Source organism: Gigantopelta aegis, chromosome 7 (genome assembly GCF_016097555.1).
Source record: "Gigantopelta aegis isolate Gae_Host chromosome 7, Gae_host_genome, whole genome shotgun sequence".
NCBI classification, from domain to species: Eukaryota; Metazoa; Mollusca; class Gastropoda; order Neomphalida; family Peltospiridae; genus Gigantopelta; species Gigantopelta aegis.
The window spans coordinates 27930124-28002212 of record NC_054705.1 but is presented as its reverse complement, the minus strand read 5'-3'; the positions used below and the strand labels follow the sequence as shown (position 1 = coordinate 28002212).

General features: G+C 38.5%; 2 protein-coding genes across 3 annotated transcripts in view; one reads left to right on the top strand and one right to left on the bottom strand.

Annotated features, from left to right (window-relative positions):
* The window catches only part of LOC121377453 (36.4 kDa proline-rich protein-like), a 15349-nt gene extending 11439 nt beyond the window's left edge, over window positions 1-3910 (top strand). The window contains exons 5-6 of the mRNA XM_041505439.1: window positions 2080-2148; window positions 3500-3910. Coding sequence (XP_041361373.1) covers window positions 2080-2148; window positions 3500-3702 — 272 coding nt within the window. The 3' untranslated portion in view covers window positions 3703-3910. The remainder of the gene's footprint in view (window positions 1-2079; window positions 2149-3499) is intronic.
* A 29382-nt stretch (window positions 3911-33292) lies between these two features.
* Window positions 33293-69476, bottom strand: LOC121377288. Of its 2 annotated transcripts, XM_041505224.1 has the most exons (5): window positions 69303-69476; window positions 54705-54833; window positions 49923-50120; window positions 35830-36066; window positions 33293-34607 (listed from the first exon to the last, which is right to left on the bottom strand). In XM_041505224.1, the coding sequence occupies exons 2-5, from the start codon at window positions 54799-54801 to the stop codon at window positions 34030-34032; spliced, it is 1110 nt and encodes a 369-aa protein (XP_041361158.1). In that variant the 5' UTR covers window positions 54802-54833; window positions 69303-69476; the 3' UTR covers window positions 33293-34029. The 2 variants fall into 2 exon arrangements, with proteins under 2 accessions (XP_041361158.1, XP_041361160.1); XM_041505226.1 differs by lacking the exons at window positions 54705-54833; window positions 69303-69476 and adding an exon at window positions 51781-51998.
* Window positions 69477-72089: the final 2613 nt, after the last annotated feature.

Genomic DNA, 72089 nt, shown 5'->3' with positions numbered 1-72089 from the left:
AATGCGACGTGGACGTGAAAAATATAAACTTTGAATGTATTCCACATTCAAATTTTCCCATATGTCAAGAACTGCAGCGAACAACTCTTCAGACGTTTTTATGGTTAGGGCCTTGTTTTGCAGTATTTTTTTCATTCTTAACCAAATATTTTCTATTATGTTCAAGTCTAGTGACTGAGCAGGTCATGTCATACCACGAATATTATTTTCACGTTTATATGCCTCGATTAATCGAGCTCTATGACAAGGTGCATTGTCATCCTGAAAACGATATGGTTTATCGATAAAATGCCGTGCTAAAACAGGCCAGAGATGATTGTCGAGTATTTCACGATACTTTTCAGCATTAATGTTTCCATTAACCATACATAAAGTTCCGACACCATGCCATGTAATGCAGCCCCAGATCATAATCGACACCCTTCGTTGACTTGGAACAGACATGCTTTCGGGACGGTATGCTTCATGTGCAGCTCGCCAAACAACAACACGGTTGTTTTTGCCAATTACTATCTGAGATTCATCACTAAATATCACTTGACTCCACTGGTTATTAACATCCCACCATCTCCTGTCCAGGCACCACGACAGTCGCTTTTTTTTTTTTCACTTCACGGATACTCTTTTTTTTCGAATAACTCGCCTAAAACTCTTATTTTTGTGTAAAATCTTTGAATTGTCACAGGATGAACTTTCACTCTCCTACCTTGATTAAAATCAGCAGTTATATCTCTAAGAACTTTCCCGCGATTTTTTTTTTGACATTTCCAAGTAAACATAATTCTCCTGTAATTGTGATCTTTCGCGGTCGACCAGTTCTTTTGGCGTTCTCAACACTTCCGCTTATACAATATTTTTTCCACACTGATCGAATGGTAGACTCGGGCACCGTCAATAATTTGACAATTTCTGAGTTTCTGTGGACATGCGATTTTAAGTCAACAATCAGTTGTTTTTTCTCGGTAGTGAGATCTGTGGATTTGCGACCCATTTTGCAAAACACCGTCTGCTTCAAGATCAAGGGAGCAGACGACTAATTCATGATGTCACCAGTGTAGCTACGTAAAAAAGATATAAATAGGGATTGTATCAAAAGGCTTGGTTTTACGTAACTTGGGGAAAAAACACGCATTTTGCGGAAGGTAGAAAAGCGCTTCCGTGTTACTGACGTCATTTTCGCGAACACTTTTGATACGGCGCTGTACATCGATAAATTTACACACAAAAATACACCGAATGAAATACAATACACTGAATAAGACACGAATACAATACACTGAATAAGATACACGAATACAATACACTACAATGTCATAACACACGAATATATTACACTGAATAACACACGGATACATTACACTGAATAACACATGAATACAATACGCTGAATAACACACGAATACATCACAATGAATAACACGAATACAGTACACTGTATAACACACTAATAAAATACACTGAATAACACACAAATATAGTACTATGAATAACACACGAATACAGTACAATGAATAACACACAAATATAGTACAATGAATAGCACACGAATACAGTACAATGAATAACACACGAATACAGTACACTGCACAACACACTAATACAATACATTGAATAACACATGAATACAATACACTGAATAACACACGAATACAGTACTATGAATAACACACGAATACAGTACAATGAATAACACATGAATACAATACACTTAATAACACATACAATACACTGAATAACACACTAATACAATACACTGAATAACACACGAATACATTACACTGAATGACACACGAATACATTACACTGAATGACACACGAATACAATACACTGAATAACACATGAATACAATACACTGCATAGCACACGAATACAATACATTGAATAACACATGAATACAATATACTGAATAACACACGAATACCGTACACTGAATAACACGTGGATACAATACACTGCATAGCATACGAATATAATACATTGAATAACATACAAATGAATCAATCAATCAATGTTTAACGACACCCCAGCCTGAAATAGTCCAATGAATGTAAATGTTTTTAACGTGGTTTTCTTTTTAGGGTACTGCGAGAAGAAAATGACCAGCACTCCGGGCATTGGCTGTCATAATCGCAGATGCCCCTGTCAAGGTAAGAACTACTTTAGATAATCATTGTCACATAATGTTCACACGCAACATTAAAGTTTTAAATAATCATTGTTACATAATGTTCACGTACAATATTTAGTTTTTAAATAATCATTGTCACGAAATATTTACACAGAATATTTACGTTTTAGACAATCGTTGTCACATAATGTTCACGCACAATATTTAAGTTTTAAATAATCATTGTCACATAATGTTCACGCATAACATTTCAATTTTAAATAATCATTGTCACGTAATTGATTGCTCTGTGTCGTATAGTTAACCTAAAACTGATTGTTCTGTTATGTGTCGCGTACGTGAACTACAAGCGCGTGTGCCGTAAATATGTTTTAGTTAGAAAAGACGCTGAAATTTATTTTTAAATTGTTCTGTTTTTGGGGGGTGGTTGGGTTTTTTTTAGCCTATGTAAGAAATAGTATGCTACATTCCTGTCCGTTAGATGTCATATATCTTACAAGACGTTGTTTAAAAACGTTTCCAAATCGCTTTCGCTCGTTAGATACATTTTATAAACAACGGCTACTCTCTATGTATCCCACCGTAGTATCATATTTTCTGGTTGATTAATTAAACTTCTAATTAATTCGGTTCCTTATCAGGCGCCCGGACGGAAGGGGCCTGAAGATTGTATCCGTCACTATTCTAAGACAAGTCAGAGAATTCGATTGTTGTATTACATTGTGACACGCTAACGAAATCTGGTTATCTAATGTTAATTTATTTCTGGTATCTTTCATTATTTCGTACTTTTGGCCAAGTGGGCTTCATTCTAGATTTGCTGGTCACACATATCGTTCATCCAAACTGTGTCTAGGGCCCCGTTCCACGAAGTAATCTTAGCGCTACGATCACCTTAAGTGCAGAATGTTGTTGTGCACTGAAGGTGACCTTAGGGCTAAGATTGCTTCGTGGAACGGGTTCCAGAACAGTAAATGAAAGATCTAATTATGAATGACTGAGTGAATGAGTGAATGAATGAATGAATGAATGAATGAATGAATGGATGGATGGATGGGTGTTTAACAAAATTCTAAAACGAAAGAAAAATATCGGCAAATGACTGTCAGAGAGAGCGCGAGAGAGAGAGAGAGAGAGAGAGAGAGAGAGAGAGAGAGAGAGAGAGAGAGAGGGGGGGGAGAGAGCGAGGGGGCGAAGATGATGAAGGGGATGGACAAAAGAGTTTATAAATACCTTCATATTGAGTGTTTGCACTCTCAATCTAGGGTGGAACCCACTACCTATAGCAATGAAATAAATCTGATGGCTTACCTATTATACCACCGATGTCCGCATGTGAGAAATGAACCTACTTTTTGTTTTGATTTCAGCCGATCAGAAATGTATGAGTGTTCCAGATTCCAAGACGAAACTACCCGCCGGGTATGAGCCGGGCGAGAGCATGGTGTTCAGCAATAATAAATGCTACACGATAACTCAGACGGTGAAAATTAAAAAATGGCTCAAACAATTATCCACCATGGTCGACTACTGTAGAACCGACTTCAACTGCCCTCTCCGCCCGTTGCAGTAAGATGTACAATACCCTGCAGAGATGAAGTAGACCGCAGTACAGTTCAGTCAGTGGCGGGGGGGGGGGGGGGGGGGGGGGTGTCAACTGCAGCAGCATTATCTTGTGATGTTCTTGAGCGCCAAATCTACACGCGGCAGCAGACATACTGTTTTCATCATCAATATGAACATTGAAATTAAAATAAAAGATATTTATAGACAAAATCTGATTGAACAAAAATGTGTGGTTATTATTAGTACTATGGCTACTACTACTACAATTACTACTACTACTACTACTACTACTACTACTACTACTACTACTACTACAAATACTATAATAGTACTACTAATACTAATACTACTACTACAATATTACTACTACTATTACTACAATATTACTACTACTACAAATATTACACTACTACTACTACACTATTAGTACTACTACTACTACTACTACTACTACTACTACTACTTCCAAAACTATGAATACACGGAATTACACATGCAATCACATTAGATGCACTAAAACTTGAATACACGGAATTACACATGCAGTCACGTTAGATGCACTAAAACTATGAATACACGGAATTACACATGCAATCACATTAGATGCACTAAAACTTGAATACACGGAATTACACATGCAGTCACGTTAGATGCACTAAAACTTGAATACACGGAATTACACATGCAGTCATGTTAGATGCACTAACACTTGAATACACGGAATTACACATGCAGTCACGTTAGATGCACTAACACTTGAATACACGGAATTACACATGCAGTCACGTTAGATGCACTAAAACTTGAATACACGGAATTACACATGCAGTCATGTTAGATGCACTAACACTTGAATACACGGAATTACACATGCAGTCATGTTAGATGCACTAACACTTGAATACACGGAATTACACATGCAGTCACGTTAGATGCACTAAAACTTTAATACACGAGTTTAACTGACCTAATTCTAATCTGAAATCACCTTATTTCGTATTTCAATTTATTTTTTATATTTGTTTTCTTCCTTTAATTATCAGGATCGCTAGTTTAAATAAATGTACATTTTGTATCTGCTAAAGATATTTAGAAACAATATATATATATATATATATATATACTGTTTTACTGGTTGTGTTATTATTATCATTACTTGTTTATCTCTTGATACCTGGATGTTGACACTAGTTTGAACCTCTAACATATATAGTTTTGTCATTAGTTAGTATGGCACGTAGTCCAATGGTAAAGCGCTCGCCTATGCGCGGTCTGTCTAAGGTCGACCCCTTTTTTAGTTCTCGTTCTAGACAGTGCACCACGGCTGGCATATCAAAGGTCGTGGTAAATGCTATCCTGCCTGTGGAATGGTGCATATAAAAATTATTTGCTGCTAATGGCAAAATATAGCGGGTTTCCTCTCTGAGAGCCGATGATTGATAAATCAGCGTGCTCTAGTTGTGTCGTTAAACAACATACATTTTAACATTTGCTTAGTATAATGTAGCAGATACATGTGCATGTACACATGCTTTGTGTGTATTTTGATATCGATGTTGTCTTTATCAGCGAGCACAAATAACAACAGACACCAATGGATGAAGCGCCAATACTGAAAATAATACTAGGACTATAGGGTGTATACTACCGAATCAAATCCCAAAGACGACAATAGTAACATATGTGGCTAAAACTCCTACCTGCAGCGTATCAATCGACATAAACGCCACGGATATAAATACTACCACCCCTCACCCTTAAAATGAATCGGAAAAAAATGGGGGTCAAGCTGCTCATTTCTGAGATAACGGATAGCGTCTATGACTACCCTAGTTCCGCACAAAATTCGAGTACTCTTTTTTTACGGGTACCCCATACATGTTTCAAGCACAAGGCTACTTGACACATTGGTACTAGATGAAATAAAATTGCAATTTTGTTTTACCCAGATGAAACTATTATTTTGTACAACCAACACACTCACATTTATAACCAATCACAGGACTTGTGGTGTTCACTTCTCTATCAAAAGTTCGGTGCACCTCGCACTTTGACCCAGCCGGAAGTTATTTGGTTTAGTACTACCTAAAGCGCTCCAGTGATGCGCGGTTAGTTTAGGATCGATGCTTGTAGTCCATTGGGTTAATTCTCGCTCTAGCTAGTGCACCACGACTGGTATATAAAATGCCGTAGTATGTGCTATTCTGTGTGTGGGATAGTACATATATAAAAGATGCTATTAATGAAAACAAAAATGTAGCGGGTTTTGTCTCTAAGACTATGTCAGAATTGCCAAATGTTTGATATCCAATAGCCGGTGATTAATAAATCAATGTGCTCTAGTGGTGTCGTTAAACAAAACAAACTTTTAACTTTTACTATACTAATCTTCTTTTTTTTTCTTTTTCTTTTTTTTAATTGTCCCCAGAATATAAAATGGCAGTGTCAGGGATGGGGTGCCCTGAGCTCACTGTCTCACAATATTTTTTAAATTTCATATGGTATACACAGTTTCATATACATACATATAAATGGCAAAATATATACACACGAATAGATATAATCCACACACTTTATGTATATTGTTGTTGTTGATATTCTGTTTGGGGGTTGTTGTTTTTGTTTTGTTTTTTTTGGGGGGGGGGTAATTATTATCTGGGGCCAAGAAGGGAAAAAAAAGATAAAGGAGAAGATGTTATGTACTGAATTAGTATTGATACAAGAAAGTATTATGAAAAGGTGTGTGAAGGAGTATAAAGTGCGAAGAAGGTATTTTAGAAATAAATATATCTCAATATTTGATAGATTTAATAAACGTTTATGATGTTTGAAATACATTATACCACTGCTCCCATTCTGTCTTGAAATCTTCATAATTATTATTTTTATATAAGATACATTTTTCAGTTTCCAACTTTTTTTTAATTATAGTTTTTAAGGCAGAGAAGTTTAATTTTTGTTTTTGTATTTTTTTTAACAACCGATTTATTTGATAGAAACACAGCGGACGTGGACGTGAAATATTATTGAGATTTTTTAAAAGTGTTTCATATTTTCAACACATAATAATTTAAATGTTAATTTAATACCTTAGCTCTTTAATAGCATATCATTAATTTACACTAAGAGAAAATATTTATGTGATGCAAAATCATCTGATATAGCATGTCAGAAAATTGAAAAATAAAATATACTATCTTTTTGATGAAAGTTCATAAATTGGAAAAATCCTTAAAAGAATGTCTACAATTTTGTCTCTGTTATTTGGGGAGGTTTTGGTTTTTGGGGGTTTTTTTTTGTTTTATTATTGTTTTTGGGGTGTTTTGGGGTGTTTTGTTGTGAGTTTTTTGTGGTGGTTTTTAGGGGGTTGGGTTTTTTGTGGGGGTTGGGGGTTATAAATAATGCAAAGTAACATAATTACAACACAGTCTGTGTAGGGGAAGTGTTGTATTTCAAAGTTTGGAATGTAGCACATTAACATATAGTTACGAGTCACATGACCTTCCGTAAATGCTCTTGGTCTGTTGCTCCGGTCCGATTAAAAGTGATATTTCCCTGTGATAATTAACCAATGAAAACAAAGAAAGGATAACATCCCATCCGAGTAAAGTCAATGAATGTGTAAGGTAATGTAAGATTAATGTTCACCCTTTACTCCTGCATGTCACGTCATAGGAATGTGTGTTCACCTTTTACTCCTGCATTCCCCAGCTTGTTATGTGACGTCATAGGAATGTGTGTTACACGAAGCTCGTCAGGACATGTTTGTTAACTTGATCTACATCCGCATGCTTCTGCCTGTCAAGCCAGGTCATGGGGACCGTGTGACGTCACACGAAGCTCGACAGAATGTATATTGCGGAAAATCATCAGCATATAACAAAATATTTTTATCAGGATAACGAAATAGGAATCTATGAGTCAAATATTTATTTATTTATTTATTTATTTATTTATTTGTCAATATTTACCCCCTCTTTCCAGCTACATATTATTATTTTTTATTATCGAAAACAAATATTATCAAGACTAAATTTAGGGTCGTCCTTTTTCTTAGTTAGTGTCGAGTTCCTTCAAACACAATTTTGTTTAGAAGAAACAAATATATCTATATATATATATATATATATATATATATATATATATATATTATAGAACTAATAACAAAAACTTGCTTATTTATTTATTAAAATGTGTAGTTTTGTGCATTTGTGTTTCTCTGCACTTTTTAGCTATTTTGATTACGTGCTCGGTGTTCATTATCAACTATAGACATTCTACATAACTCGATCGGGACTGCTCTATAGTCCGAAGGTTCAATGGTCCGAAGGTTCAGTAGTCCGGGGTTAGGTGTATAAACCTTCGGACTACTGAACCTTCGGACTACTGAATCTTCGGACTACTGAACCTAGGGTTAGGGTTAGGGTTGAACCTTCGGCCTACTGAACCTAGGGTAAGGGTAAGGGTTGAACCTTCGGACCCTTGAACCCTCGGACTATGGAGCTGTAACCACGTATGTATTGTCCTCTTGTTACATATTGTAATGTGTCGGAGTGTTACTAAATAAATACATCCGAATCCGTTCAAAGCGCGTCAAGAATTGTGAAAATCATTTCATAAAGAAAAAACGGGGGGAAAAAAAAAGTAAATGACGAAAACCAGCAAACAAATCCAAAAACACACCGCATACATTTGTTTTTGGCCATATTGGGTTTTTTCCTAACTTACTTTTGGGGGGTTATTAAAAGGTCATCACACAATTCAAACTATAAAGAAAACCCGTTAGTTTGATAAGTCACTTGTTGTTTAGTTAGTATTCGACTATTCTAATTAATATCTGCTCGTCATTTCCATCGAATATTCGAATACCATTTTCCGACCGAATACTGAACACTAGCCAGAAGTAACCACTGAACACTCTCTGGAGTGGTGACCGAATACTGAACACTAGCCAGAAGTAACCACTGAACACTCTCTGGAGTGGTGACCGAATACTGAACACTAGCCAGAAGTAACCACTGAACACTCTCTGGAGTGGTCAGACTAAACTAACGTCTTAAACTGATGGAAAATGGCGAGGTGTGGTACAAATAGCTGCAAGAGACAAACACCAGTCGCAGTTGGATAGACAAGGACTTGGATGTGGAGGTGGACAGCAAAAGAAGTTAAAAGATAGGAGAAGTTATCAGATCAGGAAGAAATAAGATGGAATTCAAAGAAGAGAAAGAGGGAAGTCTATTATTTTTAAAGTATAGATATAGGTATGAAAGGCAGAGCCCATAAAGTGTATTTAAAAGGGGGGGGGGGGTGCCTTCGGTCTCTTATCGGGGCTTCTGGGCTATGTCGCTCTGAGACAATTCTGAATTCCAGGAGTTCAAATATAGTATTCTCATTCTTCTGAGTACAATAACATGGAAACGTGGCGGGCTGCATGGCACTTTAGAACCATCATTAGAACTCAGTATGAGTATACAAAACTAGTCATTAGAACTAAATACTAAACAAGTCAGGACATCCGCCTAGTGCGGCATCAGAACTAAATACAAAGTGAGGTCAGCCACCTAGTGCGGCATCAAAACTAAATACAAAGTTAGGACAGCCACCTAGTGCGGCATCATAACTAAATACAAAGTTAGGACAGATACCTAGTGCGGCATGAGAACTAAATACAAAGTCAGGACATCCACCTAGTGCGGCATCAGAACTAAATACAAAGTTAGGACAGATACTTAGTGCGGCATGAGAACTAAATACAAAGTCAGGACAGCCACCTAGTGCGGCATGAGAACTAAATACAAAGTGTGGACAGCCACCTAGTGCGGCATCAAAACTAAATACAAAGTGTGGACAGCCACCTAGTGCGGCATCAGAACTAAATACAAAGTGTGGACAGCCACCTAGTGCGGCATCAGAACTAAATACAAAGTTAGGACAGATACCTAGTGCGGCATGAGAACTAAATACAAAGTCAGGACATCCACCTAGTGCAGCATGAGAACTAAATACAAAGTTAGGACAGATACTTAGTGCGGCATGAGAACTAAATACAAAGTCAGGACATCCACCTAGTGCGGCATCAGAACTAAATACAAAGTTAGGACAGATACTTAGTGCGGCATGAGAACTAAATACAAAGTCAGGACAGCCACCTAGTGCGGCATGAGAACTAAATACAAAGTGTGGACAGCCACCTAGTGCGGCATCAAAACTAAATACAAAGTGTGGACAGCCACCTAGTGCGGCATCAGAACTAAATACAAAGTGTGGACAGCCACCTAGTGCGGCATCAGAACTAAATACAAAGTGTGGACAGCCACCTAGTGCGGCATCAGAACTAAATACAAAGTTAGGACAGATACCTAGTGCGGCATGAGAACTAAATACAAAGTCAGGACATCCACCTAGTGCAGCATGAGAACTAAATACAAAGTTAGGACAGATACTTAGTGCGGCATGAGAACTAAATACAAAGTCAGGACATCCACCTAGTGCGGCATCAGAACTAAATACAAAGTTAGGACAGATACTTAGTGCGGCATGAGAACTAAATACAAAGTGTGGACAGCCACCTAGTGCGGCATCAAAACTAAATACAAAGTGTGGACAGCCACCTAGTGCGGCATCAGAACTAAATACAAAGTGTGGACAGCCACCTAGTGCGGCATCAGAACTAAATACAAAGTGTGGACAGCCACCTAGTGCGGCATCAGAACTAAATACAAAGTTAGGACAGATACCTAGTGCGGCATGAGAACTAAATACAAAGTCAGGACATCCACCTAGTGCAGCATGAGAACTAAATACAAAGTTAGGACAGATACTTAGTGCGGCATGAGAACTAAATACAAAGTCAGGACAGCCACCTAGTGCGGCATGAGAACTAAATACAAAGTGTGGACAGCCACCTAGTGCGGCATCAAAACTAAATACAAAGTTAGGACAGATACCTAGTGCGGCATCAAAACTAAATACAAAGTGCGGACAGCCACCTAGTGCGGCATCAAAACTAAATACAAAGTGTGGACAGATATCTAGTGCGCCACATGAACTAATGTGGCGCAACATGAGAATAGTATAGATGAGAATGTATCTCGAAGTGAACACACATTAATGTAGATATGAATTGAGAATAGACTCTACAGGCGTACACATAAATATAAATATAAATATAAAACGCATCATAAGAACTCAATATTGTTAAGAAAAAAAATCTTGTCAGATGTCATTAGGTTTAAGTACACAAAAGTACAGACACTAGAATGTTAACGCCAACTTTTCTGACAATAATGAAAACTGACTTGGAATTGTATTTACTATTTATATTTATACTATGGCGTCTTTTATTTCCAGATAACCGGGGCTTCCTCTCAGCACATTTCTATGATTTCTATGTTCTATTTCCTGTTTCATCTCGTAGTTGGGGAAGACCTAATAAACTGTGTTAATATAAAAAAATTCTTGGGAACATGGATTAGCTTTTATGAGAGTCAATATAATGATTTGCAGCGAGGTGTGGCGATCAGCGGGATATGTTAATTACAAACCAATAGTAAACAGGTTTAAAGGAAGACATTACGCGTGTACGTTTACTCGGGTGTTCGACTGTTCGCCGATCTTTAATCTTTACTTCTTTACCTACTGGTCAACACATGTATTGGCTTCTCAGTCAACGTTGGATATTTAGACAGGTAAGTCTATGTTTTCATTATGGTCGTCAAATAATTTATTTGCTACGTAATGATCAAATAATTAAATTCAGAACCGTTCAGCTGTTGTTTTGGGATGATATCATTAATCCAAAAGTGTCGTCATCATCAGCGCATAGACACATCTACAAAAGGAGAGAGGTGGGTCGGGGGTCGGGGAGGGTGAGAGGGGATAGACAGGTGGCAAGCATATCAACACGCCACGAACGCATGATCACACACCATCTCAGTCACGGCGGAAGCAAACAGACATTGTGGGGGCTTACTGAGATCGACGGCGCAAAGTAAAGTTGCTAGGGGGTTCGGGGGTGTACTCTCCCGTAACATGTTTAAAACTAGATGTCCTGAAATGTAATTTCCTGCATTCTACAAGTAAAACCGGCCTCGGTGGCGTCGTGGTAGGCCATCGGTCTACAGGCTGGTAGGTACTGGGTTCGGATCCCAGTCGAGGCATGGGATTTTTAATCCAGATACCGACTCCAAACCCTGAGTGAGTGCTCCGCAAGGCTCAATGGGTAGGTGTAAGCCACTTGTACCGACCAGTGATCCATAAATGGTTCAACAATATAATATAGAAAAGACTATATTGTGCCTTTATTGACTATAGTAAAGCATTTGATACTGTTGAACATAAGGCATTATGGCTAAAAAAAAAAAAATTAGGATTAAATAGCAAGCTTGTAAATGTTGTAAAATCAATGTATGGTCAGATCAAATCATGTGTTAAATATCAGGGGAAAATATCTGAATCGTTCTGGTACAAATCTGGTCTAATTCAGGGAGAAGCCCTCTCGCCATTTTTATTTTCTTTATTTGTCAATGATTTAGAAATGGAACTGTTAAATACCACGGACTGTCTATACCAGTTAAATATGCTTCACCTCTGTCTTCTAATGTACGCCGATGATACAGTATTGTTCTCTGAAAGTGTACATGAATTGCAGAGTATGTTAGACACTTTGTATATATACACAGTTGAGTGGAATTTAAAAGTAAATATTAATAAAAGTAAAATCACAGTATTCAGAAAAGGTGAAAATGTGAAACCTGAAGAAAAGTGGACCTATCACGAACAAACTTTAGAAATTGTCGATAGTTTTAACTACCTGGGGGTCTGTCTTCATTATAATGGAAAATTTAACACCTCTCAGAAGGTAATATGCAACCAAGGTAGAAAAGCTATGGCTGCTTTATTTGCTAAAACTAGTAACTATTTTTTAAATGCAGAAACCTTACTATCATTGTTTGATACATATATTAGTAGTATTTTAACTTATGGGTGTGAAGTGTGGGGTTTTAACAAAGCAAACAGCCCCGAGATTCTACATTTACAATTTTGTAAACGTATTTTAGGCGTGAAACGGAGCACTACTAGTATGATGGTGTATTATGAGTTAGGCCGATCACCTCTGTATATAAGTAGGAATATACGAATTGTAAAATATTGGATAAAGTTGTTGAATACAGATAACTGTATTTTAAAAGAGTGTTATACCGCCCTCTATGACGAGTGCATAAGAAAACCACGTACCATCAACTGGGTTAGTCAAGTACGAGACCTCCTTCTCACTAATGGTTTTGGCCATATATGGTACAATCAAAATGTAGAAAATAGCAGAACATTTTTATCATTATTCAAGCAGAGAATGACAGATCAATTTATTCAGGCTATGTTTGCTGTATTTAATAATTCTCCAAAGTGTCTCCTATACAAATTCATTGTTAATAATTTTTGTCTACAACCTTACCTTCAGAAACCTATCGCCCTGAAATATAAACGTATTTTGAGTAAATTTAGACTTTCTGCACATATTCTCTCCATAGAAACGGGCAGATACCATCATATCGATAGAAGCAATAGGATATGTAATCTCTGCAACATGAATGTACTAGAAGACGAATATCACTTTGTTCTAGTTTGTCCGTTCTACTATACTATAAGAGATAAATATATTAAAACTTAGTATTATAATAAACCATCGACTCTGAAATTAACACAACTACTGTCCACCGATAACTCAAGAGAGTTAATTAAACTGTGTAAATACTTGATAACTGCTACCACACATAGAACAGACAACCTTGATTTATGAGTATGTTTTTATTTATGTATTTATTTCATTACTGTATTTTACTATCGACTGTGATAACTTTTAATAGGTCTATCCTGTAGACCTCACCATTCCCCGCAATGTGTACAATGTATTATTTTATTGTAAATATGTTTGTATGCCTATAAAATGTATATTTTTTTGCAAATAATAAACTACTTGAACAAAGGCCATGGTTTGTGCTATCCTGCCTGTGGGAAGCGCAAATAAAAGATCCCTTGCTGCTAATCGGAAGAGTAGCCCATGTAGTGGCGACAGCGGGTTTCCTCTCAAAATCTGTGTGGTCCTTAACCATATGTCTGACGCCATATAACCGTAAATAAAATGTGTTGAGTGCGTCGTTAAATAAAACATTTCTTTCTACAAGTAAAATGCATCTCTGCCTTCAGATTTACTACCAATAATAGTTTTGCCTGCATCTTTAAAACAAAACGTATTCTGCTTACATAATCAAATAAATCTTACGACATTTTCACTTATTCCATTTACAGTTAACTTGCACTCGGAAGTATTCGGCTTATTCCGCGTATACAGTTAGGTTCATTATATAATTTCCTTTAAAGGTTTTGAAGGTTTATAACCCGGTGATTTAAAACCAAACACTTTGGATTGTTAAAGTGAATGCACATTGCAATGTTTCCATGTTGTCCGACATGTTGTTAACATGATAAACATAAATGCTCTTTTATTCACTTTCGATATGATATGTACATGCAATGTAACATATTATGGATATTCAGGACAGTACATAGGTAAGTGGCAAGTGGTGTAGCTACAGAAATTTCAAAAGGTATGAAGAGTGGCTTTTTGTTTTACAGAAGCCACCAAAAAAAAAGTAAAGTTTGTTTTATTTAACGACGCCACTAGAGCACATTGATTTTTAATCTTATCATCGGCTATTGGACGTCAAACATATGGTCATTCTGACACTGTTTTTAGAGGAAACCCGCTGTCGCCATATAGGCTACTCTTCTTTACGACAGGCAGCAAGGGATCTTTTATTTGCGCTTCCCACAGGCAGGATAGCACAAACCATGGCCTTTGTTGAACCAGTTATGGATCACTGGTCGGTGCAAGTGGTTTACACCTACCCATTGAGCCTTGCGGAGCACTCACTCAGGGTTTGGAGTCGGTATCTGGATTAAAAATCCCATGCCTCGACTGGGATCCGAACCCAGTACCTACCAGCCTGTAGACCGATGGCCTGCCATGACGCCACCGAGGCCGGTCAGAAGCCACCAGGTCCTTTTACCACAGTAAGCTAGATTGTACCAAAAGTGTTCCGTCTGTATTAACACAGTGTGAGGAAGCCCTACCAGACATCTTACAGTGGGTTTTGTTACATCCCGACCTTGTGTGACCTGATGTGGGGGGATTTTACTATCACCCAAATTGTATACTATTAGTTTAGGTACAGCTTCCGTAAATTATAAATTTCTAAAATAAATTTTAAATACATAAATCATTTTTAAAAAAACAAAAAACGATGTAGGGTGTATACTACCAAATCAAATGTTATAGACGAAAATAATAACATGTAGCTAAAATTCCTAGCTGCAGCGTATCAATCGACATAAACACCATGAATATAAATACTACTACCCCTCACCCTTAAAGTGAATCAGAAGAAATTAGGGGTCAAGCTGCTCGTTTCAGAGATAACGGGTAGCGTCTATGACAACCCTAGTTCCGCACAAAAAATTTGTATTTTTCTTTACAGGTACCCCATACATGTTTCATGCTCAAGGCTACTTGACACAGTGGTATTAGATGAAATAAAATGGCAAACATGTTTTGCCCAGATGAAACTATTTTTTTTTTTACAACCAACACACTCACATTTATCACCAATCACAGGGCTTGTGGTGTTAAATTCTCTATTAAAAGTTCGGTGCCCTTGAACTTTGACTCAGCCGGAAGTTATTTGGATTAGTACTACCTGAAGGCCTACTTTTATGTACGATGATTTATTCTATGTATTTTTTTGTTAAATGTTTCAAGTAAATATGACACATATCTGGACTACGTTGCACGTGTCATACAGACACAACGTACACGTCTTGATTTAATGAAACAAGCCATAATTATAATCTTCACACAGACACGAACTCAATATTTTCATATGCAAATATTAACAACAGAAATAACTTGCATTCCAAATATACAGAGATGTGTTTAACACTGAAATAATTAAACATCGAGCCTTTTTGATGAAGGGCTATAAACGTAATTTTGGGTTTTGTTTTGTTTGTAAAGTAAACCAATACTGAATAAGAATTAACTGTAATCTAAGCAAAAAACGTAGACTTTAAATAATTGAATAGGACAATAAATATAGAGAATACTACACGACTTTCAGTTTAATACCATTTTTATGAACGAGTACATTAGAAAGCTAGCGAAAGTTCATAAAAATGGTATGAAACTGAAAGGAGTGTAGTATTTTATTTATTACCTACCTATAATTATTCCTTAGAATTCATCAAAAAGTAAACATTCAGAGCAGCTGGTGTTCGAGTGTCAGCATAGGCCCCGCCCACAATCCAGATTAATGACCCAGATTTTAATTTCACAAATAGTTTATTCGACGGAGCTTTTAAAAGTAAAACGTTCAGCCAGCCGTTTTTTGCTCAAATGTACGAGCTATTTTGACTGGTTTCCAAAATGGTCATTCTTTTTCACATGAAGCGCATAAACCAGTCTGCCGGGCGTTTTTCTGCTCGGTCTGGCTGAACTGCACTGCTTTGCATAAGAAATGTACAATACCTTACGTCACATTGTGTTGACCCCAATTCTCTCTTAATGTGCTGTTGGCCAATCGCGTTAGCGTTTATATCCCAGCTTTGTTAAGGACCATGTGACGTACGATTTCGTTATTAAACTCCGTTATCTCTCACAGATATGTAATACTAGACTGGTTTATGCGCTTCATGTTAAAGGGTCATTCCCGAGTTTGCTGCATTGTAAGATGTTTCCGACTAATAAAATAGTTCTACGATTAAACTTACATATTAAATATATTTTCTTGTTTAGAATAACAGCGTCTGTATATTCAATGTGTTTCTGGTCGTCTTAATATTTGTAAGAAGCCCAAACTGGATTTTGTCTTCAAATAATTTCGTACGTACGAAAAAATATGTTTTAGGAAATAAAATGAAAATTAACCTAGTACAAATATTAGAACGATCAGAAACACGTTTAATATACAGCCACTAATATTCTAAACAAGAAAATATATTTAATATGTAAGTTTAATCGTAAAAATATTTTATTAGTCGATAACATCTTAAAACATTGCACCAAACTCGGGAATGTCCCTTTAAAAAGAATGACTATTTTGGAAACCAGTCAAAATAGTTCGCAAACATTTGCGAAAAACGGCTGGCTGATCTTAGAGCTGATTTTACACTCAGTAACACGAAGTAGTTTTAAAACCGCCGTCGAATAAACTATTTGTGAAATCAAAATCTGGGTCATTAAGCTCGATTCTGCGCGGGGCCTATGCTGACACTCGAACATTAGCTGCTCTGAATGTTTACTTTTTGATGAATTCTAAGGAATAATTATAGGTAGGTAATAAATAAAATACTAAACTCCTTTCAGTTTAATATCATTTTTATGAATGAGTACATTAGAAAATGGTATCTAGCTCGCTTTCGCTAATGTATTCGTTCATAAAAAATTATATTCAACTGAAAATCGTATAGTATTCTCTATTTATCAGTGCTCGAGATTAAAGGGACACACCCTAGTTACGGTTATTTGTTAACCATTACGGCGTTGTTTTTCGCTATTAAACCCCATTTTTCACAAATAAAATTGCACTTTACTTACATTTTATTATTTAGAATACACATTTCCATTCACCTGAAGTGCTTTTTGGTAATCCTGATGTTTGTAAAACCACGAAATGCATTTTTTGCATTTTTTCACAAGACGTGCTGTCGAGAAAAAACCGTTAAGCAAGCGAGGTCCAATCTATTTTCAGAGGGAATCTTCCTGTGTAAACGTCACAGATGTTGGTATACCACGTGACCGTTATCATTTTGGTTCGGTTTGTTTTCTCGTGCACGGTTCGCGCAATCAACATTCGATTTGTTGTTGTTCATTTGTGAGATTTTTCTTCACAGTTCGTGAACATTTTCAGAAACAATAAAGTGTCTCAATACAAAACGTTACAAACCCTTAAAACAAATAATTTTGCTAAGTCTTACGATATCTGGAGAGGGGATATAGAGGCACTGATTTTCCGTTTCAGATTTTTCCCTTTTCCGTTTCATAATGTTACAAAGTCCGGTTTTTTCCGTTTCAGTATTAAACAAATTCTGTTTTTGTTTCACACACACACACACACACACACACACACACACACACACACACACACACCGCAATTAATTGCTGGTGTAAAATAAATATGCAATGAGGTAAAACATGTCAGTAGTTTGTGTTTATTTTTGGTTTAAATTTAAACACGAATACGCCACGACACAGACTTCGGACATTTTCGGTTTTCTTTACGATATGATCGGGAAAATAATTACAAACGATCACACTATAAACCATTTCCCTTGTATAATTTATTTTGAACAAAGCCTGGCATACAATATGCAATTACTGCATTCCTTTGTGTTTTGGAAAAAAATCGGGAATTCCGTTTCAGATAGGTATTTCCGCGATTCCGTCCACGACTGCGGAAAATCAGTGCCTCTAGGGATACAACCAGCACAGAACAGTTGGAACATGTCCAGGAGACGTGAAACGAACGCACCCCAAGTCTGTGAAATTTGTCGTGACGTAGGCATTGTTGTGCTTCGAGCGACATCTACCGGTGACATCAGAATACTAAATTTCAAAATTATTTCAAGCAATTGGGACATGGGGATTCCCATGGTATTTATCGATATAAAACCTGCTTTTTCACTCCATTTGATAAAAACGTGATCTAAGTGTGTTACAGGTTTGTAGATTAACCAAATTATAATTTATTTTTGCTGGATGGAACTAGGGTGTGCGGCTTTAAACATTATATTCAACTGAAAATCGTATAGTATTCTCTATTTATCAGTGCTCGAGATTAAACATTCTATTCAACTGAAAATCGTATAGTATTCTCTATTTATCAGTGCTCGAGATTAAATATTTTGGGCAGTATCCCAGTTGGATACTAATATTTCAAAATCTGGTATCTTACCTGAGAATTTAGTATCCCACTTACATGAAATTCATAAATAACATCGTAGCAAACTTGGACGACACTGTCACTTAACTTCACCAGTAAATGATCCCGGTGGGATACTGGGTTATTGAAGACTGGTATCCAGAATTAAATTCGGGTATCCCCGGGATATCGGGATACCGTTAATCTCGAACACTGCTGTATATCATGGGTTCGTGGAAACAAAACAAACCTTGATAAATATTATGTTTAAATATTAAAACTGCACCAGAGAATGTCGCTTTCAAACTATAGCATGTTTTAACGATAAACTAGTCAGCTATATTAATAACTAACTAATTGTCATATCATTGGTTTTCAGAATTGTTCTTTTGAAGATTATCAGACGTTAAAACTGACGCTTACTATGTACTTGTTGTTTCTACTACCTCTCGTTGGTAAGTTGTTTATCCCAAATTAATTATCTTTGGTGCTGGTAGATACATATATCTGCAAGAGGAAAATGTAAAATATGTACACTTTTAATACTTAACCAGGCGCGGATTCAGGATGTTTTACTAGAGGGGGGCCAAAACCCTTGTTTTTTAAAATAGAATTTAAAGGTCCTTCATATGTGAACGGGATAAGTTTGCACTTTTTGTGTATTCTGTAATATATATTTTTTGACCAAAAATAGGGGGTCTGGCCCCTTAGAACCCCGCCTGAATCCGCGCCTGATAACTTATAATGTCGGTGTGGTTATGTAATAATCATAGCTTAGGTTTTAATGATCTTTTCGTTCATTTGGCTCTTGGAACATCGAAGTCCAGAGCCCATATTTTCTTAACTGTCTTAACGTTCGGCAATTTCAAAAACTTTAATTTTTACATGTATCATTCTTTACTTTTAAAGCATAGGTGGGGACATTTATGATGCCAGGGGCTGGCATGCATAAATCTCAGCTGAAGATTCACAAACAAATGTGGTCATCGGCCATGCTTGCTGTTAGCGGAACGCGTCGGAACTCGAGAGCGGTTAGGGGACGTAACTCTGCCTAACTTTTCTCGCTAATTTCTAATAGAGGCTATGGCGTGTCATGTTGACGCCATGGTCCACGACGGTTTTACAATATCGTAGCGCTAACATAGTTTTGAAAATCTGTATCTGACCAAGATTTAAAGGCAGATGGATTATTGGTTATTTCTTTTAATGTAGATATTGTGTGTGGGCCTAGCAATTGTTATTTTTGTTACTATTTCCAATATAGTCTAAACACATTGATAAACTGTGCATTTCGTGTAAGTCACACTGATAAACTGTGTATTTCGTGTAAGTCACAATGATAAACTGTGAAAATGTAAAATATGTACACTTTTAATACTTAACCAGGCGCGGATTCAGGATGTTTTACTAGAGAGGGGCCAAAACCCTTGTTGTTTTTTAAAATAGAATTTAAAGGTCCTTCATATGTGAACGGGATATATAGTCTAAACACATTGATAAACTGTGTATTTCGTGTAGGTCTCGGCGTCGTGTCCGGCCTGTCGTCGCCCAAGTATATGTGGTTGTTCAATGCTAACCGAGGAGCTGACGAGATTCGAAGACAGTCATCGCCCGATAGTCCGGATAACAGTCAACTCACTTTCGGCACGGGTCCCTTTGGCGAAAACGACCGATCGGTGGTTTTGGGTGGGTCCACCACCTATATCCAGTCAACGCTCACGGAGACAGCGGATTTTCGACGATTCTCTCTGTGTATGTTTATCTACCCAAAATATTTACCTGGGACGCTATTTGAGTATGACGTAATTTCACAGCAGGATAAGTCTGTTCGTAAACTCAAAGTATCGTTGCTGTTAGATGGCACCTTGGATATCGACATGACCTTCTCTGGTGGACTTACCACGAATTTAAACTCCAACTCCTACAGCATCCTCACGAATGTTTGGCATTTCTTGTGTATAGTCAGGGATGACTCGGCAAACACGCTAAGACTAATAATCGGAAATCAGGTCGTGATCGAACAGTACATCCAAACTTGGAGATTTATCAAGGATTTTCTTCCAGGCACCGTTCGATTTGGAGAATTCTTCGTAGGTCGAATGGCGTGCGTCACGTATTACAACACAGCAGTGACACCTGGCGACAAAAACGATATCAATGACGACTGTGGACTTTCGGGATGTAAGGTTTTATTAACTCAGTATCTCAGTAGTTTCTTTTTGCAATCATATTCTATGAATTATGTATGAGGATTTATTCTATGTAGTTTCAAGTAAATATTACACATCTGGAATACGTTTCACTTGCCTTACAGACAAAACGTACACGTCTTGATTTAATGAAACTAGCTACCTCTAACTAAATATCTCAGTACAGGTTGTTTTATAATCATATTCTATGAATTTTAATTGATAGAGCCGGAGCGTTTCTTCATTTGAAATCATTGGTGTTTCTTTTTGTTTTTGCTGTTTTTGTTGTTGTTGTTGTTGTTGTTGTGGGAGGGGGTTGTTGTTTGGGTTTTTTTTTGGGGGGGGTGGGGTTATGGGGTTTTGGGGTTTGTTTTTCTTTTAATATTCCGTATCAGTGACTCAAAGAAAGACAGATAAACGGAGGGACAGTTAAAGTTTGTTTTGTTTAATGACACCACTAGAGCACATTGATTTATTCATCACCGGCTATTTAGCATATAGTAATAGAAAGAAAACCCGCTACATCCCACAGACAGGATAGCACATACCACATCCTTGGACATACCAGTCGTGGTCCACTGGCTAGCACGAGAAATAGCCCAATGGGCCCACTGACAGGGAACGATCACAGACCGACCGCGCATCAGGCGTGCGCTTTACCACTGGGCTACGTCCCGCCTAACCCGAGTACTCTGACAGTAAGAGAGCTAGACGGACAACTGGACAGTTATCAACACTCTCTAACCCGAGTACTCTGACAGTAAGAGAGCTAGACGGACAACTGGACAGTTATCAACGCTCTCTAACCCGAGTACTCTGACAGTAAGAGAGCTAGACGGACAACTGGACAGTTATCAACGCTCTCTAACCCGAGTACTCTGACAGTAAGAGAGCTAGACGGACAACTGGACAGTTATCAACGCTCTCTAACCCGAGTACGCTGACAGTAAGAGAGCTAGACGGACAACTGGACAGTTATCAACGCTCTCTAACCCGAGTACTACGACAGTAAGAGAGCTAGACGGACAACTGGACAGTTATCAACGCTCTCTAACCCGAGTACTACGACAGTAAGAGAGCTAGACGGACAACTGGACAGTTATCAACGCTCTCTAACCCGAGTACTACGACAGTAAGAGAGCTAGACGGACAACTGGACAGTTATCAACGCTCTCTAACCCGAGTACTACGACAGTAAGAGAGCTAGACGGACAACTGGACAGTTATCAACGCTCTCTAACCCGAGTACTCTTGACAGTAAGAGAGCTAGACGGACAACTGGACAGTTATCAACGCTCTCTAACCCGAGTACTCTGACAGTAAGAGAGCTAGACGGACAACTGGACAGTTATCAACGCTCTCTAACCCGAGTACTCTGACAGTAAGAGAGCTAGACGGACAACTGGACAGTTATCAACGCTCTCTAACCCGAGTACTCTGACAGTAAGAGAGCTAGACGGACAACTGGACAGTTATCAACGCTTCAACGCTCTCTAACCCGAGTACTCTGACAGTAAGAGAGCTAGACGGACAACTGGACAGTTATCAACGCTCTCTAACACGAGTACTCTGACAGTAAGAGAGCTAGACGGACAACTGGACAGTTATCAACGCTCTCTAACACGAGTACTCTGACAGTAAGAGAGCTAGACGGACAACTGGACAGTTATCAACGCTCTCTAACCCGAGTACTCTGACAGTAAGAGAGCTAGACGGACAACTGGACAGTTATCAACGCTCTCTAACCCGAGTACTCTTGACAGTAAGAGAGCTAGACGGACAACTGGACAGTTATCAACGCTCTCTAACCCGAGTACTCTGACAGTAAGAGAGCTAGACGGACAACTGGACAGTTATCAACGCTCTCTAACCCGAGTACTCTTGACAGTAAGAGAGCTAGACGGACAACTGGACAGTTATCAACGCTCTCTAACCCGAGTACTCTGACAGTAAGAGAGCTAGACGGACAACTGGACAGTTATCAACGCTCTCTAACACGAGTACTCTGACAGTAAGAGAGCTAGACGGACAACTGGACAGTTATCAACGCTCTCTAACACGAGTACTCTGACAGTAAGAGAGCTAGACGGACAACTGGACAGTTATCAACGCTCTCTAACACGAGTACTCTGACAGTAAGAGAGCTAGACGGACAACTGGACAGTTATCAACGCTCTCTAACCCGAGTACTCTTGACAGTAAGAGAGCTAGACGGACAACTGGACAGTTATCAACGCTCTCTAACCCGAGTACTCTGACAGTAAGAGAGCTAGACGGACAACTGGACAGTTATCAACGCTCTCTAACCCGAGTACTCTTGACAGTAAGAGAGCTAGACGGACAACTGGACAGTTATCAACGCTCTCTAACACGAGTACTCTGACAGTAAGAGAGCTAGACGGACAACTGGACAGTTATCAACGCTCTCTAACACGAGTACTCTGACAGTAAGAGAGCTAGACGGACAACTGGACAGTTATCAACGCTCTCTAACCCGAGTACTCTGACAGTAAGAGAGCTAGACGGACAACTGGACAGTTATCAACGCTTTCTAACCGTCAGAGACCAATCTTTATCAAGTCTGCGCAATCGCTGCCGGACAAACGGTAGTCAAAGACTCCCGCTCTAATACAAAAATCCTATGTTTGACGTTAATTTCCTTTACATCGATCATTTTCGAGTTCCTTGATTTAAAGAAAAAATCACATATTAATCACTAATACACACACTACATGAAGAAAACTGTCTAGTTAAACGGAGTTAGAGCAGACCATGTCCTCTCTTATACTATTGTCACCGTGTAACATTTACAACTATATCCAAATGTAATGTATATATTTAGCTGTGTGTGTACGATTCAATTACTTGTTATCGTGTCACCTGCATTTATTCAATAACTTAGTTTTTAGTTAATTAGGGGATAGCAATCAAACCAATGAGTGTGAAAGTAAATCACAGCAATCCAGCGAACATTGTATTCAGTATCGCGTCGCGATTCGCTACGCAAGTTTCAGAGATTGCTACACAATTTTACATGTAGTTACTGATCAATTTTCAACTGACTAGAAATATCGCTAATCAAGATTTTGAGAAAAAAAAAATGTTCCCTGCAATCCAGGGCACCTTTCCACGAAGCGATCTTAGCCCTAAGATCACCATAACTGCACAGCTAATATATGCACTTAAGGTGATCTTACGGCTAAGATCGCTTCGTGGAAAGGTGCCCTGAACATTATGGATTATTTTAAATATTGCCTCCAGCGTAACAGCTAATGACTATAGCCCATGATAATTATGTGTCATCAAACGTATCTTATAAATAGTAGTTTTTCTATACATGAAAGGGAGACCCAAGGAGAACAGCTCTTAGTCGCAATGTCAACTCTATCGGGAGACTTATGTGTCATTTACCCAAGAGCTGAAACCTATATATTATCTATATTATCGCGTTGTTAACACTGGGTCTTGTTGGAAAGGAATATAAGAACTTATGACGTCTGTTATTTAGTTCACATTGCGACCCCCCCCCCCCCCCCCCCACACACACACACACACACGCATACACACACTCGGGGCAATCTTTTTCTAAGGGGGAATATCCCGACCTCTCACAAAACGTCGCTCGCCATAGTCTAGACATATGCCCACCCTTTCTTCTTGCACAATTTTCTGCGCAAAAGTTTGTTTTATTTAACGACGCCACTAGAGCACATTGATTTTTTATCTTATCATCGGCTATTGGACGTCAAACATATGGTCATTCTGACACTGTTTTTAGAGGAAACCCGCTGTCGCCACATAGGCTACTCTTTTCACGACAGGCAGCAAGGGATCTTTTATTTGCGCTTCCCACAGGCAGGATAGCACAAACCATGGCCTTTGTTGAACCAGTTATGGATCACTGGTCGGTGCAAGTGGTTTACACCTACCCATTGAGCCTTGCGGTGCACTCACTCAGGGTTTGGAGTCGGTATCTCGATTAAAAATCCCATGCCTCGACTGGGATCCGAACCCAGTACCTACCAGCCTGTAGACCGATGCCCTGCCACGACGCCACCGAGGCCGGTCTAATTTTCTGCGCACGCGCCCGTTTTAAGTGTGTTCAGATGTCCTTCACCTAACATCCCTTTTCTCGGTGATCTGAGCGTCACTGAGGTAGTTCGTGTGTTGTTGACACGGACAATTGAATCTGTTCACTAACCAATCCATTCATTTGACTTGATATCGATTTGAGGTCACTGGTACACGAAAAATGTTGCGGTTATTGTTAGTGTTGAGTGCAGTTAATTGTGGATTTGTTTATAATCGTTACAGTCATTAGGTCAAATATTATCAGAAACTAAAATCATAATAAAAATTAATAGTTTCAATTATATAACTTCGCCAAGAGTTTAATAACATTGTATATTTATTGTCGATTTCAACGAATCGGAAGGAGTTTGTTGAGTACAAGTTATAACTATAATTACTCTATTTGACATTTCTAATTATAGAACAAACACGAAACAATCTGATGTCCATATTATCCTGTTGTGTTGTGTTGTGGAAATATCCCATCAATACTAACCCGATTATCGACTCTTCCGTAAACACGTTATATGGGTCAGGTCATTTACACCAAGGTGCTTAATGGTAAGAGTACAGGAGGAAATGAGAGATGATGTATTTTAGACACAGATCATATCTGCAAGCTGGTGTATTTCTCAAAGATAATATTTGCAGATATATATTTCTAAAATATTGGATATCGCCTCTGATGCCATATTATTTTACAGTATAATCTTAATGATTAATTGATAAACTAAACAACATCCGGTCGGGCCAATGTTCGATGTGCACTCAACTTTTGATAGAACAGTTAATACTATCAGTCCTGCCATTAATTTTGTTTTCGCCTGTGGCGATATTAATTGTGTTAGAGGGCCGTGTGCAGTTCCAATATGCACTTAGCCCAGTTGGGCACCTTGTTACGTAATACCTTCGCGCGACCGTGCATCCCAATATGCACTTAGTTCAGGTGTGGAGGCCATGTAGCCAGTAGTTACGTAATACATCTGCGAGTGCGGTTTCGACGACCGTGATTTTGGCGACTAGGCGTCAGTAAGTCTGGCGATCTAAGAAAAATATGCCGGCGTGGTCGCTGTGGAAATATCACTTAATAGGGGGAGGACCGCGTTGTACCCCCAGGCAATATTCGGATTTTTATGATAAATAGCTAGGGTTTAAAGATATCGGGGAGAAACATATTGGAAGGCTTCCAGGGAACGTTCGTCCGTTTGGACTTGGTAAATATCATTTCTGCTCTGTTGTATAACCTTGATGTGATTGATGTGACTTTAAATATTTTAATACTGTATTATACCAATATTATTTAGACGGTGCTGCCGATCATCTGACGCAGTATACTGTAGGCTCACTGTTCTAAATAATTATTAAGGCTTAGCCAGTAAATATAATGTGTTGAGTGCGTCGTTAAATAAAACATTTCCTTCCTTCCTTAAGAAAACTACATAACGAATGTGTTTTGTATATATTTTATATTGTATATGTTGATATACACGGTGATAAGAAGGTGTATAGAAGGGTGCATGGTGATGGATGGAGAGATCGACAGAGAGACAGACAAGAAGATTAATAAGTGTATTTATAAATTGAACATGATAATTTTTAACGTTCATGCACGTATGAAGCACAGAACCGCTTTATACACTGTATAAACGGCGTAGTGAATAACCAACCAACCAACCAAACTATGAATAATAATTTTATCCATATAAAATACTATGAAATAACAATCGAACTGTTTCTTCGGAAAATTAATACACGGAATAAGGGAAATCCCCATTCGGCTTTTCCCGTCAGTAATAAGGGAATTCTCATTCTTTCATACTTTAAGACAAACACTTTTAAACAATAAATAACTTTGACTCATTCAACATTAATGACGAAAGAATAAACAGTCATTGTATTAATCTGAAATAAAGAAAATAGCTGAAACGATCTCTTTTGTTTTCTAAGCATTGCCGAAATGAGTGTAAAATTTTGATTCATGCAGTTATGAATGTCGGTTTTCTAAGTCATATGATATTATTTAGACCAGTCCAAACATTTATAACAAAAGAGTATTTGCAGATTAGAACTATAGTTATTCGTCTGTTCTCTTTATTTTGTATTCAGCATCAACACCTAGCGTCGTCTGCTCTCACGTGTGGCCACTGAACGACGCTGTGTTTGGTTTTGAGGTGAAGAACACCCAGAAACCCACACTTCCGGAGAACTCGGCATGCATGCGCATTGGAGAATCTTGTCCGTCCTTAACAAACGGATCGGTGTATCTCGACGGAGGAGTGACGTCGTTCCTAGAAACCACTTTGCCGCTCATCTCTTTACAGCGAGACTTCAGCATAGCGTTTTTCCTCAAGCCTCTCTCCCCGCTAACCGGAACCCTGATTCATTTCCTGTACCCCAGAGAGTACACGGGTATCAGGGAGCTGCACTTGACAGCACGAGACGGAAACCTGAAGGTGGCTTTGGCATATTCGAAGGAACTGGAATCCTGTGGCGTGGCCACAAAAGCTAATGCATTCTTGGTAAATGTTTGGTATTACGTTGGACTTCAGCGAAAAGACAGCGAGGTCAAGATGACAGTCAGAAACATCAATAGCGGGTTATCAGCTGACGTCATACTAACAGACACGTGTAACGTAGCTGTGTCAGATCCGGTTGAAACTGGTGAGTTCCGGATTGGCGATGACCTTGAAGGAGGAAACACCTTTAGAGGCTTGTTTTCTTGTCTGGAGGTATTTGACGGTATAACAGACAACACTGACGCAACACTCATTGGCCAATGTTCATCTCCTGACACATCATCTGTCCCACCATTTAGTAAGTGCATGTAATGTGCTAGACTAAACCATTTGTTATGGCATTTGTTGAATTGACAATCGATTATTACTTTATAATTTAATATTTTCACATTTTTAATATTCTGATGGAAACAAATAAGGGATCACAACAACAACAAGAGAGAGTGACTGCAACAAAAACATCCACCCACAGTGTTGGCAAGTTGACAGTGTTGCCGACATACAACCTCATATTACTGACATTACTAGCATTCAACCTGACATTACTTACATAAAACCTCACATTACTGACATTCAACTTAACATTGCTGATATTCAATCTCACATTACTGACATTCAACTTCACATTGCTGACATTCAATCTCACATTACTGACATTCAATCTCATATCACTGGCATTCAATCTCACAGTACTGACATTCAACCTCACATTGCTGACATTTAACCTCACATTGCTGACATTCAATCTCATATTACTGGCATTCAACCTCACATTGCCAACATTCCATCTCATATTATCGACATTCAATCTCACATTACTGGCATTCAATCTCACATTACTGACATTCAATCACATATCACTGGCATTCAATCTCACATTACTGGCATTCAATCTCACATTACTGACATTCAATCTTACATTTCTGACATTCAATCTCATATCACTGATATTCAATCACACTGACATTCAATCTCAAATCACTGACATTCGGTCTTATATCACTGACATTCAATCTCACATTACTAACATTCAACCTCATATTACTGACATTCAATGTTATATCACTGACATTCAATCTCACATTACTGACATTCAATGTTATATCACTGACATTCAACCTCACATTACTGACATTCAATGTTATATCACTGACATTCAATCTCACATTACTGACATTCAATCACTGACATTCAATCTCACGTTACTGACATTCAGTCTCATATCACTGGCATTCAATCTCACATGATTGACATTCAATCTCACACTACTGACATTCAACCTCACATTACTGACATTCAATGTCACATTATCAACATTCAATCTCTTATCACTGGCATTCAATATCACATTACTGACATTCAACCTCACATTACTGACATCCAGTCTCATATCACTGGCATTCAATCTCACACTATTGACATTCATCTCACATTATGGACATTCAATCTCATATTATTTATATTCAAGCTCACATTACACATACACTGACATTCAATCTCATATCACTGACTTTCAATTCCACTGACATTCAATCTCATATCACTGACTTTCAATTCCACTGACATTCAATCTCATATCACTGACTTTCAATTCCACTGACATTCAATCTCATATCACTGACTTTCAATTCCACTGACATTCAATCTCATATCACTGACTTTCAATTCCACTGACATTCAATCTCATATCACTGACTTTCAATTCCACTGACATTCAATCTCATCTCACTGATATTCAATTTCACATTCACATTACATCTTTGTACTTTATACACACATTACGATAATTGTGATCGAAATTTGGTCTACAATAGCAAAAGTTCCCTATTTCTTTCTCTTAGTATATTTAGATTCTCATCTAGGTCTTTCAAATTGTAATTACAGTAACCGACACTAGTGTGTATGCTCTATACACACGTGATAAAGTTGTCTCAGTAATTGTGCGGTGTTTTCAAACACTGTTTCCAAGAACTGACAGCAATGGATCAGGTTTTAATTTTGTAACAAACCTTTTCCTTTAGAATCTACCTTGTGTAGTCTACGTGTTTGAGTGATAACTATTGAGTACGTTTACACAGATATGATGACCGATATACACATACATATGATGAAGCGATATATATAAATTGATGAAAAGATATATTTAATCTTGTGTGCCCCACCTTCACATTTACTAGGGCTTGTTTTCCTGTCATTACAGATATTGTTGCTAGGGGCTTGATCGACAGTGCTTATGATATTACTTTTTATATTTTCAGAAATTGGCAACTGTCCAGAAATGCAGCCTCTAAAAAATAACTACTTAAGAAAATTCCAAAACGTCCTTCCAGTCGCAAGCGAGACCCCAGTGACGTCACAGGTTGTATCATCAGTTCGCGACTGCGCATGGGCGTGTTTGAGGGAAAGGAACTGCCGATCGTTGTCGACACAAAGACTGTTGCCAGCTAGTTACCTGTGTCAGACGTATGACTTCGTGACCGCGGGTAGCGGTCTAGTCCAGCAGTCGGAAACAAACTACTACGTCATTTCATCGTAACAACGTTTATCTCGGTCGGTCGTATATCATAATGACTTATCAAGGGTGAATTTCTTTTCAGACAATGACTTTGGATAGGGCCCAAAGGGACCGTAAATTCTTCTCACTATAGTTGGTCAATTTTGTTTTTGTATAAGATCAGTATGGATGAAAGGCATTGTGGAAACAAATCAGGAAATTTTACTATTGGTGATCGGGTAGGCCTACTGACCTTGGCCCAAAACATTTCTCCAATTAAAAAGAAAGAGAAATTAGACCTCAAATGACGTAATCAAGTGCATTTTGCATTATACTTGCGAATTATGTTTACAATAATAATGTCAAATACTTTTTTTTTAATTCAACGAAACTGTTGTGTTCCGTGACTTCTTCGGGAAGAGTTCCAAAATTCAAAAATGAAAATTGCCAATTGTTGACATCGTGGTTCAATTTAATCGTTTTTGGTGAGTCAATAGTTTGGTATTCAATTATATCAAATAAAAATTCAAGCACGCTTGTTGTCGATACGTTTGACTTAGGCAAGGCATTGTACCCAAAACAAGATAATAAATACTGCAATTAGTGATCTTTAAAAAAAAAAAAAAAATGGAACCAGAAAAAATAAGTCTTAAAATAGAACCTCTAAGGTGGATTCGCAATTCCTCACAACAGAATCGAGATTGATTTAACAGGTCCAAATTCTCAAATAGTCTGGGGGCCCAACGAGTCTATCCCGACTAAAGAGGCACCATAAGGGTTCAATCAATATGTAAAAGCAACCATGGAAACTAAAAATACACCTAAAAACAACAACAATATAATTTAATACTATAATAATTTATTTAAAACACGTAAAAAGACAACACAAAGGACATCAATATTTTCCATTTCTGTTTTGAGTAAACAACAGGCAAACATATACTTTAGTTCAGGCCCCAATGTCAGTAAACATGGGACGCCTAGTTTTGCACGTAAACGTAAATCTACGACTAAACTTCTGTTTTTATTTCTGTTATACGGGCGGGACGTAGCCCAGTTTTAAAGCGTTCGCTTGATGCGCGGTCGGTCTGGGAGATCGATCCTAGTCGGTGGGCCCATTGGGCTATTTCTCGCTTCAGCCAGTGCACCACGACTGGTATATCAAAAGCCGTGGTATGCGTTATCCTGTCTGTGGGATTGTGCATATAAAAGATCCCTTGCTGCTAATCGAAAAGAGTAGCCCATGAAGTGGCGACAGCGGGTTTCCTCTCTCAATATCTGTGAGTTCCTTAATCATATGTCCAACGCCATATAACCGTAAATAAAATGTGCTGAGTGCGTCGTTAAATAAAACATTTCCTTTCCTTATTACTCTTATAGTACAATAATTATAATTTGAAATACACATATTTCATTTCATTTGGTCCTTAAAATGCTCCATTTTCCGTAATGGTGTAATTTTCTTCGTGAAATAGATGCCAAACACTTGTAAATATATGTCCGGTATAACTGGTAGTCGCAGACGTAAACTTACGATGTTTTGTGAGATTGGCCCCTGGTCTTCATTTGTTATTTCTTTTCCGAATAACAGATGTTGTTTGAGGCGGTACTATCACTCTGGCATCAGTTGACGCGGGGAAATCTAGTCTCTGCAATCATCAACTCTCGTCAATTTTTGTAAGCAAACTATTTCGATACGGAAATAACCGAGAAGTTACATGATGGTTTAGAATGTGTGCAAAGCATCAGGTAGAAGATAACAGTAATTTGTGAATTTTCAACTGAGATTTATACATGTCAGCCACGGGCATTCTAAATGCCCACCTATGGTTTACAAATAACGATACAGGTATTTTTAGTTTCAAGAAAATTACTACTTGGGTAATAATTATGAAGAGGACTCATTTTAAATATATTGAGTTAAATTTTTTAGTTACATTCCAAAATGTGTCCCCAAACTCCATGATTTTGGGTGCATTTTTGACAATATATTTACCCGTACAAATCACAGGGAGTTGGCGGATATGACGCATATATTTATGGAAACTGTTTATCAAACCTTACAAAAATCCTCATTTGAATAAAGATTTACCTATTAAATTTTTCACAAAATTAGCTTGTTTAAAAATGACTCAAATTGATCGTGCTCCTTTTGCCACAAGAAAAACCCGGTGTATGAATACCAAGCCTCATCACAGCTAAACCGTCAGCACTGCTGGTGGTCTAGACTGCAAAGAGGAACATTTTAGGGCAATCTGATTAAAATTAGCTCTACTGGTCTACCAGTAGATATAACAGCATTGCGTGGACTCCCATGTCCAGGTGACATTTCATCTATAAATAACAATTTAAATATCGACCAATTACACTCCGCCTTTTATAGCGTTATTCGGGAGCATACAAATTCTAAAAATATTGGGCGAGACTATTTATGCAATAGGCGAACTTTTTGGTCTATTTCAGCATTAAAAAACAGGGGGAAAAGTGCAGTAATAAATTCTGGATTGTATACTAGTATAAACAGATTTTATGGCTATACCATCACGGGGTTTTTTTTCGTCTTGAAACGAATTTTATATAAAATTTTATATTGAAATTAGTTTCCGGCATACTTCGTAATTCACCCGAATCATTTCGTATACCCTCGGTATAATCCCGAATGTTTTCAAATTCTAATAGTAATAGTAATTAACAAGTGGAGCTAATTTTAATTACATTGATTTTAGGGGGTCAGGTCATGCTGCCCAGCAAATTGCATTAAACATAAAATGTTTGGAGCAAGAAGGTTTCGATTTCAACCACACCCACACACCCTCCCCCTGCAACTCCACCGAAATACTGTTGATTAATGTTACGGAACTACCTTATATAAAAGTAATAGATATGCGCCTCATTTTCTATGTGATTAGGTGGGGATTTTCCTTCTAGAAATGATGAATGCGGTGTAGAACTCATAAGCAATAAATATTACTGTTATAATGTTATACTCTGGTAAAACAATATCAAAGTACATTCTTCGGCCTTTGATATACCAGTCTTGCTGCACTAGCTGGAATGAGAAATGGCCCGATGGGCCCACCAACAGGAATCAATCCTAGAGCGACTTTGCATCAAGCGAGCGCTTTACACATACACGTCACGGTCCAGAGAGAGAGAGAGAGAGAGAGAGAGAGAGAGAGAGAGAGAGAGAGAGAGAGAGAGAGAGAGAGAGAGAGAGAGAGAGAGAGAGAGAGAGAGAGAGAGAGAGAGAGAGAGAGAGGGAGAGGAGGGAGGGAGGGAGGGATGGAGAGATAGGGGGACATAGGCGTACGGGCTCCCATTTTTGTCGGGGGGGTCAGACTTGTTTCTGACTGAATTAAACAAAAATGACCAAATCTGGATAACATTTATTCATATTAGCATTGTTGTCAAATAGCAATATAGGGTTACAAACGAATTACTGCGCATATTTACATGATTTACATAATTATGCGGGTAGAATGATGGAAATACATGGTAAGAAGGCATCAGATTAGCACATTTTGACCGATTATCTCTATCGTTTTTGCCCGAATTTGAGGATTTGCTCCAGCACATGGGGGAGTTGCCTTATGGATAGTAGCATGACATCTCCCCGTTCTGCCTGGAAGCCGGTACTGGGATGTGAACCCAGCACGTATTAGTCTTGTTGCATCGAATCTTAAAGTAGTCATTTATTTATTTATTCAAAAAAAAATTCAACGTTATTATAGGCACACGCACAAGCTATTCGATCTGTTAGTTGCTAATTGTTAGTCTTCATAAGAAATCAGTCGATATATGTTTCATCTCTCAAATGAGCTGTGCACTCGGGACTGGGACAGGAGTTAACACTTACACAATAAACTGCTCTCGATCCATCAAAGTACACCTGTTAAAAATGGGGATTTATTGTGAAATGAATGATTACTAAGAAACAATTTTGAATGTATAGAGACATTAACTGTTGGAATTTTTTCTTTGAAATTCCCGAGTGGTACGTTTGTCGGGCATATGCGTCAATGTTCGTAACCATTCGGTGTCCTTTACGACGACTTCCAAAACTCTACCAAAACAAATCCTGCTGCAAATTTATATTTTTTGAGGAAAGCATGTAATGTATTCGTCCATAGTATGGTCTACGTCAGTTATTCGTTCGATTGACAATGGAATTAAACTGATTAGTCCAAAGAAGAGTTTCTTTTCTCTCTGTAGAATCTTGCCCTCCCACTCGGGATACTTGACCTGGTGTAGACTGCTGTCCGCGCTCAGCGTCTGTTTCATGTCTCGTACCGTCTCCATGATCGACGTCTTCATCTCCCTCTGACTCTTCGACTCACACAACCTGTGAACCAGCGATAGCGGGTAACATATGTTTTCTTCCATATTGGCGAAGAATCGTCGTAACTCTTCCACGGTGTTCGTAAAGAGGTCGATCACCTGAAACCCGACTAAGGTACGACTGGTTCCCTTGGCGATCTTGACGCACGTGTTGAATTCCTTCAGCGTTTTTAGTTCTGTCTTGTTTTCCGGCAGTAGTTTCTTGACGAGCGACACGAAGTCGCCGAGGTTTTGCTCGAAGTCGTTCTCAGCATCTCTCAGACTGAGGATGTCCTCGTTCAGAATTCTCTGGTAGTTCTTAATTCTCTTCAGATGGGAGATGTCGTTAGCTGAAAATACACATTGTGCTTGTAGTGATTTTTTTTCTCGCTTTTTTTTTTTTACATTTCCGGGTTCGAAACAGGTAGGAAAATATGGCCTGCTATTACTTTTCAAAAATAGCAGGCCAAAAACAATTATGTTTGTTAAGAAAAATATATCTACCTGCTAGAAATAAGGGAGTACGGTGTGAAGGAAGGTTTGGGATAGTGTGTGAAAAATTGGCACGTCTGACATGTGGTTTTGAGCATTGTGAGATCCAAAATAACTGAACCACACAAGCTAAATACCAAATTACATTACTTTAAAAATATTACTTGATATTTTTTTTGCGGGGGGGGGGGGGGGGGGGGGGGGGGAGGTTTTAGCAGGTTACCACTAGGTATAAAAAAACCAAAGTATATAATGATGGGATTCGAACAAATGTATTAGACCTATTATTATAGTTTTTGACATTCTGTGTCTCACCACATAGGTTACTCATACACAGTAGCCATAAGGCATCTTTTATATGTACTTTATACCACAGACAGGGACGTATCACCGCTGAGCACTAGTTGGAACACAATCCTTGTGGGTCCACCGAGGGATTTCATCCTATGATTTATCGCACCTTAAACAAGCGCTCTAAAACTGATCTATATGTTCTTCATCTTTGCACACACACGCGTGCGCGCGCGCACACACCCACACACGCACGCACACATACGCACGCACACACACACACCGCCCCGTGCCCAATATGTGCACAGAAACCTGGAAAGTGCAGTTAAAATAAATATAGTTTGTTTTGTTTAATGTCACCACTAGACCACATTGATTTATTAATCATCAACTATTGGATATCAAACATTTAGTAATTGTGACATAATAGTCTCAGAGGAAACCCGTAAACATTTTCCATTAATGGCAATGGATCTTTTATAGCAAATACGGATAGCAAATACGACGGTCCTTGATATACTAGTCGTGGTGCACTGCCTGGAACTAGTAATAGCCTGATGGGTCTACCGATGGGTATCGACCCTAGACCGACCGCGCATCAGGCTACATTCACACACACACACACACACACACACACACACAGAGAGAGAGAGAGAGAGAGGGGGGGGGGCTCTAAAACTAAGTCCAGAACTAACGAAATGTGTCGAGTGAAAGTCGATCCATGCCCCCCCTCTCCCCCAGCCCCATGCACAATATGCGCACTGAAAACTTGAAAGACCAGAATCTTACGAAATTTGTCGAGTGATATTCGATCCATGCCTCTCTCCAACAGCTCCATCTTGGAATCGTTGTACTCGTCTTCCCACAGTTTGGCGCGAATTGTCACGCGCTTTGCTTCCATGGCCTTGAGAAGAGCGCCATCTATGAGAATGTCTTGGAACATTGGAGACAGCTTGTTGTTAACGTGCAATTCCCACAGACTATTAATAGCATCTATGTCATCAAAAGTCACAACTAGAATAAGACCTGAAACAGATAAATGGCAGATTTAGTTTTCTCTATATAGGTTATATTAGACCATATTATCGTTTCGCATTTTACTCTATTGTCTTCGCGTGCGTATTAAACATGAATGTGTACCAAAGCGCATTTTTCATTTGTCTTCTGCTACCGTAATGTAGCACTGTGTGATTTCTTATTCGTAAGCTGTCCGTAACATGATCAAATACACAGACGCAAGTGGAATCGCATGGACAGAATTTACTCCACTTATTTGCATAGTACTTTATTACGGACTACATATTACGGGTTGCAGACAAATGGAATTTGCGTCTTAGCTGAGCATCCATCTGTACGTGACAATATGTCTCCATCTGCATGACAGCAAAACGGCGTCCGTGTCCGTCCGTAAAACATCATTTAAATGGAACTCATCAATGGATATTTCTCAACATATTCTCTATATATTCGATTTGTTTCCGGAGACGGACACGAACCACGGACCACACACGATTGGATATGCCCGGCTTAATCTGGTTCATATAAGTTAATGTTTCCTGACGGATCCATTCCCAGTCTGGAGCTCCACGCGGTAAGACGTGTTTGTTTCGCTTGTGCACACTGCACATGCTTTCGTGTGCTCGACTTGGGGGTCCTTCATTTCGTTGTTTTTGTCAGCGAAATGAAGTTTTCTACTGGGATGTATGCGGCCATTGGAACTGATTGAACGCTGGAACGCTTCTCGTTTCGACAGCCTGCACCACCAGGTTGGATTCTTTTTTAGCGAGATTCCTTGCCTCCACGTCATTTCTCCGTCTGACTGTCGACTTGTTTTTTTCGTGACTCGTGTGACGGCCATTCTGCAGAACGCCACGGTTGTTCGCGTTTAGTCTCTACATGTCCGAGCCTGTCCTAACAGCACTGGAAGATTGACCGCCACACTCTAAGAAGAAATAGGAAGCGGGGTCGGCCCCTACTACTCTTTTTCTAGACTTTACCTTGCTTTATAGTGATACCATCTCGTATCCTCCGGAGTCGGGCCCGTCCGCACCACTATACCAACACATGACGACTGGACTATACCCTAGACTCGTTCAGACGGATCCGGCTTCTCAAGATTTGTATTTCAGCACAGCACTACACCTTCAACGTCTATCGACTGTCAATCTAGGGGTTATCTTGACGGGATGCAACCCATCTCGACCCTTTAAGCTGTGCACCCAAACGGTCTTAACGAGGCCACTCACGTGGACATATCGATCGGACTTTAAACTTTTAGATTTTCGTTCAAAATTTTATGTCGAAATTACTTCTTTTTTTAAAATATTATTAAATAGTCCGATCCTCTCTTCTTTCCCTTATTTAATTTTGGACTGTCCTTCTAAAATACTCCAAATTATATAAATATTCGGCCGAGCAGTCAATTCTTTTTATTTTTGGCTTGTAACCTTTTTCTTTTGTTTATTTATTTTATTAACTTTTTTACTAATTGCTGTTTTCAAAATTCTGCCCATTTTCAACAACCTTCCCCTCCCCCTCCCTCCATCCCGAGTCAGGCCACCGATCTTATCGGAGGTCGGACTCGCAATGGGCGTGTTCGAAACCCTAGTGGTATATGGGCACGTTAAACTAGTTATCATCATCACCTGACGGATCGACTGAAGATTGATTCATTGATTGATTGCAAACAGTTTATTGTATATAACGCGCGCACGCAAGCATGAACGCAAGCCTATAAAGAAATGCGTTTCAGGTTAAAGGGAAAGGGTAGTAGGTCACAGTTTTTCTTTTTCTTTCTTCTTTTCTGAGCAGTTGAAATTGTATGTACATGTATGTACCATTTTCACCTATATATTAGTAAAAACAAAAGAGAATTAAAAAAAAAAACATAATAAAATAATAATAATAATAATAATACTGTATCGAAACAAATCCAGGCATTTTTTGTTTCCAGCTAGGGTCGAGTTCCCTGTAACACACACATGCACATGTTTTTCTTAAAGGGACATTCCTGAGTTTGCTGCAATTTTAAAGATGTTATCGACTAACAGAGACTTTTTAACAATTGTAATTGCATATCAAATATATATTGCTGCATAAAATATTAGTGGCCGTATATTAAACGTGTTTCTGATCGTTCTAATATTTGTACTAGGTTAATTTTCATTTCATTTCCTAAAAAAAAAATCCAGTTTTGATTTTTTACACATATTAAGACCACCAGAACATACTTTGAATATACAGACACTGATATTCTAAACAAGAAAATATATGTAATATGTAAATTTAATCGTAGAAATATTTTATTAGTCAGAAACATCTTACAATGCAGCAAACTCGGGAATGTCCCTTTAAGGAATTACGAGGATTTGTCCTAATGACAATTAAACAACAAGTAAGCTATCTTCCGTCACATACATCAGTGACATTGTTATTGTATTTAATGACAATTAAACAACAAGTAAGCTATCTTCCGTCACATACATCAGTGACATTGTTATTGTATTTAATGACAATTAAACAACAAGTAAGCTATCTTCCGTCACATACATCAGTGACATTGTTATTGTATTTAATGAGTAAAAGAAATGACATATCTATCACAACACGAGACAATAATATAAATATAATTTTGGTTCAATGAAAACAAAGAAAACACACCCCTGGGGGGGGGGGGGGTCTGGACCTGACATTTTGTTGAAGTATATGTTATTAAACAATATTTAAAGTATTGTCATTCATCAGAATTTGCCATGATGAATTTTATTTGTAGCATGCAAAAAAATAAATTTTAGAGTATCTACTGTCCTGGTTTGTTAGCTCTGGCAACTACGTGGCCATAAACAACATAAGCTACACAATGAACGTCGACAACAAACAGACAGGACAAGTCCGTGACATGGCATGTAAGACCCATTGTACAAACACATACACAATAAACAAACTGTTTACGTCGATTTTAATCTCTAGTTTAGCCTACCGGCCTCAGTGGCATCGTGGTAGGCCATCGGTCTACAGGCTGGTAGGTACTGGATTCGGATCCCAGTCTAGGCATGGGATTTTTAATCCAGATACCGACTCCAAACAAGCAACTTGTGTTGGAGCAAAACCTCAAATTCGGGCAAAAATTATTCAGATATTCGGGGAAAATGTGCTAACCTGATATCTATTTAAGACCCCCCCCCCCACACACACACACACACACACACCCCCCCCCCCCCCCCACCCCCACAAAAAATGGGAGCACGTTCGCCTATGAATAGTCGTAGACCAATGAATTTTTTTATGGTAACATACGATGTAGTGGCCGAGTTGGGAACATGAAACCTTATATACAAATATTATTCTGCGACTGTATAGGGACATACATGTATGACATACACGACGGTCTGCGGCGTGGTACGGCTTTTCTGGGAGCCATACAGTTGCATACCAAAAGACACAAGCAGACAACGGAGTTCGTACGGAGTATCAGTACAGACTAGGACACTTGGCTTGCGAAGACGGATAACAGAAAGCAGATCGAATATGGTCCCGTGTGTTATTCTTAGTATTATGATTGAATGAATGTTTAACGACACCCCATCACAAAAATACACATCGGCTATCTGAAACGGTATTTGGAGCTCAGTATGATTTTTTGCTCAAAGCAAACATTCTAATGTTGCAGTGATAATAAAAACGTTTGTTTAGTTTAACGACACCACTGGAGCACATCGATTTATTAACCATCGGCTATTGAATGTCAAACATTTGGTGATTTTGACATAGTCTTAGAGAGGAAACCCGCTACAGTTTTCCATTAGGCGCTGGGGTTCTTTTATATGCATCATCACAATGGGCTTGCACACTAATCACGTAAAACAACACATATAACACTTATAAGATGTGTACGTTGTGTGTGGGTCACTGATTATGACTGTTTGCTCAAAACAAACATTATATTGTTTCTGTGATAATAAATAAATCAAACTAGCTTGACACGCTAATCACGTAAAACAACACATAACATATGACACAACATTTGACAAACAGATGTGAGAAGGGGCACGACCAGAAGACACGACAATATACTGTAATAAGTATTAAAGAGTGCGCTGAGACAGAAACCCTTACAATTGCCAACAGCAATCGACAGTGCCGTAGAGAGTTTTTGTGGGGGGGTTTTGTCTTTTTTTTTGCAATGTCAATTTCTAAATTGCAGGGGTTGTTTCAGTGACATTAACAATTAGTGTCTTAAATATACAATAAAGACCACACTAACAATAATATAACTATTATGTCTTTTATGAATAAACCTTAATATACAAAAGAAAACGTTAGATAGATAGACAGATAGGTAGATAGATAGATGTATATATACACACACACACACACACACACACACACACACACACACATGAATATATGGCGTAGATGATTTTATCCACATCTGTTATATTAGATGTATTTTATATTACATGTGTGTATTTTAAAAACAGTTAAAATAGCAAAAGAGTCGATTTTGTGTTCACTCTGATAGTGCCCCTTTAATACACCGAAAACCAACCTGATATCGCATCATCTACAAGGAAATATATGTAACAATATCTTACAAATAGTATTTTGTTTTTCTTCACTGATCTAACTGTACAGTTAATAAATATAGAGAATGTCAAACAATAACATTATGGTTTACTGGAAAAGATTCAGTTATGATTACAAAATAAACTTGTGCTGAGTGAAAGCAAGAAGTAATTTACCAATTGCATTAGCCCTTCATATGTGAATGAAAGAATGAATGTTTAACAAACCAGCTCGAAAAATACGTTGGACATTTGATTTAGTATCAAACAAATGTATACAATATGATCATTTACATAATAATAAGAAATTAAATAATTATGTAAAAACTGTTTTTTAAAGAGACATTCCTGAGTTTGATGAAATTTTTAAGATGTTATCGACTGACAGAGACTTTTTAACGATTGTAATTACATATCAAATATATTTTCCTGCATAACATATCAGTGGCTGTATATTAAACGTGTTTCTGATCGTTCCAATATTTGTACTAGCTTAACTTTCATTTTATTTCCTAAAATGTTTTTTTCGTACGTATAAAATTCAGTTTGGGCTTCTTACAAATATTAAGACGACCAGAAACACATTGAATATACAGACACTGATATTCAAAATAAGAAACTATATTTAATATATAAGTTTAATTGTAGAAATATTTTATTAGTCGGAATTTTTTTACAATGCAGTATATTCAGGAATGTCCTTTTAACATACCCGTTGGTGAGAAAATAAGCGGGTTTTTTTAATAATATTCCATGGCAAATGTGATTTTATTGGGATAAAGACATTACAATTGGCTGCTTCCAGATGATGACCCGGTCTACACAGCCATACCATCCAATGAAAGAAGACGATCAAAGTTGATTAATTGCTCCGTAACTCATAACTTAATTGATAGCGAAAGCGCCATAAATACGTGTTAGTTGGAAAAGACATTAAAATTTATTTGAAAGATGTGTTTTATGAATCAGTAAGTAATTTTACATCTGTGTCCAATTCAATTCAATTCAGTTCAATTCAGTTCATTGCATACCAAACAAACTGGTGTCAGCAAACATATAAAATAATAATAATAATAATAATAATAAAATTTAAAAAAATAAAAAACACATAAATCATCAATAACAACAACAATTAATAAAAATAACAAAATTAATTTCCGTTAGACATTATATCGTTTATCTTACAACTTGCTTAAAAAACATATCCAATTTTCTTTGTTTAACTTTAGAAAACTTTTCAGAGGGAAAGCCGCAATTTGGATTTGGTAGCGAACCGCTTGAATGTGCGCATGTACCACGCAGGCGTACATGATTCAGCTGGTGTGCCCCATCTCTTGGGTTTTGTGACGTCACTGATATAGTCCAGTCAATCTAAGGTTAAAAAAGGCCTAACCTAGAACAAATTGCAACAGAATTTATTTTTGCTGTAATTAATTCTCAAAGCCATCCTAGACAACATATTAAAAATGTACATTGATGTAGGTGGTGGAAAGTGACTAAATTTGCATAAATTAAACATGGCTGCCACAGGTATATTTTTCACAGTATTCATATGAATGTGTGCTAAAAGAAGATATATTTAGTAAATGATGTTTTAACTGCATTGTATTTTGTCTGTAATAACTTACTTGATGACTTAGAAATACCTCCCTTAATTTATAATTTAAAATGTTTTCATTTTTCAAGATGGTTGCCAATATTTCCACTGAAATAACAATTCTTTAAAATTCCAGTGATCCAAGATCTTGATAATATCGCAACATCATTATTTTTGTTGTATTAGATATTTAGACAGTTGTGATGGCATGTTCTTATGAATCACTGTTAAAACAGTGATGATATCAGGTGTTTGCAAAAAGTGAGCATATCTTTCTACACAAGTGGCACCCAATATGAGCAGATACAATAGTCAGTTGTTTTTATTTAAACAAGGAAAATGATGTAGAAGATGTATAAAAAACGTTAAGAGGTATGCACAGAATGGGATATGCAGGCAATCATCAGCTTATTGGCCACATATCACAGTTATTTTACCATTTAGTTGACGAAGTTGACAGGGTTATGCATATAGTTTTCAAACATGTCTAACTTGCTGACATTGAAGACTTTTTAGTGGTAATTCCAACCAATGCAAACGTAATGTTTTTATTGTAAAATGGATGTACGTAGGCCAGGTTTAGTGGGTGTGTTTGTTTAAACCAATATACTGGGGAGAGCTGTTAGGTTGTGTTGCCCCCAGGCAGGTAAAGGTGCATACAATCCCACAGGCCTACTGATATCAATAAAAGTGTTGTAGCCACTAATGCTATATAGAAACATAGCCTTTTCTGTAAGTAATCGTGATCTGATATAGCCTGTGCATGTCTACCATAAACTGTTTTAAAAGCTTTCAGTAGTCCTTGATTATTATACCTCTGATGAAACAACTTCTGTACAAGAATAATATGACATACTGAAACTGGCAAACATTAACCTTGCCCTAAGATACCTCACAAATTGTGATATGTAAATTCCAAAAAGTGAAACAGAAGAAATATTGCTTCTGGAAAGTTGAAGTCATCCCTTTTGTCTCAAAACAGACTGAATGCCAACGTCGGTTTGAATGTCTATGTATATACCAAGGTATAGAACAGATTTGATACATTCTTTTCTGTCTTACATATTTGTCTTTCTTACTTTGTCTTTTGTTTAGCTTGTATTATATCACTTATATCATAAATGTTGTTTGAGGTTTTGCATTACACCATTTGCTGCACATGCTGACACCAAAACAGCCATTGTTTGTTGCGACTAAGACATATCTCGACCTTCTGGTGATCTTCTTATGACCTACACCCACCCACACCACCCACTCCGTTCATTTCCGTCCATTAATATGTACATGTGTACTATAATCTGAAAAACTAAACTTTTACCATAATAAATATTAGTTTTTCTGCTCAAAGCAGTCTAACGGACATTAGACATGGTTACACTGCTACCATGAAGCAGTCATGTGCATTGTCTATAGCTAGTCGTCTGCCACTCATGAGAACGATGTATCCTGCACAAAACTTTTCTAATGGCATGCACTTGTAATATATTCTCTGCTGATATTTTTTCTTGTTTGTTCACACATTGTCTTCCAATGCCAATTAAAAAAACAGGTTTAAGAACAAAGGGAGTAATGTTGAATGATATGATCGATAACAGGTATTCAAGTAAATGTCTTTATCATTTTCAGTCCTGCTTACTCTCATTCTAATTCATGGTTCATACATTGTATGTGTCAATGAGCAGTCATTGAATTTGCATTTTGTCCACACTGGGTTAGGCAAACAAGATGGTTTATAGGATTATAGGATTATGTCATCATTTGTCAACAGTAAATGTAAATTCATGTTTGGGTATTACACATGACCTAGTTACAGCTTGTTCAAACAAGCTGCATGGTGACAAAATAGTGAAATGCAATAATCTATATCGGAAAATCATATTTTTAGAGCAAACATTGTAGGAAAGACCTCTCTATGACGTCTATGCTGTCTAAAAGTGTAATTTTCGTCCTGTTAGTAACACTAACAAAAGTACATTGTTTGTATACATCAACATGTATGTGCGATTGTGGTGAATATTGGAACCTATTTTGAACAAAGGCGGCCACCTTGAATTTTACATTTTATCCATATATCTCTGATAATTTCATAGATCTGCCCATTGAATCTTCAGAATAGTTCGTAAATTAGCATATTTGTCCAACCTACCTCAATGTAGACTTTTGATATGATCTTTAGGTAGGGTTCAGGAAAAAGTTGCAATAAAAATAAGTTCTGTTGTAATTTGTTCTAGGTCAAACCTTATTTTGACTGGACTAATAGTGCGAACAGCGTCTTTTTAACAACATACATAACTACACGTTCTAAAACAATACAGACAACAGCAGATTACAAAAGAAATGTTAAAATATAATGCATATAAAATTTTAAAAACGTTTTTGTTTCAAATAACATCATAAGAGTTGCTGTTAATCAAAATATGTAATTAGCAATATTCCATAACCGCTCCTCTAACTAGATAATGATTATGAGGTGTCAGTTAAGATATTACATTGAGCAATGCTATTTAATCCTGTTGTAAAACACTATTTATATTGTTTGTTTTTTTACTTCACATGCTTGTCACTGTAATACTCATTGTACAATAATTCCTCATATGCTGTCGTTTAGCGGCCTGAGTGTACCGAAATAAAGTTTCCAGTTTCAAGTCGCTAAGGGGAGCTAAAACTTACTTTCCTTGAGCTAGTCTCTTGTGAGTGATGGGAAGTCACTATAGCTGCCTTTAAATGGTGACATCTGAATATAGCATCATTCTCCAACTAATTTATCAGTCTGGGTCTCTGTAACTGACCCATCATTTCGCTATTGGTAGGTTGCTGGACTTCTTTCATCTTTTCCCCCAGATAGATGGATGGATGGATAGATAGACAGCAGGGCTTCTAGACTGTTTATAAAATCCACTAGCCATGGGATCAGTGATTTTTTAAATTTACTAGCGACGATTAAAAATTCACTAGCCCTACTTTACTTTAAGTTAATACAATTTTACTAATGGTAATAATATCACCTAGAGAGGGAGCTAGAGCTTAAAAACACTAAAATTGGGGGATAGGGGTGGAGGCAAGATATTCATATTTACAAAATAAACTGAAATGCATTTGACAACTTTTTTTTCACTAGCCATCGGGCATGGCGATAGTAATTATGTACTAGCCCAACAATGAATATCACTAGCCATGGGAGTGGGGCTATCATAATCTAGAAGCTCTATTAAACATGGTTTCTCCTTGACAGTGGCGTAGCCGGGGGGGGGGGGGGGGGGGGGGGGGCAATGAAACCTCTTTTTTAAACTGTATTAATTTTTATAAAATCATACAAACATACATACATATGTATACATACATACATACATACATACATACATACATACATACATACTGTCCCATCCTCCTATAAAGATGTTTTTTGTAAATAATTCAGTTTGGTTTGACGTAAGAAAAACAGTAAAAGAACTTTGGAAATAACAAAAAAAAACTATATTTGTGTGCAATTTTAAAAATAATCGCCTAAGAAATAAATAACTTGCAGTAAATTCTATAGTATTTACTACTCAAAAGAATTTAAGGGTCAAAAATTTATAACCAAATAAGTTTCCGAGTGTATTAGATTGATGATGTAAACTACACCAAATTTTTTATTTATTGTTCCATATTTACAAAAAAACACAAATAAACGTCACTGTATACAAGAAAGTCACATGACATGTTGTCAAAGTTGAAGGTTGTCAAACATGGATTTTACACATTAGAACATTCGTTTAATAGTGTGTGAATCCACCCCTGGCGCGAATACACTCGACACATCGTTGCCTCATGCTGTTGATCAGACGTCTGAAGAACTCTTGGGGAATGGCCTGCCACTCTGCCATAAGAAGTTGACCCAGATCATGAAGGTTGGCCGGAGGGGCATGGTTATCCCGAACTCTCCTGCCAAATTCGTCCCAGGCGTCTCTATTGGGGCCAAGTCAGGCGAATATGCTGGCCAATCCATCCTGGCGATACCTTGTTGTCTGAGAAAGTCCGTTACCACCCTGGCGCGGTGGGGTCTGGCATTGTCATCCTGCAGAACTGCCCCGCCGCCAATCTGCTGAAGGCCTGGGAGAACCAACGGCCGGATAATCTCATTCAGATAGCGGATTCCATTCAGATTGCCATCCACCAAATAGAGGGGGGTCCTGTGGTGGATAGAGATGCCGCCCCACACCATGACGCTGCCACCACCGAACCGGTGACGTTGTCTAACGTTAACGTCAGCGAAGCGCTCCCCAGGACGTCTGTAGACACGAACCCGACCGTCGTTGAACTGGAGACTAAACCTGGACTCATCAGTGAACAACACTCGACCCCACTGAACACGTTGCCACTGCAGATGAAGCGTGCACCAGTGACGTCTGGCCGTTCTGTGGCGTGGTAGGAGTGGTGGTCGAACAGCCTGGCGATGGCAGCGTAGATTATTGGCTCTCAGACGATTGCGTATGGTTTGATCAGACACTCGAGTTCCAGTCGCAGTCCGCAGATTGTCACGTAATCGGCGTGCAGTGGTTGTGCGTTGACGTAGAGCCATATTGGTGATGTAGCGGTCCTCTCTATTTGTAGTGCTTCGGGGTCTTCCCGAACGTGGACGATTTCGAACAGAATTCGTTGCTTGCTACCTTTGCCACAGTCGGCCAACGACACTCTGACTGACACCAAGTCTCAGAGCAACATTTCTTTGCGTATTGCCATCCTGAAGCCAAGCAATAGCCCTTCCTCGATCTTCGATAGTCAGTTGAAGTCGTACCATTGTCGAATTTGGAGTGTGCACCGTACACGAACGCAAGCTCCAATTATACGGAAATTCAGCATTGGGAACATGGAATACACATGCAAAGCGTGCAAATGAAGCGCTTTGTGAAAAAGCAAGTTATGGGCACTTAGCAGACCTTTCGCTTTCGCCCTAATTTACGTGCAAATGTAAGCATGTTTTCGCCATTAGAACTAGTCGACAGTGTCAATGACAGTGGATTTTAATTCATTTATGGGTTGCTTAGACCCACTTTCGTCAAAATGGAACAATACCATGCGTGACATTATGGTCTAGCTAATATAATTCACATTCAGAAAATAATGTCGAAAATATCGTCTGACCCTTAAATTCTTTTGAGTAGTATATAAAGAAGGCATTCCGTGTGGGAAGGACTATAGTATTACCTACCCTCAAATAATTTTCCGGCAGAAAGCCTAATAGATAGATAGATTGATAGATAGATAGATTGATAGATCGATCGATCGATCGATCGATAGATAGATAGGTAGGTAGAGATTTTTTAAACTGATATGTTTTTAGTGTAGAGTAAAGAACGAAAGAAAAAGTTAAAAAAACGAAAAATCCTGGATAAAACAACGTTCATTTCGGTGATTTTAATCATTTAAAATTTTTGAGTTACACTAATTAAATATGTTTTCGATGTTACGTTTCTCAATACAACTTTGAAAAAAAAAAGTTGCTGTAACTCGACTTAAATTAAAGAGGAAACCAGTTGAAGCTGAAGAAGGGGAGGGTTAGAAAACACGTAGTGCAGTACGATTATTGTTAGCTCCTGGTAAGGTAAAAGCCTATCGGTCTCTTCGCTTTGAACGTCTCTCGTGGTAGATCTGAGAAAATCCAACGTTATCTCATGCCCAGATTACCGTTTCTTAGACTAATTACAGGGCCGTATCCTGATCAAAATCCTACGGGGGGGGGGGGGGGGCACTACTTTTTATAAACAAATGAAACAATATACAAATTAAACCCTGAAATGTTTATGCTATTTTCTGGAGTAAAATACAACAAAAAAGTGAGATTCTCAGGGGGGCAACAATCACCCCCCCCCCCCCCTCCCCTACCCCCCCCCCCCCCCCAGGGTACGGCCCTGAATTAACTGCTGTTTGTATTAAAAGATGACCGGGGCCCCGTCCGACGAAAGAATCGTAGCTATGCTGAGTGTAGCCTAAGTACTCTGACTGTAAGAGAGCTTGACGGACAGTTGGAAGGTTATGACTCTCTCATTACAGCGTATGTCCGTCTAGCACTGTCAAGGTTATGACTCATTACAGCGTATGTCCGTCTAGCACTTTCAAGGTTATGACTTTCTCATTACAGCGTATGTCCGTCTAGCACTTTCAAGGTTATGACTATCTCATTACAGCGTATGTCCGTCTAGCACTTTCAAGGTTATGACTCTCTCATTACAGCGTATGTCCGTCTAGCACTTTCAAGCATAAGGCTACTTAACACAGTGGTACTAGATGAAATAAAATTGCATATACAATGTTTGTCCAGATGAAACTTTTTTTTTTTTTTACGACCAGCACTCTCACATTCATCACCAATATCAGGACTTGTGGTGTTAGCTTATCTATTCAAAGTTGGGTGCACCGGAAGTTATTTGGTTTAGTACTACCTATAAAGCCGCAGCTGTTTTTACTCAGAGACAAAAGTTGTTGGGTTTGTTTTGTTTGGGTTGTTGTTGTTGTTGTTGTTGTTTTGGTTGTTTGTTTGGGTTTTGGTGTTGTTGTTTTTGGTTTTTGGTGGGGGGGGTTTGGGGGGAGGAGGGGGGTGTACAAGTGCAACCTAAAACGTTTTTCATCGAACGCCGAGTTTCATAAAAGGTAGGCTATGTGTATACTATATCCATTTTAATACAAATGAGTTCGAACCCTTCTTATAAAATTATCAAATCATCATCTAACTGCCATTTGACATCTACGTCAGTGGCTTCCTGGGGAAGTTCCTCTCGAACCAACTGTACATTTTCATAATAATTTACGACGATAGCGAACTACGCTGGCGATCTTACGAGAAGGTTACGATTGCGATGTTTGGTATTTGCGACGATATTAGTGCTAAGATCGTTTCGTGGAACGAGGCCTTTAACAAACGTAGTGTTAACTCTTGTCAGATCTAATTACGAAGGATTCCATGGATGACACCACCACTGCAGGCAAGCAGACGCATGGCAAATGTAGTTCTATACAGTGCCTCTTTATTTCATTTTGTCGACATTAGATTGATTTTACTGAGTTATACAATGCAGAAAGGGAACTAAATCCTATAAAGTAACGTGTCACAGCGGGGTTGATTCCCCTGTTCTATTCAACACAGTCGCTGGCGAAGTCTCTGGTTGTGGTTATAGTTATAGTGCCCAAGATAGACAATTTTGGGTATGGCGCTATGGAATTGAATGCAACCACAGTCAACAGGGGGCATGGGGGACCTCCCTCAGAAAGAAAATGGGTTAAGTTTAGGTTTAGGGTTAAGGTTATTTTGTCAAAAAATTAACAAAAAAAAATTAAATTTTGGATATGTTGCCATACCCGTTTTATCCTCTGGTGGGGGGGGGGGATATATATATATTTAATGAATTGCCTGTTCAATGATTGGCGTTAAATGAGAGTTGGTTCTCTCCAAGTAAACAGTGATCTCTTGATGGCGAATTTGTTTGGTGTTTTATTGGAGTGCAATGAGATGAGAATTGCTATTCTCTTTTTACAAAGCAGAAAAGTAAACACTTTATTTAACACATGTCATAATGTTTGAATACGTAATGAGACATCCAAGGTGGGGGAAGTAACATCGATTTTACAACAATAAAAAAAATTAAAATATTTAAAAAAAATTTAATTATAGTTTATAGACCTAATAAAATAAATGTGTATATTGGCGACAGATCAGAGAATAATGTTAATATCTGTTTATCTACCTTTTCTGAACTCTTCCAGAATAACTCCGTTGAAAACGTTTCGTTTCTCCAGAGCCCCCTTCAGCTTGACCATGTCTGTGTCGTAGAGGTATTCCTGGAGTTTGTCCTTCAGTGTCATCATGTAGAAGTGTTCCAGGCTGAATTCTTTAGGCTTCAGGGGAACTGCGTCAGTCGTGTCAATGTAGATGCCCATCTCGCCTGGTCGAAAATACACAAATAACGAGGATTTCCATTTCAAATTGTTAAGTATAAAAAGTAATGCGCGCGCGCGCGCACACACGCACACACACACACACACACACACACACACACACACGTTTAGATAAATGAATCCATGAAAGGTCCAAGGGAATAACCTGTGATGTTCAAACAGATAGTCAATATTATAAAGGTTGTGTATGTCAAGGATACAATGATACAATAAAATAAAAACCTATAATTGTGGTAGGCCATTAAGAGTTGTCATGCTTGCTTAGGTGAAAATAGTCCACGACTGCAGAGTTTAAAACTTTAAAATTCAACAATATTAAACTACCAAAAGTGTGACATCACAGGTTATTCCCTTGGACCCTTCAAATATATATAATTTAAAAAACATAATGAACATTATTCTCCATGTCAAGAATTGTTTAAATCGTCATATACATATAGATAGATACATAGATACATACATAGATAGATAGATAGATAGATAGATAGATAGAAGCGGGTATGTCAGTATTGTAGATGCCTGGTTTCCTTTTTTAAACTATGCAGAGGCGGATCTAGGGGGCCCAGCCCCACCCCCTAAATTTTGCGACAGCTATAATTTTATTATATATTAATTTTCACACACCCCCCCTCCGAACCTCCCCCAAAGTTCTCTTGGCATTCCGCCTCATAACATTGCCTCCCCCCCCCCCCCCCCAAATGGATTTTCTGGATCCGCCACTGCTATGTCGCACGTCGCTGTCGGATGCAGGTTGGCGTAGATCGAGTCACACCAAAGAACGTTTTTTATTGGAACACAATCGCAAACGGTGTCTGTCGGTTTGACTGATCGGCGACAGATCGGGGGAAGATGAAACCTGTTCAACTTTGCAGACCAGTTGCAGAGCGTCTGTGTAGCTCTAGGTTGGCGTCGCTGTGCACCCTTCGTAGGTTTTATGGAAACCAGACTTAACTGAATAATTATAACAAAAAAACTAAATGATGTGGTATTTGATTTACAGTATCTTGTTTAGAGGAAAATATTGATACGGAACTACCAAACCTGAGTAACGGGTAGGCTATAATTGTATTACATACCCATTTAATATTACTATAGTAATAAAAACAATTGTGTTTTTGAATTAAACTTTTGTTAATCATAATATAGAAAGGTGGTATGTGATAAATACAGAATCACACACCACTGGTCCAGTTGTTTTGTCATGTTATTTATTGCACTCATTTATAGTGCGCAACATTTATACCAGTCGACAGTTACGCGGTCTTGTGGAAGGCCTATAATAATTTTGCGCACTATAAATTCGTGCAATAAATAACATGGTAAAACAACTGGTATGTGGTTCTATTTATCTCTGTATGTAGGCATCTCGACTAGAGACCAAATTGTGCAAGTCAGTTAAATGGCTGTAATAGACAGGTGAGGGTTGCAGTTATTGTCATTGTGAAGATATTTATGACCTGTACGAAGGGTAAAATGACATACCCTAAAATCTTGGGAATTAATATTTTTCGAATTTTAGAAAGACTATAGAAGGAGAACTACTATTTACGATTTGACAAACTGTATGAAATGCAATGTCCAATTTCAAAATATTTCAAATCACCTAGTAGGGCCACTTATATGATCTGTTTTGTTGTTATTACTTACCCTCAAATTAATTTCTGGCAGAACACCTGCCTGTCTATCAGTAATAACGGTAGTGAAAGTTTTTAAATTAAATGAATAAATAAATAAATTGCAGTCAGCTATTTACAGTAAGCATGTTCGTGTAGATAAAGCGGCAGAGAAAATACATTACTTTCCAACACGCTATTCTGTATGTAAAGTTCTCTTTCTACAGAATGTTATAACGCTATAATTCGAGATTAATTGAAAGAAGAAAGGTGGCGTGACATCGTTTACCTTACACACGTTTTGCACGGACGATCTCATACAAAATATATCATTCTTACGCATGTCTTGTTAACGTCGACCTATCCCTTAATTAAAGCAGTAAAAAAAGCACTAAAATATTCATGTGTTTCCATCAGTGAAAGAAACTACTAAGAAGGTGTTGCTGTAGATCGTGGTCTCGTGGCAGGCGAAAACTCGCCTGCCACGAGATTGAAAGGCAATTAGTAGCTTGGCTACAGGTATTTCAAACAACACGTTTAGCCGTCTGCTACTATTTTCACCAGTTTTACGAGACCGAGTTCGTCTTTGTTTTTGTTTTGTTTTGTTGGATTTTGTTCCTGTTGATAATCAAGTACAGTTCTTTGAGTTCTTTATAGCTATGGTCCTTGTAAACCATGCACTTTTCGGTTAATTGTGTACAACTTTATCATGTGTTGGAAATCAGGCACATTTTGGTTAATTGTGTACAATTTTATCATGTGTTGTAAATCATGCATTAATCGGTTAATTGTGTATAACTTTATCATGTGTTGGAAATCAGGCACATTTCGGTTAATTGTGTACAAATTTATCATGTGTTGGAAATCATGCACTTTCCGGTTAATTGTGTACAACTTTATCATGTGTTGTAAATCATGCACTTTTCGGTTAATTGTGTACAACTTTATCATGTGTTGTAAATCATGCACTTTTCGGTTAATTATGTACAACTTTATCATGTGTTGTAAATCATGCACTACACTTTTCTGTTAATTGTGTACAATTTTATCATGTGTTGTAAATCATACACTTTTCTGTTAATTGTGTACAACTTTATCATTTGTTGTAAATCATGCACTTTTCGATTAATTGTGTACAACTTTATCATGTGTTGTAAATAATGCGCTTTTCGGTTAATTGTGTACAACTATCAAGTGTTGAAAATCTTGTACTTTTCGGTTAATTGTGTACAACATTATCATGTGTTTTGGTATTTAAGGAAAGTCAGCTTTGTAGATTATTATTTTTCGGTTCAAATAGAGAATAAAGGGTGGAATGGCGAATGCGCGAGGCTCTGCCGATGATGTACATAGCGTTATGTGGTGACTTTAATGAACTGGTTAATTCACTGATGTTTCCACTGGTCTCTAAAACACAGAGAAGCATGCTGTTAGTCCAGTATTTGTCCGCCGTACTAAGAGGTCGTCTTGTTAAGTTAGGTAAACAGCTGCATGCTTACATTGCACTTGTAAAGTGCGTCCACGTGTTATACGAGACTTCAGCATAAACAGATGGTCAGATTACGTAACTTTCAATTTTAAAATCTAGCTTGATTTTCGTAAGCAAGGTCAGGTTACAATACAAATTTATTTTGTCTTTAGTTCAAACTGCTTATAATTGATTCCTACGAGAACCAGTCTGTATGAAAACCCACCAATCGCCAGATGTATTCAACCCATAGGCTACAGCTGACACATACCGTAACCACGCACGTGTACCCTGTGAGACTGGTACTTGACATGTATGCCGCCTGTAAATACGGGTGTATTGTGTCGGCTGTCTTAGATTTCAGGGTGCTGCGAAACGTGGAGAAGTGTCACAATGGCCTGTAAGTGTTACCGGTCAAATACCCATGGACTGTCTTACTACAAGCATTTATATTTTAAAAGTCGCTGTTCTTGAGGCATGGTTAGCCTAATAGTAAAATCTAGCACTTGCTAAGTTTTTAACATTCAAACAACCCAACAAAACAGTGTCTTACTTAGTAAAATAGGTGAAAAGAGTTATGTTTCCATACAGCAGCCATAACTGAAGGTTCTCTGAGCCTATTCGACTGCATTATGTAGAGATACGGCTCTCAGCCCTGGCCATGTCTTAGGGGTTTGTCCTTCTGATTCTGCGAACATAACAGTTCAAATAGGGTTGTTGTTGTTGTTGTTGTTGTTGTTTTGTGAGGGTCTTTGGTGGGGGTTTTACTGTTGGTTTTTTGTTTTGTTTTGGGTTGGGGGGGGGGGGGGTTTAAGTATAATTTTGTTTGAACAGCAAATATTTATATGGTCAACACCTTTAATTGTTTTATGCTTTAAATTCTGTGACATTTGTTTTGGTTTCTCGCAATCAGCATAATTAATTGTCTGCTGGTCGTTAGTTTGTGAGGTTCTGGTATTACATGTATACGAAGTGTGTACAGAAGGGGGAGGGGGGGGGGGTCGCGGACAGAATGTTTACACTTATGTAACATGGGTGTACCAAAATTAATCCTTTTTTCTTTCTTAATGTTTTCCCTCTCTGTGTGTGTGTGTGTGTGTGTGTGTGTGTGTGTGTGTGTGTGTGCGCGCGCGCGTGTGTGTGTTTGTGTGTGAAATTATGCTTGTAATCTAAGATCTTAATTGCAAAGGCGGACCTGCCCCTCACTAAAAAAAAACATCAAAGTGACCCTTTTTAAAAAAAAAAAACATTTGTTTTACAATTTTCATTGGAGTTGGTCCATGTCTTTTTGCCCTTGAATCCCTTCTTAAAATATTTCCTGGGTCCACCCTTGAATTTATTCGACGTACTTTTTCAGCACGTACATAGGGGAGGGGTAGTGATTAATCGTATAAAAGAGGCACATGGGATGGAGGGGGTTTTTGTTTTCTTTTTTAAATCTTAGATGTTCTACGTGGCGTACTTTACGAATGGTCGGTATCATGAAATACCTTTATTGCGAGTGAAGAATGGTCTGGACGCATCTCGTTGAATAGGAATCTCGTCTTCGTCGTCTTTAGAGTGTGCTGCTACAAACTGCCGAAACATAGCCGCGAGAGTCGCTTCTTTTCTCGAGTGGCCTGAAAGATCGTTAAAAAAAACTAACACAAAAAACATTATAAGGCCTAGGCCTACACGTTTGTAGACCAGAGTGCGAAAATTAATCAAATGCGTGTAATATTAACTGAATACTTAATAAACTCAACACATTTTATTTACGGTTATATGGCGTCGGACGTATGGTTAAGGACCACACAGATATTGAGAGAGGAAACCCGCTACTGCCACGCAATGGGCTACTCTTTCCAATTAGCAGCAAGGGATCTTTTAATAAAGGCACCATCCCACAGACAGGGTAGCATATACCACAGCCTTTGAACGAAAAATAGCCTACTGGGCTCACCGACAGGGTGATGAAATAGAAGTTGCTCACTTAGAAATGTGTACTGGTACCGTATGTAATCTTGCGTAATGCTATTTGTCACGGCCGGTGTAGGCCTGCTCTGTGATATATATATATATATATATATATATATATATATATATATATATATATATATATATATATATATAATATTAAAATGCATATTAAAGATCCCTTGCTGTTTTATTAATAGTAGTAGCCTATGTCGGCTGCAGCGAGCTTTCTCTCAACTGACGACTGTTACTGTAATCTATTGTCTCCATATAGTGTTTTCGGCAAAGTGTATTCGTGTTCTCGGGAATTAAAGGAAGAATATTAACAATAATTAAAAGTCTGTACAGTAATTTTAAAGCATGTGTTAGAAACAATGGTTCATTAACTGATTCATTTGATGTGTCTGATGGCGTTTTACAAGGAGAGGCGTTATCGCCTCTTTTATTTTATATGTATATTAATAATTTTGAAAGTTATTGAGCTAATAATGATTGTGATAGTGTAGAAATTGGTATTTTGAATCTCTATGTTTTGATATATGCGTAGAACACGGTTATATTTTCTGAAAATGGCGAGGGTCTTTAACATATGTTTGATAAACTCAAGTTATATTGTAAAGATTGTAGACTCGTAGTAAATACTGCCAAAAGCAAAATTGTTGTATTTAGGAAAATGTGTGATATAAAGAAAAACGAACACTGGGCTTATGATGGTAAAATTATAGAAACTGTCGACTCCTTAAACTATTTAGGACTTATTTTTATTATAATGGAAAGTTTACTTATACACACAGAAATACAGGTGTCACATATAATTTGCACTCCCCTGGATTTGCACTCCCCAGTTAAGATTATACGTAGAATAAGCACTTCCTGGTGCGTATTATACATGTAATATGACTCAGGGCCGGACTGAAGGGGGCCAAAACATCCTATATTCGAACATTGATGCTCCAGTGGTGTCGTTAAACAAACAAATCCAGAAAAAAACGCTGCACAAGCTTAGCAGCAGTGAACTGATGTTATACAATTGATTAACTTCAGTGCGTGGTACTAAATAGATCATTATTATAGAGAGCCTTGAAACCACATTTATCGGCCTCGGTGGCGTCGTGGTAGGCCATCGGTCTACAGGCTGGTAGGTACTGGGTTCGGATCCCAGTCGAGGCATGGGATTTTTAATCCAGATACCGACTCCAAACTCTGAGTGAGTGCTCCGCAAGGCTCAATGGGTAGGTGTAAACCACTTGCACCGACCAGTGATCCATAACTGGTTCAATAAAGGCCATGGTTTGTGCTATCCTGCCTGTGGGAAGCTCAAATAAAAGATCCCTTGCTGCTAATCGGTAGAGTAGCCCATGTAGTGGCGACAGCGGGTTTCCTCTCAAAATTTGTGTGGTCCTTAACCATATGCCTGACCCCATATAACTGTAAATAAAATGTGTTGAGTGCGTCGTTAAATAAAACATTTCTTTCTTTCTTTGAAACCACATTATTACACATCTATCAAATCTATACTCTATGTTCATTAATATACATATAATTTACACTCCCCATTTATTATATAATGTATTATGCACTCACATTCATTATTATACATACAATCTGCACAATACATGTATAGTATAGTATTAATGTGCAGTGTAGATCGTATATATACTGAACCGCAAAAGAAACGTCAGTTGGATTTTAAGTATCATTATGTTTATTTTTCAAATGTACGAATACATGAGTGGAAAAATCGGAGAAAGTAATTTTTTTGCACTCTTCTGCAACAGAGGCTGGGGAATGTTTCCTCATAGTTCTGTTAACATCGGTCAGTTAGGACGTTGCAAGTCAATACCTCGTGTGGCCCCCACGAGTGTTGACCACAGACACACATCTCCTGTACATAGAGTGAATAAGGCGGTTGATAAAGGCCATTGGAATCGCGACCCATATCCTGAGGAAAGCTACACTCAGATCTGCTGCAGTTATCGGCCTTGGTCGCACTTCATTGAGTCTTCTTTGGACTTCGTCCCACAAGTGTTCTATTGGATTCAGATCCGGACTGAGGGCAGGCCATGGCATGGTTCTAATGTTGTGCTGCTGTAGAACGTCCCTGGTGACTCTGACAGTGTGGGCGCGGGCATTGTCCTGCTATAACATGTGATTCTGGCGACGGCCAAAATAGGGCACAATGTGAGTTTGAAGGACTTGGTCGATATATCGCAGAGCCGTGACGTCATTACCTCGACCTGGGCCAATATTCTGAAAGACCACAAGTCCAGCTTTATGGTTGATCCCGATGGCTCCCCAAACCATGATGCTTTTCCCACCCAACGGGTCTCTCTCCATCACACATGCATCTGCGTACCGTTCACCTCTTCTTCGCCAGACCCGTACTCTGCCATCCGTTGTTGAAATACAGAATCGACTTTCATCTGAGAAGAGGACTCTTCTCCATTGCTGATAGCGCCAATGTTGACAAGTTGTGGCCCATTGTAGTCGTTCCTGTCGATGACGGTTTGTAAGAATAGGGCCCTGAGCAGGACGTCGACAATAGATAGTGTTGGATGCCAAGCGGCGACGGACCGTGTCGGCACTGATGGGTCGTTCCTGTGTTCCAATGGTATGGCGAGCCGTCTCAGTGGTCGTGGTGAAGCGGTCTTGCAGATGTTGGCGCACAATAAAGCGATCTTGACGTGGTGTGGTGACTCGGGGACGACCACTGCGCGGGCGGTCGTTGGTGGTGTTGGTGGTGTTATACCGATGTTGCAGACGGTAGATAGTCCTGACGTTGACGTTATATGCATTTGCAACGATCTGCGCACTCTGTCCGGCTCTTATTCTTCCAATAGCGTGTTCTCGCTGGTGTCTAGATAATCGTGGCATGGCGTTTATATCGAAATGACAAATGACAGGCTAGTAATCGAAGATTGCAGTTATACCCATACCTACCACGAGGTATACGAGCATTTTGAGATTTACAAGAAATGACTGCATCTTCAACTCACGTTAGTTTTTGAATGTGCGTTTCGGCGAATCGTCCAAGCTTTATTTGAATCGATATGTCACAATGTGTCACAATGTGTCACAAAGACATGCAGTGGAATGAGGGGAGATGCGTTTCTTAAATAAACCTAATGAAAGAGTAATTATTTCTTAATTTTTATTAGCATTGGAGAAAATGACGTTTCTTTTGCGGTTCAGTATATAATCATATTCATACATTTATATTGATGAGTGTATATTGTATCTATAATAAAGTTAGGCGTGTAAATCATGTGTATAATAAAGCATGTGGAGTGTAGATTATATGTATTATAATGGATGGGAAGTGTATGATAATACACCTGGCGTGTAGATTATATGTATACTAATCATTAGGGTGTGTACATTACATGTACATGTATACTAATGATTGTGTAGTGCATATTATAATAATGAATAGTAATGAATGTGGAGTGTAGATTATATGTATAACAAGCATTCTGAGAGTATTGCTAAAGCAATAGGCCAAAATGTCCCCTACCGGGCCAACAGTGTTTGTATCTCCTAAGTTCAAGGCCCATAACTCTGTTAAAATGGGTAAATCGCCATGAAAGTTAAACTCGATCTGTAACAGTATATGACAAAGCTATATACAAAATTTCATCTCAGTAGTTTCAGGCATTGGAAAAAAGTCAGGAAAGCAAATTTTTGTATCTCCTAAATTCAAAGGCCAAATCGTCGAGAAATTCAAACTTGATCTGTAATGGTACACTATAAGGTATACGCAAACTTTCAGGTCAATAGCATGAGGTATGGGGAGGGGTGGGGGGGGGGGGGGTCCGGAAAACAAATTTCTGTATTCCTTAAGTTCAGGGCCATAATTCTGTCAGAATAGGTAAATCGTCATGAAAGTTAAAGTAATGGTAATGGTTTATGATATCATAGTAATGGTTTATGATATCATAGTAATGGTTTATGATAAAATTATATACAAAATTTCAGCTCAATATCTCGAGGCATTGAGACAAAAACAAAATCTGGAAACCTCTATGTGAGACAGACGGATGGACAGACAGAAGGACGGATATGAAACATATAGTCCCCTTCGGTTGGCCCGATGGGGACAAATAATGAATGCGGCTTGTATTCATTGAATAGCACTTTTATTATTATCAAACTAAAGTTTCAAATGTAAATACAGATTTTCAGCACATCTACTTAAAATTATATAGAAACTCGTTACAAACAAATACAACGTGACCAGAGAATCTGTAGTCTTTGTAACAGTAACCTGATTGAAGATTAATTTCACTTTATTTTGTATTGTCCATCCTACACTGATTTGCTTGCTAAATATACTATAGCATATTATTGGAAGAAACCATCTACATTCAAATTAATTCAGTTACTTAGTATTAAAAATGTTAAGAAGCTTCGTAATCTTGGAAGATTTCTTGATGAAGCTACTAATCGTAAAGAACTGGCTATTTATAATATGTCTCCATCCTTAACATTATAACGTAATAACTCAAACTGTCTGTCTATAGCCTTTAATTTCTTACAAACAATTTAATTGCGTCCTTCCTAAATATATTCTTCTAAGATGTGCATGTACTGTTATACCTTTATTATTATTGAAGTAAGGTAAATCGAATGTACATGTTTGTAAGCAACTTGCTGTGGTAAATAAAATGAATGAACATAGATGTATGTATGTATGTGTTAGTGTCCGTCTGTGCGTGAGAGAGAGAGAGAGAGAGAGAGAGAAATGACAATACACGTTCACAACATACGTACACACACACACACTCTCTCTCTCTCTCTCTCTCTCTCTCTCTCTATATATATATATATATATATATATATATATATATATATATATATATATATATATATATCTGTGTGTGTGTGTGTGTGTGTGTGTGTGTGTGTGTGTGTTTGTTTGTGTGTGTACAGGTTATACATGCGTACAAAAATATGGCGTGTGTCCCCAACTCATATTGTGTCGCTTAAATTATGGGTATTATCCAGGTGCGTTCACATTTAGCTGCACTGTACACAATACAGTGTCGCCCTAAATCCAACTGTCATAAATTTCATAATGGTTATTTATCATAATAATACCGCGAACGCTTCAGGCGACTAGCCTACGTTTGGAAGATTTGTACTGCATACATTATCGACGCAATTGCATTCCAGGTGTCTGTGTTTACTTCACAAATTCATTTCCAATTTATAGGCGAATTGTATACTGAATAACAAAAGAATCGCGAATATTTCAATATATATATATATATATATATATATATTTATTTATTTTTAAAGAAACAATTAATTCGGTAAAAGGACGGTCAAAATGGGCCTAACGTTTTACAAGACATTAATAGTAATGGAATTCAAACTGAATAATTTTAAATCCATGCGTTTCTTTTGTTGGTCAATATATTTAAAGAGGATATAGGAATAATAAATTTGATCTGCAACAATTATTTCCGTTTGAGGGAATACGGCGTAAGATTGTTGGTATCACGTAACGATCGCCTAGTAGTGGGATGTCGCTTTGCTGGCATCTCACGGTGATGATCCGGTATTACGAACAAAACGGATTGCTTTGTGACGCAAACTTTAGTGAAAACACACGCGCCGTAAATATGTTTTAGTGGGAAAAAATCCTGTTAAGTTTGTTTTAAACCAGGTCCTGGGTTTTGAGGATATGTTAGAAATTAAATACTACTGAACACTCGTGTTCGCAGATACCATTTACCGTAAACACGTTATTAGATAACGTATGACGCTCCCTTTCGCACGTTAGATACGTTTTGAAACACCTCGTAAACTAACTGACATTAATCCACACGCATGTAGTATTATTTATGTACACTACAACAGTATCGGCATGAAAGTGAATGTGTCAAAACAAGAATATAAACTCATTTTAAATATGATGGACATCATGCAATAACTATTTAATTATTTGACTGTTTAATATTTTTGAAGTTACTACTGTAATAAAAACGCCAACTCAAAGCGGGGAAGGAAGGAGAGAGGTAAGGCTAGCGCCAAAATTATTTTTGTGTCAATACAATATCTATAATTCCTTTATATTCCTTTTTCTCCCATCAGTTTATATTAAAGTCGAACACGTTGAAGTAGACGACAGGTCTACTAGAATAGCTTACAATCCACGAATATGGAGATTTAGTGAAATATAATATTGTATCATTAATAGCTTCTTTACAGTGTTATCATCGCAGTTTGAAAACTCACTCGGATGGAATTGGGGAAATTAGCGCGAGTAAATCAAACTTGGGATATTTGTCCAGGCCACAGAATGATGCACTTCACCACTGTTAACTTAAATTATTAGAACGGACATAATTAGCCTAATATATATATATATATATATATATATATATATAGGAAGGGTCTATGTTCGGACCCACAGAACGCCTGGATATATCCCTGAATCATAATAATTATAATAATAATAATAAATCAAGTATATGTCATCTGTTCTCATGTTGTACGTCACTAATTATCGCGACTGTCAAAGACAGGAAACGTTCCGTCTGTTTATGATCTCCCTCAGTCTGGTTGGTCAGGTGCCGGAAATGAGTGTAAGGTCGTGATTGATGATGGTAATCTGAAATCAGTTTCGTACCTATTGCCCACGTGATTCAATGTAAAGCAGTACTTTGACCAGCCACATATCAGGCGCGGCGGGGCAACATCAAAAATACTATTGGTAGTAAATCTTAAGGCAGAGGTTAATTTTACTTGTAGAATGTAGGAAATTGCATTTCAGGACATCTAATTTTTAACATTTTACGGGAGAGCATACCCCGAACCCCCCTAGAAACTTTGTTTTGCGCCCTTGATCTCGGTCACACACACACAAAGAGAGAGAGAGAGAGAGAGAGAGAGAGAGAGAGAGAGAGAGAGAGAGAGAGAGAGAGAGAGAGAGAGAGAGAGAGAGAGAGAGAGAGAGACACACACACACACACATAAACACAGACAGACACACACACACACTCCCCCACCGTGTCTACTTCCTTCCGCCGTGCCTGCAACTTATATAACATATAAACATGTTATAATGAGCTTACACTGCCCCGAGGCGAGTCTCTACATATAAACATGTTATAATGAGCTTACACTGCCCCGAGGCGAGTCTCTACATATAAACATGTTATAATGAGCTTACACTGCCCCGAGGCGAGTCTCTACATATAAACATGTTATAATGAGCTTACACTGCCCCGAGGCGAGTCTCTACATATAAACATGTTATAATGAGCTTACACTGCCCCGAGGCGAGTCTCTACATATAAACATGTTATAATGAGCTTACACTGCCCCGAGGCGAGTCTCTACATATAAACATGTTATAATGAGCTTACACTGCCCCGAGGCACGTCTCTACATATAAACATGTTATAATGAGCTTACACTGCCCCGAGGCGAGTCTCTACATATAAACATGTTATAATGAGCTTACACTGCCCCGAGGCGAGTCTCTACATATAAACATGTTATAATGAGCTTACACTGCCCCGAGGCGAGTCTCTACATATAAACATGTTATAATGAGCTTACACTGCCCCGAGGCGAGTCTCTACATATAAACATGTTATAATGAGCTTACACTGCCCCGAGGCGAGTCTCTACATATAAACATGTTATAATGAGCTTACACTGCCCCGAGGCGAGTCTCTACATATAAACATGTTATAATGAGCTTACACTGCCCCGAGGCGAGTCTCTACATATAAACATGTTATAATGAGCTTACACTGCCCCGAGGCACGTCTCTACATATAAACATGTTATAATGAGCTTACACTGCCCCGAGGCACGTCTCTACATATAAACATGTTATAATGAGCTTACACTGCCCCGAGGCGAGTCTCTACATATAAACATGTTATAATGAGCTTACACTGCCCCGAGGCGCGTCTCTACATATAAACATGTTATAATGAGCTTACACTGCCCCGAGGCGCGTCTCTACATATAAACATGTTATAATGAGCTTACACTGCCCCGAGGCGAGTCTCTACATATAAACATGTTATAATGAGCTTACACTGCCCCGAGGCGACGTCTCTACATATAAACATGTTATAATGAGCTTACACTGCCCCGAGGCGAGTCTCTACATATAAACATGTTATAATGAGCTTACACTGCCCCGAGGCGAGTCTCTACATATAAACATGTTATAATGAGCTTACACTGCCCCGAGGCGAGTCTCTACATATAAACATGTTATAATGAGCTTACACTGCCCCGAGGCAGTCTCTACATATAAACATGTTATAATGAGCTTACACTGCCCCGAGGCGAGTCTCTACATATAAACATGTTATAATGAGCTTACACTGCCCCGAGGCACGTCTCTACATATAAACATGTTATAATGAGCTTACACTGCCCCGAGGCGAGTCTCTACATATAAACATGTTATAATGAGCTTACACTGCCCCGAGGCACGTCTCTACATATAAACATGTTATAATGAGCTTACACTGCCCCGAGGCGAGTCTCTACATATAAACATGTTATAATGAGCTTACACTGCCCCGAGGCACGTCTCTACATATAAACATGTTATAATGAGCTTACACTGCCCCGAGGCGAGTCTCTACATATAAACATGTTATAATGAGCTTACACTGCCCCGAGGCGAGTCTCTACATATAAACATGTTATAATGAGCTTACACTGCCCCGAGGCGAGTCTCTACATATAAACATGTTATAATGAGCTTACACTGCCCCGAGGCGAGTCTCTACATATAAACATGTTATAATGAGCTTACACTGCCCCGAGGCGAGTCTCTACATATAAACATGTTATAATGAGCTTACACTGCCCCGAGGCGAGTCTCTACATATAAACATGTTATAATGAGCTTACACTGCCCCGAGGCGAGTCTCTACATATAAACATGTTATAATGAGCTTACACTGCCCCGAGGCGAGTCTCTACATATAAACATGTTATAATGAGCTTACACTGCCCCGAGGCGAGTCTCTACATATAAACATGTTATAATGAGCTTACACTGCCCCGAGGCGCGTCTCTACATATAAACATGTTATAATGAGCTTACACTGCCCCGAGGCGAGTCTCTACATATAAACATGTTATAATGAGCTTACACTGCCCCGAGGCGAGTCTCTACATATAAACATGTTATAATGAGCTTACACTGCCCCGAGGCGAGTCTCTACATATAAACATGTTATAATGAGCTTACACTGCCCCGAGGCGAGTCTCTACATATAAACATGTTATAATGAGCTTACACTGCCCCGAGGCGAGTCTCTACATATAAACATGTTATAATGAGCTTACACTGCCCCGAGGCGAGTCTCTACATATAAACATGTTATAATGAGCTTACACTGCCCCGAGGCGAGTCTCTACATATAAACATGTTATAATGAGCTTACACTGCCCCGAGGCGAGTCTCTACATATAAACATGTTATAATGAGCTTACACTGCCCCGAGGCGAGTCTCTACATATAAACATGTTATAATGAGCTTACACTGCCCCGAGGCGAGTCTCTACATATAAACATGTTATAATGAGCTTACACTGCCCCGAGGCGAGTCTCTACATATAAACATGTTATAATGAGCTTACACTGCCCCGAGGCGAGTCTCTACATATAAACATGTTATAATGAGCTTACACTGCCCCGAGGCGAGTCTCTACATATAAACATGTTATAATGAGCTTACACTGCCCCGAGGCGAGTCTCTACATATAAACATGTTATAATGAGCTTACACTGCCCCGAGGCGAGTCTCTACATATAAACATGTTATAATGAGCTTACACTGCCCCGAGGCGAGTCTCTACATATAAACATGTTATAATGAGCTTACACTGCCCCGAGGCGAGTCTCTACATATAAACATGTTATAATGAGCTTACACTGCCCCGAGGCGAGTCTCTACATATAAACATGTTATAATGAGCTTACACTGCCCCGAGGCGAGTCTCTACATATAAACATGTTATAATGAGCTTACACTGCCCCGAGGCGAGTCTCTACATATAAACATGTTATAATGAGCTTACACTGCCCCGAGGCGAGTCTCTACATATAAACATGTTATAATGAGCTTACACTGCCCCGAGGCGACATATAAACATGTCTCTACATATAAACATGTTATAATGAGCTTACACTGCCCCGAGGCGAGTCTCTACATATAAACATGTTATAATGAGCTTACACTGCCCCGAGGCGAGTCTCTACATATAAACATGTTATAATGAGCTTACACTGCCCCGAGGCGAGTCTCTACATATAAACATGTTATAATGAGCTTACACTGCCCCGAGGCGAGTCTCTACATATAAACATGTTATAATGAGCTTACACTGCCCCGAGGCGAGTCTCTACGTATAAACATGTTATAATGAGCTTACACTGCCCCGAGGCGAGTCTCTACGTATAAACATGTTATAATGAGCTTACACTGCCCCGAGGCGAGTCTCTACGTATAAACATGTTATAATGAGCTTACACTGCCCCGAGGCGAGTCTCTACGTATAAACATGTTATAATGAGCTTACACTGCCCCGAGGCGAGTCTCTACATATAAACATGTTATAATGAGCTTACACTGCCCCGAGGCGAGTCTCTACATATAAACATGTTATAATGAGCTTACACTGCCCCGAGGCGAGTCTCTACATATAAACATGTTATAATGAGCTTACACTGCCCCGAGGCGAGTCTCTACATATAAACATGTTATAATGAGCTTACACTGCCCCGAGGCGAGTCTCTACATATAAACATGTTATAATGAGCTTACACTGCCCCGAGGCGAGTCTCTACATATAAACATGTTATAATGAGCTTACACTGCCCCGAGGCGAGTCTCTACATATAAACATGTTATAATGAGCTTACACTGCCCCGAGGCGAGTCTCTACATATAAACATGTTATAATGAGCTTACACTGCCCCGAGGCGCGTCTCTACATATAAACATGTTATAATGAGCTTACACTGCCCCGAGGCGCGTCTCTACATATAAACATGTTATAATGAGCTTACACTGCCCCGAGGCGCGTCTCTACATATAAACATGTTATAATGAGCTTACACTGCCCCGAGGCGAGTCTCTACATATAAACATGTTATAATGAGCTTACACTGCCCCGAGGCGCGTCTCTACGTATAAACATGTTATAATGAGCTTACACTGCCCCGAGGCGCGTCTCTACGTATAAACATGTTATAATGAGCTTACACTGCCCCGAGGCGCGTCTCTACATATAAACATGTTATAATGAGCTTACACTGCCCCGAGGCGAGTCTCTACATATAAACATGTTATAATGAGCTTACACTGCCCCGAGGCGAGTCTCTACGTATAAACATGTTATAATGAGCTTACACTGCCCCGAGGCGAGTCTCTACATATAAACATGTTATAATGAGCTTACACTGCCCCGAGGCGCGTCTCTACGTATAAACATGTTATAATGAGCTTACACTGCCCCGAGGCACGTCTCTACGTATAAACATGTTATAATGAGCTTACACTGCCCCGAGGCGAGTCTCTACGTATAAACATGTTATAATGAGCTTACACTGCCCCGAGGCACGTCTCTACGTATAAACATGTTATAATGAGCTTACACTGCCCCGAGGCGAGTCTCTACATATAAACATGTTATAATGAGCTTACACTGCCCCGAGGCGAGTCTCTACATATAAACATGTTATAATGAGCTTACACTGCCCCGAGGCGAGTCTCTACATATAAACATGTTATAATGAGCTTACACTGCCCCGAGGCGAGTCTCTACATATAAACATGTTATAATGAGCTTACACTGCCCCGAGGCGAGTCTCTACATATAAACATGTTATAATGAGCTTACACTGCCCCGAGGCACGTCTCTATATATAAATGCTCGAAACCTTAGTGGTATAGGAGCATGTATACATATATCGCACTCTAAATATAATACATGTAGGCGGTGCAGGATACCAGCAGTTGGAAGAGTAGTGATCCGTATCTCTCCCCTCCCCTCCCCTCTCCTCCCCATACCTCCCTTGCCGCCCACCTCCGCTTCCAACGCCTGTAAAATAGGACATTCTGAACATAATATTATGTGTTACACTGTTAAACTGACAGTCCCAGGCTGCTATATAAGTTTCTGGAAATTCCACCCCAATCTCCGAACGTCGCAATGTCCTGAAGTGTTTAACGGATTCGTGAATAGAGTGTAATGAGTTTTCGTATTTTTAAAGAGGCATATCGTGATCGGCTCTGAGTGGGCAAGATTGCCATATACATTATGCATGCTGTGTACTTAGAAATAGGCTAACTGATACTGCCCTTTGTCAAAGGTGATCATCTGTCTAGAAAACCATGAATCCCTCCTGGTACTTATTTGGAAACGCATTACTGTTACATAACAACATTTACGCACATTTCGTTCTGGTAATAAATAAATTATTACACCATTTTAATATGTGAGCTGTTAAAATCGCATGAAAATCGTTGAAAATAGTTTTATTCCCCGAATGCAAATAATTTTAGGGCCGAAATATTTCATAGGACGCCTAAATCGCTAAAATACGATAGATAGATAGATAGATAGATAGATAGATGGCAGAGATAGATATTTTTTATATAAAACAATTTGGAATGATGAAGTCTGGTCATATCAAAACAGTGTTCTAATAACATGAAGAATTATGAGCTACATTCTTGTGAAAAACCAAATATATATATATTGATTCAAATGCATATTTTGATCGCCTTTCAACTGCGTGCGTGTGGTGGGGCAACATACTCTGGCCCCTCCAGCTTCAGAGTTCGGGAGGGGCCAGAGTATGCTTGCCCCTCCCTCCTCTGTTTCGACGCCTATAAATCTAACCACGGCTATGTTTAAAAGTGACCGCCTAGTTATGCTGTTACCAATAAAGTACGACCAGTTTGGTTTAATAAGTATATTCATGTACATACATACTTCAACAGCTTTGTTTGCAAACAGCTTAATAATGCTTAGACTGCTGTGACCCCACTGATAGGTTTGCCAACAATGCACGAAGTTAACTATGTCCGGTTTTAGTGGTTAATATGATCTTTTTGTGAGGACAGCTATGGGAAAACTATCGGACCAATAATCATAAAAACCTGGTTTATGTTCCAGTAAACCAGAATACGTCTCTCACAGTGCAAAACCGGGTACTTCTGAAACGTAATTATGAACACTAAACATGTGTAATAAAACTGTCCTATATACGAAATGATGAACTTACTTATGGAACAATTATTTTAACATAAAACATTAATATTCGTATTAAACTTGCTAATCCATGTATTCGGTTATTTATTTATTTATTTATTTATAAGTTTGTTACACCTCCCCCCTGCGCGTGCTGTAACCTCACCGTGGTGCAGGGGTGTAACATTTTCTTTGAGAATGGCCAATACAGTACAAATCCCCTTGTTTTCTTCGAGATACAATTGAAATTTTGAGTAAAAGTCAGTATCTATCTGTAATATTTGTATTTTTGCAGGTTGGGGGGAGAGGGTATTATTATTACTATATTTTTTTAATTTACTTATTTTTTTTTTTTTTTTTTAATTTATACTTATTATCTTGATTCCCGTAATTAATCCCTCTTCTATAACCTAGACTGACAGAAACCATAACAGTTTTTTATTATTATATTTATAAACCATTGTGTTATTAGTTGTCTTGTTTTGTTTACATGATTTGTATAGTTTACATATATTTATATGAAAGTTTACTTAAAATCGAATACTTATGTTATGTACTGGTGCTGTCCACGATTCCTCAGCATAAGTTGTCTGTTATGTAAATAAGTGGGGAAGGGAGGGAGGGAGGGATGGCAACGCATATTCCGGTTTTCCACATTCAGTTGTGGGAACCAGCCAGGCGCGTTTGCAAGAGGGGTTTCGGTGGTCGAATATTCCTTTGCTCAAGCAATTTATTTTTAATGTATTTTCCGGGGGAGTGCGACTCGAACCTCCTATAAACTTCGCTCACCACAGTCTAGGTCCACTCCCCCCTCCCCCCTCCCCCCCCCCACACACACACACACTTAAACATATACTAGTACACACACATATATATACACATACCTGGCTTCACTAACGCTCTCTGTTGGTGTCAGCGGTGAACGCTGTTGACAGGTTTGTAATCCTCGTATCAACCTATCGGTAAATCTTCGACGTTTTGTCCCGGCTCGTCACTCGCTATCTCTGTACGTACACTGGTAGACATGAAACGGGTGTTGGATTGTCTATCAACGGAAAGTCTTTGTCACATTGGTCGCTCAGAGGAAATAAGTAATGTTGGGTGTTTTCGTCACGTGATCAGTCTAACGCAACACATCAATACTTGGGAATAAGATATTTGTATTGTTTGTTGGTCAAACTGTCCTAGCGGTCATCGGACGCGGCCACTTTTCCTTACCAAACGATTTTTTTGTAAATGCACTGAGTGTCTCGTAATAAGCGGCCACTTGTCTAACGTGGTCAGCTGCCACCGAAATTGGATCCCTAATAGCTAAAATACCTTAATTAAACGGCCACAGTAAATATATTCTATAACTTAAAAATACCTTATAAAAGAAACAAACATTTTTAAAGACTGTGCAAAAGTGGAAGCTTGTATTCAACCACTACCTGTTTTAAGCGACCACTTTTGTCTACACACACACACACACACAGAGTGAGAGAGAGAGAGAGAGAGAGAGAGAGAGAGAGAGAGAGAGAGAGAGAGAGAGAGAGAGAGAGAGGGAGGGGAGGGGGGAGAGCACGCGTGTAACTACATTCGTTTACAATGCTTAAATATCTGCGTTTTAGAAAAACAGGCTTCTTAAATTCAGCCCATATTCAGTGTGTTTGCAGTCGTGTGCTAATGCTTGTTGCAGTCTTTTTCTTTCTTATTTCATCTCGTACAGTGACTGTATATTTTTTCATACGAAATTAGTGGGAGTTTAAATTCGGTTTGGGCTATGACAAACATATATTAGGACGGCAACAAACGCCTCATTTATGAATTAAGACTGATATTCTGAACAATCTACGTGTATGCCATTTTAGTCACCAGAAAGGCTGTGTTAGTCGGAAATATCTTACAATGGAAGCAAACTTAGAACAGTGCCTTTAAAAAAGTGTGTGTTGTTGACGACACCACTGGAGCACATTGATTACGAATCATCGGCTATTAGATGTTAAACATTTGGTAATTTTGAAATGTAGTCTTAAATAGGAAACCCGTTACATAGCAAGGGATCTTTAATATGCGCCATTGCACAAACAGGATAGCACATACCACGGTCTATGATATACCAGTTGTGTTTTACTGGCTAGAACGAGAAATAGCCCAATGGGCCCACAGACAAGGATCAATTCTAAACGAACCGAGCGCTTTACCACTGGGTCACCTCCTGCCCTAGTCCCTTTAAATGAAAATGAAAACGCGGACTCCGTTTCGTTTTACGACAATGGTTGCGAACTCTGTCATGGTTCACATGCAACTGAATTACAGTTATTTATGTGGCGTGAACCTCGATCCTAGTTACAAAACGACTCGTTCTTTCTAAAAGGTCTATTTCTGTAAGTGGTCCTTAATAAGTGTACTAAACGAAATTAATTGAAATCTTTTGAGAACTGAGTCGATACATTTCAGCTTAAACCTACCTTGTCGTCAATAAAATATTCATTTTCTTAAAAACTGTATTGTCTTGGGGACTGAAGCAAGATCGTTCAAAGCTCTTTGTTACGTCTGTTGTCATATTATCAATCTGTTTTCGGGTGTGTAGCAAACTGAAAAGTCAAAGCGCTATGGGGCTCGACTAAACAACGTTGTGGCCGTCTTTATATATAAGCATAAAATGGAAAAGCAATAACACTGAACTCTTTTGAGTGTGGTTAAAAGGTATTAACGGCTAATAGGCGTGTTTTATTAAAATAGCGGCGTGTTTCAGGTTATACGTCTGCTCATTCACTTATCTCAAGTGCAAAACTTAGAAGAACAGTCAACTTTGTCATATTGTCTGTTGACAAACGGATATTTCATAGTTTTGGTGCACGCCATTCAACTAATATAAGAAACCTATATAGGGTCTGGAATGTCTTTTAAATGCATACGATTGCTATATTGTGCGTGTGTGGTGACGGTTGGTATAGGATGGTATAATTCGCATTTACAAAATGGTCTCAAACTAACTGAAAAGTGTTTTACAACGGTTGAAATGTCTGACACGTGTGGGCACACCACAATTATGTAAATAATCTCAAAATTATGAAAGAGTATTAGAATCAATCCGTATTAAGAAAAAACAGTTTTATATCTGGAGATCTCGAAATAATAAGTCAAGATCTTCACATAATAAGTCGAGATCTCGAAACACTTGTATTTCTGTAAGGAGTGTTCCAGAAATATTATGGGGCGGTGGATGGCACTGACCTTTATAACCCACGTACTACCTTGGTGTTGACATTAAGTATATCGTTTATGAAATTATTTACATGTACTTTATTTTTCGTTCTTTATTTCGCCATAAGCGGGAGCGGGATGTAGCCCAGTCGTAAAGCGCTCACTTGATGTGCAGTCAATTTGGGATCGACCCCCGTCGGTGAGCACATTGGGCTATTTTTCGTTCCAGCCATTGCAACACGAGTGGTATATCAAAGGCCGTGGTATGTGCTATCCTGTCTGTGGAATAGTGCATATAAAAGATCCTTTGCTACCAATGGAAAAATGTAGCAAGTTTCCTCTCTAAGAGGGCGGGACGTAGCCCAGTGGTAAAGCGCGCGGTCGGTCTGGGATTGATCTTCGTCGGTGGACCCATTGGGCTATTTCTCGTTCCAGCCAGTGTTCCACAACTGGTGTTACAAAGACCGAGGTATGTACTATTC

Coding starts and splice junctions, on each gene's coding strand:
- LOC121377288 (XM_041505224.1), bottom strand. CDS start 54,801: ATGTTTCGGCAGTTTGTAGCAGCACACTCTAAAGACGACGAAGACGAG. Junction 50,121..54,704: donor ATTCTTCACTCGCAATAAAG/GTATTTCATGAT, acceptor ATTTTCGACCAG/GCGAGATGGGCATCTACATT. Junction 34,608..35,829: donor AATATCACTCGACAAATTTC/GTAAGATTCTGG, acceptor GTGTATTTTCAG/CTAACGACATCTCCCATCTG.